Here is a 63,436-nt window from a genome sequence, read left to right on the forward strand (position 1 = left end):
AAATATAAAGTATTACATTATATCCAAAATGTTCTAAAAGTAACAATGCAGAAAAGTTTTAGAAGACTTTTCACATAATATTCATGTATTTTATTTCAGTTGACAGATTTAAAATCAATATAGAATTAGTCGCATTTCATCTTGAATTGTTTAATGTTCGTCAGCTTCATGTAAGTGGCAAATCACTTGTATAATTAACATTACTTGAAAAAATAATAATACCTGCAGCATTCTGAAAAAACTGCATGTCTTGTGCAAAAAATAACAATAAGTGTATTTTTTGTAATATTTTTATAATCCATTTTGTAATATTATCATGTATTTTTTTAAATATTTTTATCATCTATTTTTTTATTTTCTGACTCTGTATGCATTTTTCGTTATGTTTGACATTCCATTTTCCAGTGTAAACTAAATATTAAAAAATGTGTCTTAGTCAATGAGCACAATATAAATTTCCATGGCTTTGAATTCTTTTCGATTCTATAATACGAAATAAAATAATTTTTATATTTTAGATACTTTATAAACTATTCAAATCTTTATCCGAACCTTTTCTCTTATTTCGTGATCCTATGAATAGTTCAAATATCAACATAAATTTTCGAAAAATATCTGTAACCGTAGTTTAGGTTCAGAAATCTTCAAAAAGGAAATGTAATATATTTGTACAAAGAGTAAAAGAAAAAAATGTTTCTCCACTTGGTGATCTGGAACTGAAAATCTTCAAGTTTTAAACTGTTGAAAATAATATCACGCATCTAAAATAATTTTTAACAAGATTTTTGTTTCTTTTACATTCTTAATAAAGAGACAACTATTCATACTAACTGGAAGCACGGTGGATAATGATGTTTTGTTTTTCTGGGTTAAAAACTGAGAATGAATAGTTCTTCAACTTTTATTTCTTTGAAAAAAAGAAAAGAGGAATCGGGCTATAAAACGGGCCAAAACGAGGAATCGGGCTCTAAAGTATGAAGATAAAAAAAATTAAATAAATAAATGAGTATTTATATTCAGCTTGTTACACTTTATGCAGCTTTTGTTTATTAAATAAAATTTTTGTTTATTAAAAATAAATATTGGTTTACATAATTATATAGTTGTTACTATCTTGCTATTTGCTAGCCACCTGGCTCTTAGGGCATTTTAATATCATAAGCTTCTTTTTTTGAGTTTTAGTTGCATTAAATATTTTTTCTTTAGATTTTCTTAAATAGAAACAGATAATACATCTCCCTTTGAATTTAATTATAAATATTCAATGTTTTTGAGAATTTCATAAATTTTTAAATCCATAACTTACTCTTTTTTTTAAGAAAAAAAGAAATTTAATCAAATAATAAATTTTTGAATAAAAAGAGCCTTTGCTGATTAATGAAGCTTTGTTGTTTCATTAGAGTTGATAGCAGGAATCGATTTGTATTTTTATGTGTATATATGGAGTTATTTTTGCCTGTAGTTGATTGATTAATCGAAAGAATGATTTCGCTAAGGGAAATGATGTTGGAATCTTTCGTTTTCTGCTGCAAACATCCCCCTATTAGAAGGGTTTCTTAATAATTGAAGTGGTTTCATGTATCTAGGAAATCAGTACATTGTTGGAAATTTTTTTTTTAAATATGAATGTTTTTGCTTTAAAAGTTAATTAAGTATTAAAGACCTTTCTTTTTGTTCATGAGGGACAATTTTCTTGATGAGATATTAGTTTAATTAGGTGTATTCAAGGCTTCACTATGCTTAGATTGAATTTATATTACAATGTTAGATTTTCCACTGTTTTTTTTAATTAAAATATTTTCTAATACGTTTATAAAAAATTAGGAGCGTAATGAATAGTAATATCGTTTAAAGTTGCTGTGACCTTGCGTAATGTTGTAAGTGGAACATTATTATTATAATTCTTAAGCTTAATTACACAATACTATAGCTCAATTTAAAACAAAACCTTATCAAATTTATCACTTTATTTAAATTTCCGAAATTCTGCATAATATTATGGTTTCAAACGATCATTATGGTTCATTTTTGAACTTATTATGCTGAGATTGAATGTTTGACTTAAGATAATACTTTTCACTAAGTTTTTCATTACTTTATTTGTAACTAATGATTAATTTTTACAAGTAATTAAAAGCTTAACTGAAAAAATAATTATCTTAAGTAAACACTGAGTGAGTGCTTCGTGAATTAACATTATTATCAAATTATTTGCTTTCATCATTATACACGGTTTGCAATGGATTTGTGAAAATTCAATATTTGTAATGTCAATAAAAGTGATAAAACTTTAATACGGTCCCAATTTTGATCATATTTTCATTCAAGTTAAATCATAACACCGTATAATTAAATTCAAGTAGGGTGATTTTTTTCACGAAAACATGGTTCATCGTGTAACGGTTGCAGCTAATTTTATTGATATCTGATTTTTGCACACTTGCAGGAACAAATTTGAGTGCAGAAAGTAAAANATTCAAATTTGAAGCAATAAAATAATAATCTTTGCAAGTATACATTTATCGACGAAATAAAATTATGCAGTGATACCCGATATTCATGTGAGCGGGGCTACCCGAAATCCAATTTTTTTGTAAATTTGCAATTACTCGAACAATTTTTCACATATAAACTTTTTTCTTTGTGCAAATTAAACTTAAGGCTGCATACTTTAATGCTGTTTGTATAGAAAAAATTATTTAGTATTAAAATGAAGTTTAATCGAAACATTCAGCCAATTTTTCTTAATTTCATGACTACTGTATTCAACATATTTTCAAAACTATTACTTACTATATTAACAGCTGCATAAATACTTGAAACTTTGAAAATAATCTTTTTTTAATATAACAATTAATGTCCGATGGTCCATTGACTTGAAAAAATATTCTATACGTATGAAATTGACAGTGGGCGGGGGTACCCGCTGGGCGGGGCTACCCGACTCTCCCCTAACTAAAAAGATATTTATTTTAAGTCAACACTGAGTGAGTGCTTCGTGAATTAACATTATTATCAAATTATTTGCTTTCATCTTTATACACGATTTGCAATGGATTTGTGACAAGTTGAAGTGTCACTAATTCGGTGCAATATTTTTAATGTTCTTATTACGATTCTTTGCATTTTAACTGCTTTCCTATTTTTTAAAAACAAAGATAATTTTTCTTTCCTTTGAAGTTGTGTTCTGCTGTTAGAGAGTATGTTTTCTCTTCCATTGTTTGAGTAAAATTACAGCCCGTGTTTCAATATTTTCCCGCTTTTAGTAGTTTCTCGTATCAAAGTTTTGTTGTATTTCAACTTTTTCTTTGATTGCATTCATTTTCTTATTTCATTTAACTACCATCGTTGAACAGCCGACCCAATTTTGAACCCAATCTCGAAGACAAGGCAACTTCTGGATCAAGTATTTTTAAGAAATCTGACTTTACGGGGACATTTTTATGGAACTAACTTGCATTTGCATTACGAAAACCACGAAAATCTCTCACGGATCTGACGGCAAGGGAAATCCAACCTATGATCCGTCTATCACTGAGAATATTTCCGTCAGCATCAGAATCCGTATCGACCAATCATCGCTTGTATTCGAACCCGGCTCACATCATTCAGAGGCGAACGCTCAATCCCCTGAGCCACAGCGGCTCGCATTCGCAGATATTTTGTAAAATTGGCTGTAACCGTCGGCCACAAGACCACTAAGCATAACAAATAACGATTAAATTTTTTTTTCCGCAGTCGCTGACCAATTGTTACAATTTGATCTCATACTAAATTTATTATTATTTTTAATAAAATATACTTAAGAATTCATTATGAATGTTATATAATAATCTAAAAATTACTTTATTTATTTTCTAAAAGCTATTCTTAATGTTTTTAAAGTTTACCTTTAGTGTTTCCCTGTTTTGAGAAACAATTCAAGAGAACTGTTCCACTTTAGAAATATCAACAGTTCTTTCAATCGTTAAAAACTTTCAATTGGGTAAAAGAAATTGCCTCATATTTTAAAAAAAGTGGACACTGTTAAAACTAGTCACGAGTTAGTAGTGAAATTTCCAAATTTAGATGTAATTTAAATTATTAGATATCGTTGGTGGATTTTATCATTTTAGGAACTATCTTAACTCCTGGTCAATAGAGTTTTTCGTAATCATTAGCTTTTGTTTATTTTTAGAATCATTATCAAAGTAAAAATAAAAAACTATTAAAATATTTAAGGGTGCAAAAATTAATACTGAAACAAAAAAGAAGCAACAAAAACGAGAAATCTGCTGTTTTAAAGTGAAAAAAACTAAGTGTAATAAAAAAACGAAGTATCGAAACCAGTTTCTATATCTGTAATTGGTAACTCAATTGTAACTAGCTTGTTGTTAAACTTTCTAATAATATCTTCTAAACTTATCATAGATCCATTAGACAAATAAACAAGTTTTGATGTTCTCAAACCTACCATCCTCAATAGTGATTCGTTAGATTTCTATAGCATTTAGACTATAATTTATGACTTCTAATGTGCATACCTTTTGAATTCAGTTCTGTGCAAGCACAGAGTTACGTGAATTAGAGAAAAGGTCATCAGGTCATTTTATGAATCATTTGTTTAAAATACACTCAAGTTTCTTTTGGCAATCAAACTGGTTTTCATGTTTTCTATGCCATCTTCCTCAATAGTGATTTGTCGAATTTTGGCTGTATGCTTTTATTTCCTCACTTAATTTACGTTAATATATGTTTAATATTTTAAACATTGTAAAAATGTTTATTAAATTATGGTACCACCAGTAATCATGGCAGAGATTATGGTACCACCTGCACTGACTGTATGGATTGGCGCGACATGTCCTGTTTAAAACTTGTGCCATTAAACATCATGTTTAATTTAATTCAATATTTATAATGCCAATAAAAAAAATTTAATACGGTCTCAATTTGGATCATATTTTCATTCAAGTTAAATCATAACACCGTATAATTAAATTCAAGTAGGGTGATTTTTTTCACGAAAACATGGCTCATCGTGTAACGGTTGCAGCTAATTTTATTGATATCTGATTTTTGCACACTTGCAGGAACAAATTTGAGTGCAGAAAGTAAAAAGATTAGACTCGGTCCAACATTTTTAACATCGTTTAGGACAAAATAAATTTTCTTCATCTGTTTTTATTCACACACATTCGATATTTATCACCATTCTTATAAAAAAAATTTCTTCCTAATTTTCTTATTTACCATAAAAACATTCAAAAAACTACATTGAAAGTTAAAACAATTTTTACGATTACAATAAACACAATCGAATATATGCAGACATTCCAACTTTTTCTGAGCTTCTTTTGAATTTTTCAACATATATCGAAGCATTATTCTGCCTTTTATTTTTATTCTATGAATAGAAATAACATATTCATTAGATTGATGTGATGATTAAAATACATATAAATCATTGAAAGTACGAACGTAGGCATGCAGACAAAGTAATTTACATTTTATTCTATTACATACTTTCAAAGCAAAATGCAAAATAGGCCATAAAAGATGCCCTATTTTCACATAAAAGTTGAATCTTTCTCGTTAAAACTTGGTAACTGAATAAAAGAAAAATTGGGTGGTTTTATTACTCAAAACTCGAAACCATATGTTTAAAACAACCTTGATGTATGAAATAGCTTGGGTGAACAAGATAAGGTAAGAGTTTCTGAATATAAACCAACCAAACATTCACTACCTACTAGAAACGAAAAAATTCGATGCTTATTTGCATTTAAGAGTAAGGCGAAGCAACTGGGAACTGGATATAAAGTTACATAATATTGCAAGTAAGCATATTTATTTTTAAAATTTAGCTTAAATGTTCTAAACATTTATTAAGAGAGAAATAGGATAAGGAGACAATTATTTCGTTATTTTTAATATTTCCTAGGCTGCCACGAACTACGAAGTACAGTGATAAGAATTTAAAAATATTTGTGTTTAATTGCAATCGTTATCAAAGTTCCCATTTTTCAAGCCAAATACAGTTTTCGTACATTTAATTTTCTTTATTACCTGTATAAATAAATGAATATTTAAATTCACTAGAAAACTTCAAACACTAATTGCTGTGCCACGATGGCTTAGTGGATAGAGAGTTCCCTTCCAATGAGGTGAACCAGGTTCGAAACCCAGCGATAGCTGGTCGATACGAATTCCGCATCCGGCTTGCACCGATCACAGTGCTGACGTGAAAATTTCCTTGACGTCAGGCTAATCGTAGGTAGTTTTCGTGGTTTTCTTCTCCATGTAACGCAAATGCTGGTTAGCTCCATCAAAAAATCCTCCACGAAAGCAAATTTCTCCCAATACTTTATACATGAGCTCCCTTGTCTTCTGGGTTATGTTTAACATTACAACGCTATGGAGTTGAATATTAGTAATCGTAAACCCAAAATTGGGTCGGCTGTTAAACGACGGTTATGCAAAAAAATAGAATAAAACTCTACTTGCTAACCCTCGCCGACTCCCAAAATAGTTTCGTAACAAAAAAAAAAAGTTCCTCCCCGTGTTTATAAAAATGAGAGCATTGCTTTCTACACTGTTATATTTGACAAACTAAAGCACAAAATTCCTTTATTGTGTTGCTTTAACGATTAAAAATGTTTATTTGTTCAAAATGTTTCATTTTTCAACGAGTGCAAATCAACTTTTTGTAAAGATTTCAAGTATTCGGATCACAGCTTGAAAGTGTTCCCCACCTCGTTTCCGGATTATAATTTTTTTTCCGTTTTAAAATAAAGAAAATTTAACAGCCTGGAAAATTTTTAATTGTTGAAGCTTGGACATCTGTTTGAAAGTCTTTTTCCTCATAAGCTGAATTTTTGTAGCTTTTGCAAGAATTATTATGTTTAGAGTTAAAAAAATGTCTAAAGATAGAATACTCATATTTTAGGCATTTATTCTCATTTTGTTTATATCCTTTTGTGACTATATATTCTTTATTTGATATAACTGATAAAAATTCTGTTATGTACCCTTCATTTTTACTTAAATATATTTCACTCTTTGGGCAGCTGTAAAGAATAAGAAAAAAACAAAATTAAGCATTTATTTTAAGATTTTTTAAGGTTTGTTTTACGTAAGAGAAATTACATCCAAATCGGTTTAATTTAGAAATATTTGTCCTAGAAATTAATTTGCGTTTGCAATGTTGAAAAACCAATCATGTAGCATGCATTCCTTTTAATTAAAATATTTATTAAGGTACTAAATGAAATTCAACAAGCATCAATATTAAGTGAGAACAATCAAAGCAATGAAAATATTTAAAACACGAGAAAAATATTTAAATTTCAGATCTTTCAAGCGTAAGTTTCGTTACAACATAACAAGAAGCTAATTCTTGTAAGATGGTTCTTAAATTCCTTGGTGCTTGTAAGCAATTAGCGAGATTTCGTTGAAGATTAACTGATCAATAAAAAGTTTCCGAATTTCATGCTCGAGGGGAGTTTTAGTAATCTAAAATCCTTATTCAAATATGTATGAGGTAAATAATAAATTAAATGCATTGCATTATTATAAAAATATACGACTTTTAATTAATAATCTTATGATCGATTTACTAACTGTTATTTTCTGAAGTTTCATGATTGTTATAACTTACTTAGAATTGAACACTATTCCATAGAAGCAATTGTAACCCTATGACGCAGATGAGACACCAGTTGCCCTATAATAACTTTTTTCTGTCGCTCTAATTACGAGCAAAAATATCTTTTCATATTTTTTTTAAATAATAAATTGGTGTGAAAAATCTGTCAGATTATTGGAATTACATTTGTCCTAAAATATAAAATCCAAAAGAAAAAACGAAAAAAAAAGTTCAAGAGCATTTGTTTAGTTTATATTCAAAAGTTTATCAATAATTGATCTTCCAAAGTAAAGAAATTTCAGTGTTGAATAACTGTTTCTCTTAGATCTAAACAACAGTAAATGAGTGCAAATTTAAAAAAGATTTTACTTTTAACGTAAAAAACAACAATATTTCAAGCTGTGTTTCTTAACCATAAATTATAAAAACTCTAAATATAATATTTTTCCATTATTTTAGAAAAATTAATACAAAATAATGAAAAGTGTATAAAAAATATAGTTAATAAAATTATGCGTCAAAGGGTTAAATAGTGTTTTTTAATGAATATTTAACTGAGTGTAAACAACAATAAGAATAATATCAAGACAATAAAACAATAACAAGATTTTAATACAGGGTCGGAATCTTGAAAATTTTCGGTGCATCTCTTCACTTAAGTTATGTTTACAGGATGATATGTGAACAAGCTTGATATTCTAAGGAATTTTTATTATTGTGACAAGTAACTTTACCATTCATGCAATTATTTTGTATTTTTTGAAAAAATTAAAAAGTCATGAGCCATAAATTGATTTAAAACACATCGATTAATGACATAAGTAAAGCACAAAGGTTGCAATGTCTTGAATCTTGTTTCCAGGTGTTATATTTATAGTTAAAGTTGAAGGGTTTTATAATTTATTAAAATGAATTGCAAATACGCACTGTAAAAAATTTCTGATCAAATTACGGTAAAAAATGCCGACATTCAGAATGCTTGTACTTTTTTCGGTAAAGTTTATTTTTACTGTAAAATTTTAATGAACAAAAAAATCTTAGATACCGTAATTGTTATAGTAATAGTTACTGCAAAATCTCTAAATCACTGTAATTAAATTACTGTAATATTAATGCAAAATTTGCAGTTTAAAATTATATGGTAAGAATGGATTATACGGTGAAACGAATTTTAAGAATGTTGCATGATACTCAGGTTGCCAGTACTTTTCAACCGGCAACCTGGTAGGGAATTTTCGGGATTTGGTAGGAATTTTTTAACGTTCAAGTCATATTGTAAACAGTGAAAGTACAATGACAATATAGGATGACGTGTGTTTTAAGTGCAGACGTAAAAATAAATATTAATTACTAAACCAGAAGTCATATTACGAACTTTAACCTTTATTGCCACGTGTGATTAGCTTTATACAGTTAACCATGCAAACCTTTTCCTTATGAATTAAAAATCGCATAGCCACCCATTACTTGAAACGTCAAAGGACGATACGTAACTGAAGTTTTTGAGATAACACAAAATTATTACTAGTATACATTTAGTACAAATAGTGTACTAGAAAAATAAAGATTATAATGTTATATATGATCGAAGTTAGACATTAGACATGCTGGACATGGACACTGACGGTGCATTGATTGTCGGAACAGATTAAACACTCGAAGAGTTTCTAAAATTGTAGCAACGATGTGAACGATTCTTGTCACATGATCGCTTGCGGACACGTGATAGAGGTTACCTTAGTGGGATTCCAGAAGAAAAGAAATGCTTATGTATTTTAAAAAGTTTATAAGCGCATGTAGAGCGTAGAACACCATCTAGTTGAGTGCTATTATATTATTTTCGCTCATGGGTTGCTATGCAGTTCTTAATCCTTATGATGCGCCCTACCTCTGCCTAGAAGTTGTTCAATATATTTTTTTTTTAAAAGCATACTGCAAGCATGTTAACAACATGTTTCGTAATGATTGAGACTTCAAGTCGTAAAAACATGTTTATTAATGTTTTTGGAGAAATAGACAAGAGTATTATCACGCGGTTTTAAGCTTTAATATGAACATACTCGTGTTTCAGTTCTCCTTAGCTTAATACACGGAAAAAGAAATCCTATTGAATAAAAGGAAATCCTATTTCTAATAACTTTTTTTTTATTTGACATATTTCGTCTTAACATTAGGAACTCTTTGAAACATCTGCAATTATTTGAACTTCATTAGCGATTAGCGTCTTTTTAAAGGAATACTTATCTATATATTTTTAAAGAAATGGTAGCATATGTGTTTAATAATTAAGATTTATTTAGCTGAAATAAGTTAATTATGTCTACCATAATATGTTAAAAGTACATAAATGTAAAAATAAATTTTTTTATTTTAAATTCAAGGCACATATATTTTTTAAAAAAACTTAACGTTGCAAATGACAGAAAGAAATATTCAATTGCAATAAACTCTTCGTGTAGGTGTTCTTTATAATATAGACCCTTTTTCGTGGCCCGGAATTAATGCGTCAAAATCAATTTTACGAAAATATTCTTCAAGAAGAATGACCAAAAAAAATATTAAAACTATTAGTTTAAATACAACTTACGTTTTCCTTTCCATTAGAATCTTTAATTGAATGCAATAGTTAACTGTAAAGATAGGATTTTTTTAATAATGTGCAGCTCTTATTGTTGTCTTATTAGTTTATTGTTATTGCAGTATTTGATCGACGCAAATCAATCTAAATGAAAAATTTTAATCGATTACTATCCGATTTTCATAGTTACCCTAGTTAAATACAACTTATATTTTCCTTCCCATTAGAATCTTTAACTAAATGTAATAATTAACTAAACAGAGAGAAATTATTTCTTAATGAATACGTAGCCCCTATTGTTTTTATTGATCTATAGTTATTGCAGTATTTGATAAACACAAATCCGTCTAAACAAACAATTCGAATTGATTACTACCCGATTTTCCTAGTTACGTTTGCAGTTTCTCTATTTTAAAGAATGTGTCTCAAGGGTTTAACTTATATTGTCGTTTTACGCTTAATAGATCTGCAGAAAGACATCAGCCTAGATAGAATGTCCCAGAAAGAGGGTTACATTTTACCCTAGAGAGCTTCCCTATAATTGCTTTACCGATGAATGCGTTAAGACAGGGTCTTAGAATTTAATCAACCCTATACAGATACGACGATATTGAATTCTTAGTGACCTTTTAGAACAGATATGTCCCGATCCCCTTGAATTTTAATGAGATATATGAAGGCAAGATTCTATTTCTATTCTACTGAGATATGTCATTATCTATGAAACGGATAATTCGTTCTCGAATAGACATGGTTTCTTGATTACATTACCATGGAAATAAATGGCGAAATGTTTCTTATTGAGTAATCCGTGTTTCGTGAATGTTTATCTGCTCATTTATCATGTTTTGAATTTTTTTTTTAACTTTGTAAAATTTCTGCGTAGTTTTGTGATTAATGAACAATTTGAAGATTGCTTTAGTGATATTTTGAAGCTTCTTCTCTATTGTTAAAATATCTAAAATAAATCTTAAATAATGTCAATCTTATATGATGTCAAAGTACAGTAAAATTCTGCCCTTTGCGATTGAACAGCTTAGGGGAAGATTTTGCAGGTTACAATTCATCGATATTTAATAAAGATTTTTTAACGTCATTAACTTCAGAAAACATACATATCCACAGCACGAACCTGTTTTAAAAAAGGTGCTTCAATTACAAATTATCTTATGCATTGACTTGTTATAAAATTATTTACCTACCATTAATTATGCTGTGATATTTTTTAAATTGTATTAATCAAGTCAGTTTTGACTTATGCTTCAGAGGCATGAACTTTAACAAAGAGTGAAGAGAAGTTATTAGCAACCTTCGAAAGGAAGGTCCCACGAACCATCTTTGGCGCTATCCTCGATAACAACAACTGGAGAAAAAGATATAATTTTGAAATATATAATGATATAAGATCTTTAATGGTGATGATATCATTAAATCTATTAAACTAAGTAGAATGAGATGGGGATATGTAGTGAGAATGAGCCCGGAACGAACAGCAATAAGAGTCCTTAATGCAACCCCGTCTCTAATAAAAGGCCAAGAGGAAGGCCCTAAAAGAGATGGAAAGATAGCGTGGATGAAGATTTTGTCATCCTAACAGTAAAGAACTGGAAAACAATTGCTGGGAGAAGAGCAGAATGGGAAAAACTTCTGAGGAAGGCCCAGGCTCACAAAGGGCTGTCGTGCCAATGCTGCTGATGATTTTTTGAATTGTAAAAGCTTTGAGCAGTTTTGTGATCATTAAATTTAAGGATTGTCTAATAAAAAATATTCTTGATAAAAGCTATGGATAGTAGAGTTTTTTCGACAAATTTATAAAAATTGTCCACAGTTAGCCCCCTCTCGCTTATATAGTTATATCATTGGGGAGGGGGGCAGGATACCAAAATTAGCAAAAGTTGCAACGTCTGTATTCTTGCATGATTTGGATGAAGGTCGGATGACCGTTTAAATAATGATTTGGTCTTTCAGATTGTCTGTAGCTTTCTAATCTGTCTTTAAGTCAAAGGTATTCATTTCCTTTTCCACAGATTGTATTGTTCGTGAGCCAAACGCTCTAAAGTTCTTTCACAAATAGTCTATGAAACCATTATCTTATTTTTGTTTGAGAAATAGGGTGAAAGTTCTGTAATCAAAGCATTTTCTAAGGAAAATAATTTATTTTTAATTTATGAAATGTAAGCTGGTTTGCTTTAGCAACTCCCGCTAGAAAAAGGTGGTGTGGACCACCATAGTCTAGTTGGTAGGGCGTTTAACTCGTGTTAGTGAGAATGGGAGTTCGAATCCAGCCAGCCAAAAAATCCTCGTGTATTAAATGGTGACTGGGACACATTAAATCTGTCGGAATCACAAAGTCCTCCAAGTTCCCATAACAACCTCTGGGGGGGACTGAATTGGAGATTGATCGTTCTCTGATTCAGGTCAGAATTACGATGCGTGAATGAATGAATAGGTCCGTCTTGCAAAACGGACTGTGACATGTGTGCGTGTGTGTGTCACACACACATGTGTGAGCAGTCGTATTCCTGTTCATAGATGGCGCCACTCAAAAAACGCATCCTCTGCCTTAAATTCGCCTAATTTCTTAAGCAGGCCTTCTGGCACGGCAAGTAGGCAATAGAAACAATTACAAGGGTTCTGAACTCTCTCATGACAACCGATGACGTCCATTGCTCTTGGTGTACGCCTAATATTGTGCAGTATTCAAACTGTTAAAGTAACTGTTTTAAAAAGATGGCGGATTTTAATTTTTTACGAGGTAGTACCTTTCTTAAAATTAAAGGTGAAAGGAAATTTTTGAAATCTCTACTTTTGTTACTTCAGGCATAACGTCATTTACATTTTTTGTTAAAGTATCAAAAAATTCTGAAATTATATAGTTTTTAAGCAAGCATATTAAAACTTGAAGAATGTTTATAATTTTTTCTTCTTCTCATTTTTACAGTTGAGTTTTGTGGGCAGGTATCATTTTTGCTTAGTTATGGAGAAAAAAAATTAAGAATCCCAATATAAAATTAAATATATTTTTTTAGTGAAAATATGCAATGAATATTAAAATAACGAAATAAAATTAAGAAGAAAAAACACATTTTGGTTGAAAGAATACAGATAAGGCATTTTTGTTTTAAAATGGTATTACGATGTTTGGATTAAGATGAATATTTTTCTTTATGAATCTCTTGTGATAATACAACAAGGCAACATACAAATTATGATTTCTTTTATGAGTACATACAAATTATGAGTACATACAAATTATGATTTCTATTTCTCACATTTGATTTCATACGTGTTTTGATTTCTACTGAGTTTTCGTTTGTTATTTATGTAATTAATCAACAATGAAACAAAAAAAGGACTGAATGGGAATTGATGAGATATTCCAAGGAAATATCTGATACCCATATAACGTACGTTAAAGCCAATTTGAATAAATATGTATGCTAATTAAGTTTCAACTTTGTTTTAACGTTTGAGTTATCAAGAATAAATAATTGGCATAAACAACGAAGATTAATGTTTGTCACGTCAAATTAGTTACAAACTTTACTACAGTTTTATTTGATAGGACTCGTCAAAATGCAATATTTATCACCTCCAAACTGTCTGAAAAGTGATCTTCTTAATCATTTAAGTTAATTTATGAAAAGCCTAAACAAATGATGTGTTTTGAAAGTCTGAAATATAATGAGAGAACATCCTGAATTGTTTATAAATGTAACTAGATGGAAATTCGTTGTCAATCATTTAAATCAAGGAATTCTGAGATATTATGAGAAAAATTACGTAAAGACAGAATTCAAAGATTAATTTATGAGAAGGTTCCTTATACAGGGTGTCCCAAAACGACCGCATAAACTCTGCACAGCTGGATTCCTCGTTGGGAGTACATAAAAACTGTCCAAAGAAGCGTTCCTGCACGATACATAGTTTACGAGAAAAATACGAAAAACAAAGAATGACGTCACTGCCGGAGCAAAAAAACACTTTATTGAACATATAAACAGCAGTATACTATGCGCAATTTAAAGTAGATGTTCAAAGTGTCCGTCATGCATGTCGAGACAGGCTTGAGCACGCCGTGGAATGTCCAATAAAATCTTTTTTTCTACCACCGGCAGTGACGCCATACTTTGTTTTTCGTATTTTTGTGCATAAAACGTAATGGAGCTTTTAAAAATACAAGGTATATCATTTTTAAAAGAAAATAAATAAGTGCTTTTTAACTATTCCGCTTCTTTTCAAATGCCATAAATACCAAAAGTGTTGTTGAACAGTTGAAAAGTTCGCTTTTCGTGCTTAAATTATGCAGGCAAAAATGAATTTTACAGAGATTTTGTGATGTAAATATTAAATTTTAGAAGAAAAAAATCATCCCAATGTAGTTTTTACAGAATTCCGGCAAATATGCGAAAACTTCGGAAACAAAAAAATTTCAACTCGCATTTCTTCGTGTTCCAACTGAACATATTTTACTTAATATTTCCTATCAAAATTATTGTTTTATTGTTATGCATTTCAGAGTGAATAATTTTAATTTGTGATTTGATTCAAATTATTGTTTTATTGTTATGCATTTCAGAGTGAGTAATTTTAATTTGTGATTTGATGTCTACATCATACACTGTTAAATTTTCACGGGAAAAGGGATTAAATAACAGTTTATTTACTTGTTATTTTACCAGATTAAACAAAACTTTCAAATAACTATAATAAAGATGGTATTCGAACTGTTAATTGTGAGAATTTTTTTTTATTTACTGTTCTTAACTGATGCGTTTAAACAACAAGAGTTTTACCTTCGCTGGCAAGACACACCTTATGGAGTTACTTAATTTCTTGCAGCTAGGTGTACGCTATAGCCAGAAGGACTAATCTGTCAATCTCATGACTGTCTGAACGAAGGCTCGAATCTCATAGTTGACATCCTAATATTTCGTCATTTCCACGACCCATGAAAAGCTTCCAAGCATTTCACATTTGGTGACCCTGGACTACTGAAACATGAAATTCTCATTGACGTATAGATGGTAACATCAGAGAGCTGCTTAACTCATAAAAGTCTAGTATTTTCCAACTCTTACAACAATTACAATCTCCACCCTATAAACTAATCAAGCTGCTTTTCACAATTCATTTGATAAAACACAATTCAACTAAAACCTAACTCCAGTTAATTTTTTATTTTTACTGTTTTGAAACTATGCTAATTGCAAAAGGTTACAAAATTGCATAATTTTGTATTCGCAGCTTCTTAAGCAATGACCCTGGTAACAGAAATTGCCTAATGAATCTGCAGTATTATTTTCATAAAAAACTGTCTGCGACTAATTCAGCCTAATCTTAATGTATCCAAATTTACAAATTCAAGGTCCTTTGGCATAAAAACGTTATGTTGTTTTAATTTAAGTTGATTTTATGCCCACACAATGCCGGCAATTGAAATTGGAATAAATCCTATACAGTTAAACGTGTAACTGTAAGAAAAATAACAGAAAAAATTCTTTACTTTTTGTTCTTGGTACCCAATACAACTTTCTAAATTTCATTAAAAGCAAATGTACAGATATTAAAAAAAGGGAGAGCAGTAATTTTATCCGATTTGTTTGTTTTCTTTTAAAAAATAAAAAAAAGAAAGCTTAATTGAAATGTAATCTTCTATAATAATCTGAAGCTCCCATTCACGTGCAGCAGGTTTTCTGTTACCGGGTCAATAACCATATCAGTTGTAAATAGTTTCAAAACCGTAAAAGGAAAGAAAAGTTTGTAACCGTAAACTAACGGTTATTTTACCGTAATTTTAGAATAAAAATGTTGACAATGTGTATTTGATGCGCCATAATAAACATCTTCATTATGAAATTTTGAATACTTGTCACAAATTCTAGCCTTGCTATTTAGAAAAATTCTTCTCAAAAACAAATCTATTAAAATAATTTTAAAACATTTGTTCTTCAACCTTCAATTCATTACAGTTGGTCGATAAGAAACGACAATTTTTATTCAGCATGTAAAACTATAAAAATCGCTGATATTTTCTGACGTGACCTTTCAGACTATTAAAATGAACTTATTGTGATAAAATGTTATTGTTTTTTTTAAATGCATCTTTTCTTTTTTGTTTTACTTTTAAAAATGGTATTAATATTTAACGGTTTCAAAGTTTAACAAATGATATGAAAATAAAAATGCAAAATACAGTATTAACATTTTTATTAGGAAATTTATACCATAAAGAAAGAGAATTCAATTTCAATAAAAAAAAGTTTGTATTTCGAAATGAATAGTCTTTATGTCACATTATATACAAAACCAAAAATTTGCAAACAAACATGATTTACATTAAATGTCATACAAAGTAAGCCTTGAAGGGTATTAGAATAAATGGTATTAGCACAAGGTGAGAAATAATCAGTTGAATTCTTACTCCACTTGATACAGTATCATCATCTAAAAAATAAAAATTCAAATTAAAGCAAAAAAGTCATTTAGTAAAAGTAAAGGAGAACAACATAGCAAGACGTTTTAAACAAAGAACAAAAAATAATAATAAAAAAAGATGACAAAAATATTACATTTTTCAATAGTTTATACTTTTAAGATTATTGTTTTAAAATATTGTATCGATTTTCTTAAAATTGTAAAAGTAACAACTTGTGTTGGGGGCGCAGGAGGCACTCTTTATGTATGAATAAATAAACTTGAGAGCTCATTAGTGGATTTTCTCACTCCCATTTTTATTTTTTAACCATCGTTGAACAACCGACCCAATTTTGGGTTTATGACTACTAATGTTCAACTCCATAGCCTTGTAATTTTGAATCCAATGCAGAAGACAAGGGAACTCCTGGATCAAGTATTGGGAGAAATTTGCCCTCGTGGAGGACTTTTTGATGAAGCTAACCTGCATTTGCGTTTCATGGAGAGGAAGACCACGAGAACCTCCCACGGTAAGCCTGACGGCAAGGGGACTCTAACCCATGATCCGTCTACTACTGAGGATATTTCACCTCAGCACTGTGGTCGGTGCAAGCGCCGGATGTGGAATTCGTCTCGAACAGCCATGGCTGGGGTTCGATCCTGGTTGACCTCATTGGAAGGCAAACTCTTAATCCCCTGAGCCATCGCGGCTCGCGAATGAATTTTATTCCTTAATTCTTAGGGTTCCGCCAGGTGAGATTTGAGCATTTAGGGTTTCATGGTCCAAAAAATTTGGGAACATCTGAGCTAAATGACCATTTATTATGCATTTTCTAAAAGTCCTTAACCCGTTATCGGCTGATTTATAGGAAAATTTCTTTTTTCAAAAGCACGTATCGTGGTAGGACAATTATTTCAGTTGTTTTGTTATTTGTCCCGGTTTATTAAAGGAATCTCTTCCACCATAATTTAATAATAATTTAGATTTCTGCGACTGGATCTAGAACTATGAGGAGATGGGACTTTTCGAAATGAAATTGTAGCTCACTGTAGAAAGTAGACACGTAGCTTCACATCATAAATTATACCACTTTTTTTTATAAAGCCACTATTTGTATCCCTTCAATCTAAAAAGGAGGGGCAAAATTTTTATAAAGGGTTATTGCAAGATAAAAAGCAAACTTAACTATAAAAGTAAAATTAATATATTCTTTGTTTTAATCTAAATTTGATGCAAAAATAATTAATAAGCAGTTAAATATATAATTCACATCCATTCGATTCAATATGGGGCGCATTTGTAAACAAATCAATTATATTTATAGTAAGTGACAGTAGGAGATGAAAACTGAGGAACTGAGTTTTTTCTGTTGAATTGTGAAAATATAAATTGGCTAGTAGAAAAGATGATATACATTATTAATTAACATTATTTAACATTTATCAAAATGAATATGCTTAATATATATATATTTACTAAACATTTTACTTATATTTAAGTTTTGTTTTAAGTATCGGACTATATATCTTGGAACAAGAAACAGAAGTGACATTTTACATGTTTGAATAAAGATGCTAGCAACAATATTTAGGACGAAAAAATTAAAATATAAAAAAAATGAATTGAATATTAGCAAGGGATATAAGTTTGATATTTCCTATGGAACTGTCACTTTACTAACTTAAGATTACTGGAGGAAGAAACAAAATCCTAACTAATATTTAATTTTTAGTACTAATAGTTACAAATTCTTTAAAATATTACTATTTTTACTATACGAAATTCAGCTACCAGATTTTTGTTTGTTTAGTAAATTGTTTTCCAGTTTTAAAAGCCAGTCTTCAAAGTCTATAGAGTTTAACATTGGAATCTGTCAAGCTGTATCTTTGGAAATTTCTTTAATCCCTTATGGACATAATTCTTTATCTTTAATTAATTTTCATTGATATCAAATAAACTATTAATGAAATATCCTAACTAAACGAAGATGCATTTTAATAAAAGGATCACGTAGGATTCGTATAAAATAAATCAGAATTTATTTAAAACAATAAAATTTACCATTTTCTTTTCGATCTTTGAGCAAATTCTTTTCGTTACCATTTTGTAACTTCTCCGATTTTGAGAGTAAAATATCTTTCTCCGCTTTATCATCAATTAGAACAGGAGGAGGAACTTCTAAAAATAAATTATTGCAAAAGCAATTTAATATTGTATAAATAAGATTACATATAGGATAAAACTTCTGTGTTATCTTAAAATGATTGCCATTTTGAGAAATCAATTAGAAAAATTAAAGGAGGTTGAAATGTGTAATTAGCTACGTTTTGCTTACATAATTTGCTTTTTATTTTCATTCAGTCAGCTTTATAATCAGCTTCAGAAATCAATTAAAAAAATTAAAGGAGGTTGAAATGTGCAATTAGCTACGTTCTGCTTACATAATTCGCTTTTTATTTTCACTCAGTCAGCTTCATAATTAGCTTCAGAAATCAATTAAAAAAATTAAAGGAGGTTGAAATGTGTAATTAGCTACTTTCTGCTTACATAATTTGCTTTAATTTCACTCAGTCAGCTTCATAACCAGCTTCAGAAATCAATTAAAAAAAATTAAAGGAGGTTTAAATGTGTAATTAGCTACTTTCTGCTTACATAATTTGCTTTTTATTTTCACTCAGTCAGCTTCATAATCAGCTTTTTATTTTCACTTTCAATTTCTACCACCAATTAAACCTGTTTTGATGCTTATCTCATAAGCTCTCCTCTACTGCAATTTGTAAGATTACAAAAGATCGTTCATTTTTCCTAGCTTAGATATCAATTTGGGAACCTCAATGTACAGTGCACAAAAAAAAAAAAAAGAAAAAGGAACACCCAGACTAACTTTTGATATAATGTTTGGATCTTCGCGTTCTTTCTGTCACTCTTCCTTAATGGCTCGAAGAAGTGACCTCAAATATACTAATTAGTAAGTACAGACGATATTTAAAGTTACGAAATCAACAGTAAAAACGCACTTCCTCTGAATAAACATGCCTTTTTATCGACGGATTCAGATTTTTGACCCCCCAAAGTACAGAGGGTAGCCGCAATATAGGGAATAAGGTCCCAATAGTTTGGTCAGGAGACCACGCCAAAGTTTGGACTCCTAAATGTTAGCTTTATTTTTTTCGTATTTTCTTATATCTCTGGAACTTTTTAAGTGAAATGAAAAATTTTTGCACACATTTATGAAATGCGTTTTTCCAAATATTATTCCATGCAAAAAATAACTTTCAGTAAATATTTATTATTTTTTATTATTTTGCTTAATAATGGTCGAAACATTTTGAATTGTGCGGTATAGATATTCTAGCATCATTTGAAGGAAAATTATTTTACATCACAAAGTACAAATTTTGGACAAAATCGGTTGAATAGTTCCTGAGAAATTGAATTTTAAATAATGGTTTTTTTGAATTGCAATTTTCCAGGAACTATTTAACTGATTTTGCTCAAATTTTGTATTTTATCATGTACAACTATTTATTTTAAAATGATGCAAAAAATTGTATACCGTACAATTCAAAATTTTTTCGACCTTTATTAAATGAAATAATAAATATTAACTAAAATTGTATTATCTTTGGATAAAAAATTTCTATAATTGTGGGTAAATTTGCTTAAAATGTTCACCAAAAAGTAAAATTTAGATTATGAGGTCCAAATTTTGGATCGTTCCCCTGACCAAACTACGGGGACCATATTTCTCAGATTGCAGCTACCTCTTAGATTCTAGGGGTCTGAAATCCGAATCTATTAAAAAAAAAGCATGTTTATTCAGAGAAAGTGCGCTTTTGTGTCTGACTTCGTAACTTAAAATATCATCTTATTAATTAGCATATTTGAGGTAATCCCTTCGAACCATTAAGAAAGAGTCCTAAAACGTGAAGATCTAACCATTAGATTAAAAGTTATTTAAGGTGGTCGGTCTTTTCTTTGGCACACATTGCGTACATTTTTGTTTGATAAGTATTCTAAAAATAAGTATTAAAGGCGGTCTTTACTGCACACCCTGTTTAATGTGGAGTGTGACGCCAAATTATTCATTCATTTTTAATATATTTAGGACAGCTGAGAAAAAATTTTTCATTGTGATTTTCTAACTTAAGTTTAATGAGTTTCTGGTTGAATATATCACATCGATCTGTTATGAAAAGAGAAGATCGCTTGACATTTTATGCAATAAAATTAGAAATGCTCTTGATGATAGAAGCATTTGCTTAGAAAAATAAGAAAATGATTTTAGAAGCAAATGAAATTTATGCAATCAAGTATATTTTTCAGTTCAGTTTCTCGTGTTTATTAATTTAAAATTGAAAATAATTTGTGTCATGTTTACACTTTTTCTTAAATACTTCTATTTTATATGAAATGATTTATTTAATATATTACTATTTAATATAAAATATTACTAATATATATTAAATTAATTATATAGTACATTAAATTTTATATTTAATTTAGTAAAGCAGAATATAATTACTTCTTATACGTTAACCTTTTTGAGTTATTAAAATTTCATTTCAGTTTTTTATTCAGTGATGGAAATTTATGTAAAATATCGCATCGAATTTATATTTATTATTACTATATATTTTATTATGTATATTTTATGTATTACATTCAGTTACATTGTCATAAAAATTTGGCTCATTCTTTATTTAATGAGTAACATTTATTTATATATTCATGTTTTTATACATTGCACTTAATTTGCAAAGTGCATTTTGAAAAAGTTTTAAACCTTTATAAAATAATTCTGAAAATATACTTACCATATAATCTTATGGTTCCTTCGGTCTCCCCAAGTGAGTTTTTAGCAACGCATGTGTATGATCCATAGTCTTCAGGTTCTAAGCTGCTGATGTATAAATTCAGATGTACTTTATATAATACAATAGGTTGAACCTCTGTCCTGTATTTGTTGTTTGACAAAACCATCATGCCATCTCCTTTTATCCAATATGTCACTGATTTAGGATGAGATTCGAGGTTGCATTGCAGTAAAATGTTTGAAGAAAGTGGAGCTCCAACAAGCTGATTAGGAATCCAAATCATTGGTGTAACTATAATTGAAAAATGTGTATTATTTAGTTTTTATGCTGATTATGTTTTTAACACCAAGATCGAATATAACATAATAGCTAATGATAATTGAACAGCTTAGTGAAACAATATGCTATGTGTTAGCGAAACTGATAAAATTTAAGTTCGATTGTATAGAATTACCAAGAAACTGTTTGCACAACACTGTTCAAAGTGATGCCCTTCATATAAGAGTAGAGATTACAAAGATTCCGTTGCTTGGAAGTGACTTATATTATTAATCAAATTAAAGAAAATATTAAAATTTACCACAGATTTTCCTTAAATTAAAAATTTTGAAATAATTATTTTAATCTAAATTGGAAAAAGATTGCTCTGAATTATTTAAATCAGGCAGCAATTTTTAAGAAATGCGTTAACATTTCTCCCATTATTATGATATTACGTTGATACATAAACTCTTCTTATAATTAAATATTTGAACTCTGACTTATGCGAAAATAAGCAAACTAAATTGTTGAGTTTCCTTAAAAGAGAATTATGTCAGGAATTATTTTTGACAAGCGCAAGTAATTTCATAAATATATCAATTGTAAGTGGCGAAATGTTTCAAGGGCGAGCATAAGTATGACTTGTTGCAACGTGCGTAAATATTGTTTTTGGAATTATTATGTTTCTATGTCTAGTTTGGATTCGAATACGATTAAATAAAGATATATTTAAAATATACGTTAAATATCTCTTACAATTCAGAAGTGGATGCTCCAGACTCAAATATTTTTTTCAACATTAGGGTAAGCTTTATAGAGATCATTAAGATGCTTATAATGAAATATTATTGAAGATCTATATTTATTGTCACCTTAATTATCGTGTTATTTAAATTTTTTTACCGAAATTATAGTACGTGGGCATTAAGAGCATACATTGTGTCCCCAAAATGACCGACGATTTGAAAAAATAATGAAAGAAAATAGAAATGTACAGTATACAGCTTTCTGCTTATGTTACCATAATTCCAATATTAGTTATAAAGTTCGTTAATATAATGTGGGAAAACAATGAAACAATATTTTTCAACGTAGTTGTCAGTTAGTTTCGTTTTCAAACTGTACCACTTAGTTGCTGCAAATGGTCATCACTTTTTTTTGTCAGCATAGCCATCTGCAAATGAATTTAATAATTAATAATGAAATTTAAAGAAAAGTAATTAACTGGTTACCTAAGCAGAAACCAACAAACCTTAAAAATTTCTAACTTATCAAGATTCCCCATAACCGATTTCACAAATTGTTAGTCATTTTAGTTCGTACACGGTTAAAAATTCCGGATTAAATTACATTGTAATATGACGATACTTCCGTATATTCCATTTTACCGCAAAATTCATATTTACCGTAAAATGTTATACCGTAATTTTTACACAAATATTTATCTTATTAGAGCGATTAAGTGGTTTTACGGTAATTATTACTGTAAAAATTATGGTATATCGGATTTTTTTTTTCGTAACATGTTCTGGCAAAAATGGATTCTATGATAAAAAGTACCGGCACCCTGAGTGCCGGTACTTTTTACCGTAATTTGTTCTGGATTTTCTTACACAGCAGAAGGATGAATTAAATTCCCTTTGTTTACCCTACTAAATATTGAAGACTGTGTTCTTCAAAAATTATACGGGACATGCTCTTTGACTAAGCCCATAAATTATTTTAAACATTCAACGCAGTATAGTAAATTAAAATAAATTGCTTACAGCTCACTCCTAGCATAATTCGTTTACTCAGTGAAGGTGGTACACCATTGGAGAAGATGCAAAGGTAAGCTCCCATATGAAGACGGCTCACTTTACTGATGTTTAAGTAATTTCCTTTGACTGAACTAACTGAAATTTAAAAAAAAAAAAAAAAAACACAAAAATACATAAACTGCACTGAAAAAAATGCACTGTCAAATTTCACGAATCTTCCTTCGTTTTCAACGAAGCTGCTTTCTGATATAGACTCCGAACAAACATGCAAGGAAATAGCTATCGTCATTCCTTGGAAGAAAAAAATTTCTTCCAGATTAAAAAAGTATTTCGACATTCTATTTTTAAAAAAAATCTCATATGACCTAGTGTATATAAAATTTTGAATAATCACTTTAACGTGGGTTACAAAGGTGGATCAATGTCGTCCAAACAACACTAGTACAAGCACACATGCCCGTAGCAGGATTCGAACCCCGGATCTACAAGGCCATTTCTTTGATCACCATTCAGATCAATCGACTTGTCTCGTAACATTATTTTCGATCGTTTAGTCATCATACTAGTTTCATTATTCTAGTAAATCATCTCCCACAATCCACTGCAATGAGTTTCGAGTTGAGGAAACATTTTCGTCACCTATTTGAGAGTTCACGTTTTGTTCCGAATAACGTGATTTCATGACGAAATTATTTGCAAAATTATTTAAATTTTTTTCTCCTATGAGTGTAAAAAAAAAAAAAAAAAAAAAAAAAAAAAAAAAAAAACATGTATATTATTATTTTCTAAGCTATAGCCGAAAAAAATATGAAAATAATTTTGAATATCCTATGGGTATTAGTTTCAGATTTTTTCCAAATTTTTAGAAGCCAACTTTTCATCAGAAAAAAAATCCGGATTTCCATACGTTTTCAATGGGGTAGTGTGTAGTTGAAAACTTATGCATAATTTTGTATAGGCACTCTAGATTTAGATAGAATTTGCTTTAGCTGAATGAACATTCTTAAAAAAATTGGTTAAAATTTAAACCATAACATTGTTATCTTGAATCTTAATAAGATTTAAATTTGCTGCGTGCTGAATAAGGTGTTAAGTAGAACCATATTTTCTTCAAGATGAGCCATAGTAACTTTTCCTGTTAATGTTGTAGCAGATTTGAACGACATTGGTTTAATATGCTTCAAAATAGTACTCTTATTTATATAGTAGCATTCCTTGTGTCCTTGTATTTTTATAGTAAATATGAACTCAACAAATTAATTCATTACAATTTTTATTTACTAATATTTTTTTTTAAATACGAAAATTAGGAAAAAGAATACATTAACTAAGCCTGACGATGTCAAGGGATCGAGTTTTTGTCAATGAAATAGCCTCAATAAGTTTGACTCATGATGATAGATTCGTTTTCTTTTTCAGTTTCATAAAATTTTGGACAACTCAACTTATTTCTCAACTTACAAGATCTATATTCAACCGATTTTGAATGATTGCAATGAAGTGTTGATCTCAGCTTCGGATGGAGTCTTAAAACTCCTTGATACCTTCCAAAACCAGATATTGCGCATGATTACAGGAGGTACCTCCGCACTTGTTATGCAATTACATACTTTGTAATCAACAACCGTTGACTAATTTAATTAAAAGGAATGCAGCTATCCTGCATAATAGACTAATTAGACTTCCTTATAATTCATTTTGGCGAGAATACGACTGTGGCAAGACTCGTAAATTGAAGACTCAAAAAGGCTTCATCCAGTGTGTTCACGAGAATACCCAAAATAATGTAGTCAACAATGCGCCATACGAACTGCTGCTTTTAGCAAGTTCATTAGAATATATGATTCTCGATGTCAGATTGGACGTAGCTTTGAATGTACGGAAACGTGACACAAGTCCCAATGCACTCCGTGCTGTTGCCTTGGAAACCATCAATATCCGTTTTCCCCCTTATGAATGGCTTCACATCTGCACTGACAGATCACTCTTAGATTTCTCACAGGGTGCTGGCACTGGTATTTTTAGTGAAACCTTTTCTTTTTATCTACATGCTGCGCCATTTTCAACTCTCTTTCATGGAGAGCTCAAAGCCATCCATGTTGTTCTCCAACAACTTACCGATCCTGAGAAAACTGCGATTTCTTCAGATTCAACCTCTGTTCTCCAGGCCTTGTCAGGCAACGCAGAAAATAGTTGTTCCCTTGTTTTGAGCTGCAGAGAACTCCTGAAGAGGATTGAGGGAAGTGTTGCATTTCAATGGGCCCCATCCCATTGTGGTCTTCGAGGAAATGAAATGGCGGACTTTTTAGCTAAAAAAGGAACGTATATTCTTCAGAGATCCTGTAGAGACCAGTCCTTCCATTCCGCTAAACTTGAAATAAACAGAATCTTCAAACAATCGTTCCATTGTTCGGCCTCTCACGCTGCCAGAGATAAGTCCTGGAATGTGCTCTGTGGAACTCACAGTGTTCCGGATTCACCCCGTGCTACTGTGGTAGCCTTGTTTAGACTTTTGACTGGACGTGGTTGGACACGTTCTCATGTATTTCGCCTCAAGCTGACTACTTAATCAGATTGTCTTTTATTTAACTCCTGACAAGCCATGACTGCTGCGCATTTGGACATGTGCTCTGCATTAAAAGACTTTGACTGTATCAATAAGAAGTACTGGAGACCTGGAGTCTAATGACCTAATAGTCAATGGCTGGCATTTGTTTAATAATAATAAAATTTCGGATCAAATTACAGTATAAAATATCGGCACTCATTTTGGGTGCATCATCTATGAAATCAATTTTTAACATAAAATATATTATACAGTACGTTTTACAGCAATATTTTTTTTAATTAGAGGAATTCAATAATCTTGCCGTAATTATTATTGTAAAAATTAAGGCATATCAGATTTTTTGTTCTGTCACATGCTCAGGGTAAAATGGGTTTTACGTTAAAAAGTAGCAACACCCTGAGAGCAGGTGATTTTTCTGTAATTTGATTTGGAATTTTTTACGGTGTAGACAGTTGTCAGCATTGTGGACAATTGTTAAAATTAAACCTCAGAGTGTTAATGTTCTGTTATATCTGCCGTATTCCATGAGAATGCTATAAAGAATTTTCAATAACCTGCTTTTAAAACAGACAAACAACATTCCTACAACATTGTTATAATTTCTACAGAATTCTAAATGACTATTATATAGCCACCGCATCAAACAATGGAATATTTCCACGATTATTCTTAACAGTTACACTAATCGCAATTAGTTTCATTGAAAAAAAATTCTTATCCAGTGATATTTTTATTTTGGCATCTTACATAGAAATAGACTCAAAATTAAAATAAGCAAGATACAAAAGTTAATGATGGAATAATAAATTAGCAAAATATATTCTCCACATGAATTGATTGTATATAAGATATAAAAAATTAATTAATGGTGATGTTGTAAACTTCTAAGACCAATGGTAGCGTAGAAGACTGATAAAATGTAATACACATGATAATTATATATTACATAAATTTTCATTCCCCAATTTTTCCACCATTTTATTAAGCACATTCATTACAAAAAGAGTTGAAAATCGCTAATTTTTTTATAGCTATTACAGCTTGCGTTACATTTTTTACCCATTCTACACTGTCCCATTCATGCGAACAACTGATTATTTTTAATATAACAATTAATTCAAATCTACTAATGTACTTCATTTAAAAGATTCAGACTATTAATGGTCTACCTTTGCTTTTTCCGAGATTTATTTCTTGGCCATCCTCTCGTCTCCAAGTATTTTCTGGTTCTGGTGATCCCTTGGCAACGCATCGCAAGCTGACGTCATTTCCTTCTTTTACTTCGATGTCTGTACTTGTAAGCATCTCATCAAGGTAAGGAGGAACTACAAACAAGAATCTGAAATTAAAATTTCTTTGAACAAATAAATTAAATATATCAATGTATTTAAATTAAATATATCAACGCATTTAAATGATTTGTTTAAAATAAAATTAGCATTTTTGGTATTTGAAGCAGTTACTAAAAGTCTCATAAGCTTCCTAAATTAAGTACATCTGGTTTCGAACGTTCAAAACTAAAGCGTCTATTGTCTAGACCCTCTAGACGTGAACGAGAAAAAATAAAAGGGATTTTAAACAAACTTTCACTTCAACTTTTTTTTATTTTGAAGTATATTCTGTAGGAAAAATCTAAGTCAAACATTATAATGCGATTAATATTCTGTATTTCTTTGAATTTGAACAAAGAAATCACATGGGCAAAGTTTAAACACTGATAATAGTGAAAACATTAAATTATGGTATGCTTTTCATACAACTGCAATTTTAAATTTTCTGAATTAGGTTTTAAAAAGTATTTTTCTTGAAATGTTTGGATTTAATTTCTGAAAAATATGGTTATTTAAAATGAAAAAAATGCCTATAGTATTTCAATCTTTGAAAACACATTGCTAATATTGTTGTTTTTCTAGACAAAAAATCAATTTAGTTTTAATCATAAAAATAAAATATTTTATAGTTTTCTAAACTACGCTTTAAATTTTTTTTTGAAATGTATGACTTTATTTCCGTAATACTAAGTGATTTGAAATGAAAAAAATGCCTATAGCCTCGACATATTTGTAACTATATATTATCTTTGAAATGTTTAATAAAATTGAACTAAGTAATTTGTCTATGAGTTCTAAATAGGATATAAAGTGTTACTCTTGTAATATAATATTCATAAAATATACATTACATATAATATACATTGCATATATTTTACATATACATGAAAATGTATGAATCAGAGTTTCGAAATTAATATTGAGATTAGAAATCAATACCAAAATATTATTCAAGTGCTTAAAAATTAAATTGATTGTAATTAATTTTATTCCTTTTTGACTATAGTTAACTAATTGTTATAAATAAAAATTGTCAGATTTTGCTAGAGTTATGTTTTTTTTTCTTAAATATCAAGTTATGAGCACCTTCCATTGCTTATGGACTTCACTTATTTATTTAGTTTATTTGAAATGGTATTTCAGAACTCAATGTAAATATATTATGCAGAGAAGACAGATTCCGAATAAACATCTGAGCGAAAAAGTTAAGATCAGAAAAGTTTGAAACAAAATAAGCAAAGTCGAAGAAAAGGAAATAGGAATTAACGTTCAACATTGTTAACCTTTTTAGAATTATTACTGTAAATAGTTTTTTTTAGCTATGTTTGAGCAAAAACTTTTATCTGCTCTCAGCTCTTAGTAACTTTTGTTGGCTAACCACATATCATATTAGTTTGTGGTGTTCTTGCTGAATGTTTGGATAATAAAATTCATAGAAAAATGCGTAGTAAAAATGGTAATTCACGTACAAAACAGATTGATTTACTAGCTTTGTTGCTCAATGCTAACTTAAACGTTGGCTAATATATTGTAATTAGACTTTACAGTGAGAAAAAAAGAATGGTCAAAACTTGTCGTGTTCAGTTGTAATGTTCCAACTGTGAATGATATTATGTTACTTTGTGAAACTGACAAGAAGTGTCATAAACACAATACGGAACAAGAGAAAAGGAGATCATATATTAAGATTAAAGAACAAAATTTCGACTGATTTTTCAAATTGTTTTGCCTTACTTTACTTTTAATACTTCAACTCTTTATCAGCCACTTGATTTGGGAACATGCATTATGAAAAAAAATCAATGAACACAGATTATTAGAATTTTGAAAATAAAAACAATAAAAACTTACCAACTACTTCTAAGTATCCAACTTGAGTCATCATGGGAACAGTGTTGATTTGGCACATATATTCACCCCTGTCTCTCTCTTGCACATTGTATATGTGCAGAAACCATGTTCTTTGGCTGTTGTTGCTTACTTTAAACCGAGAGCTTCTTGTTATCACACGATTTTGCAGTGTTAAGAGTGTGTATTTGTTAGTATGAATCCAAGCAACCTGCCAAATTAATAAGTATTAACAAATATTTCCTTCCAGTACTTAAAGTCAATATTTTAATGAAGTACTTTAAAAAAATATGAAAGTTCATTTCCATGTTCTTTTTTTCTGATATTTTAGTTTTATTGCAATTAAAGAGCCTACTGAGAGAAAAAGTAGAAGTATCCAGAGAATAAATATCATTATTTTTTCTTGCGAAGTAATGGGAAAAAAACAAGTACAATTTGCTTATTTCTCCCATTTATATTTTTAAAAAATTAGAACGTTTCCTTATACTTTGTTAAAAATTACTTACTTTTCTTTTAATTTAATTTTTTGTTGAATTTCGTGCATTTTGCATAGTACTACTTCCTTTTACTTGAGCAGTGTACAAAAAAAATAAAAATAAATAACGAGAACACCTTTATAACTTTTGATAGAAAGATCGGATTTTCATGCACTAGAACTCAATCCAGATGGTTCAAGGATTTAACTTTAAATGGGTTAATTAATTAGTACAGATAATATTTTAAAATACAAAATCAGATAAGATACGGAATCAGATCTTCAAATCTTATATTTTTTTATCTTATTATTTTTTTGTTGTTGTCAGATTTGGATTTTGACCTTCAATATTAGGGGGGGGGGGGGTAACCGCATCCTGTAAAAAATGGTTTCAATAGTTCAATTCTTTCAGAAGAGATGTAATAAAAATCGTTTTGCTTGTTTTTGACAATAATATAAACCACCCAAATTTCAAAAATTTTTTTTTCTCTTAAACAACGAGGTTTTAAACTAACCCGTTTTATTTTGAGAAATATAAAGGTATAGCACGAATCGCTTCATTGTGAATATGCTTGCGATGACCCCAATTATCTTAATTAAATGTTTTGAATAAAATTGTTTGTCTCGTAAAAGCGAAAAAAAAGTGAGCCAAAAATTAGGCTCCTTGTATAAAAAAAATGTTTTTTTTAAATTTTAAGTTAGTCAAGAGATTTTATTTTTTAATTGCATTCCATTTTGTATTGTTGCTCCATGTAAAAGGTTGATAAAAATGCTTTCGACATTTTACTATTCTTTTTGTTGCATGGTTTACTGTTTCCTCTAACTTGTTTAAATGTCGACTAGTAAAAAATGTCTGGTAGACATGAACAAATTATGGAAATAGTTTTCAACTTTAACTGGAGACATATTCAATTCTCTACCAATGTAAACGGAGAGTCCAATTTGTGTTCAGTGTAATACAATTAATTATAAAATAACCACATATATTTGATGTACTTTTTACTTAACGCGTTGGGCTCGGCGTGGTATCAATGAATGCCCCGCAGACTGTCCTGCATCAGCTCATAAATTCAGTAAGACGGAGTGACTCTATTATGCACCACATTATAATGTTTAGCACATAGACGACATTCGAACTGTTTATATTCTACCCCTGTTCCGAACGTGTAATAATATTTCTGTAATTTTAGACTTAATTTTGTAATAAATAGGAATTTATTGGAGTTTTTTCTATCAATACTTTTTAAAGAAGGGTTATTTTTCAATAGATGGCACCACTATGATAAAATTTAAATGCAATCAAAATTATGATATTTCATGAGAAATTTTTATTTATCCTTTTAAAATGGGATTTTTGGGGTAGATTGTGGATAGTTAATTGCATAAACATTTGAGGAGGATTGTATAATCACTTTTATAGCGGATTAGTGGGTGTGTGACTGTTTTTCCTCATGGATCTTTTTTTTTTGTTCTGACGTCCACGGGATGCGGGATGACTTTTGAGTGAGTAAACAGGTCAGTATGGATTATTTCGCCTTGCTGAAAAGAGTATAAGAGGCGTGAAGAGTGGTTGAAAAGGCAGTACGACGGGAGTGCGGATCGCGCCCGATGGGATGTTGGGTTGAGACATTACCGCTGACGGAATCTATCATGGTTGTTAGAAGTGTGTTATGAGCCGGTATCATCGAGAAAGAGTTTAGATATGGCTGGAGTCTCGGAGTGAGTTGATCTAGGCCAGGGAAGGCGAACTAACGGCACGCGTGCGATTTATGGCACCTGACGCAATATTTTGGGCACGCCACCGATCACATTTGTTATTACACTATGAATTCTTATTACACTATGAAGCACATGTAACAATAAAATTGAAATTCACAAAATAATAAACAATTATTAATAAAAAAATTAACAATTAATGCTAAAAATTAATTAATAACCATAAAAAGCAAGCTAACAATAAATAACTAGTAAAAAAATTAACAGCCCTGCTTAAACTAACATCTTGCAACCTAATCTAAGTTATTTGTCATCTAATCTGCAACAACAGAAGTCACACTGATGTTACTTTAAGTTGAATAACGCGTATAACTGAGACATTGCAAAATGTTCTTTTTTTTCATTGTAAATAAAGAGTTTTGAGTTGATAGTATTATTATTTTCCCAATAATCACGAAGTCAAAATCATTTGACGGCACGTGTATGACATCATTAAACAATTTTTTAGAAAAAAATGGCACGTTGGTGTATAAAGGTTCGCCACCCCTGATCTAGGCTGAAATGCTGGAAAGTTGATGTTTGGAAAGAGTTTCTGGATGCAGCGACTAGGTACGCAACATTGATCGGGTGAGCTGTTGTCTGGAATAAAGTTGATCTGAAGCCTCAGAGTAGTTGACGGGAAGTGATAGACTGAATGTCGCTAAATTCAAGACGGTTGGCAAGAATTGAGCGTTCCTCGGCTGAAAATCAAATGTTTCCCTGGTGCACTCTGTCTTACTAACGGAGAGCCTAAAGAATTGAATGGCGGTCGGAAACTCGAAGTTCTCCAAGTTCACAAGTCTAGCTGCAAACCCGGTGGGCGTTCCAGAAGGTGATCTGTAAGTTCCTTTTGTACTTATAAACTCTAATTTCTTACCTTTTTAGTAACTTTTTAGAAGAGCATTTTATTCCGTATTTTAAATTATTTCTATCCGGTGTTAAGATACCTATTTTAAGATGAGCCTTGGATATTTAATTTTAATTATCTGCTGTAGGAATACAAGGACTTAAAGTTTAAATGTTTTTGTAAATTTAGAATGAGCTAGTATTTTTATTTCGTAAATGTCTCTTTTAGTGTGAATTAATTTAATGTTATGCATATGAAATTTAAAGGTGCTTTTTATCGAAAAGTTTTATCTTGAGAATAACCATTTGGAAATTTAAAAGTGTATAAATTGAAATTTTGAGTGCACATGAAGGCATCTGGAAATGATCGGGATTGTGTTTGTTGATAATTTATAGTTATAATAAAATTTACTTTTTATTGTTAAAAGTTTCATGTACTTCATTAGTCAAGTGTCTATTTTTGAACCTGGGTAACCGTTACCAAAATTCAATTAATAAATCACAGCCTTGCCAAAGTTTGAAGGGTAACGGTACAATTTACATTTTAACAGATGCATCCACATTTTGAAAAACATATTACTTATTTTAAACGATATATTTCAGATTCTCTATGAGGCTGCTAAAATTATTTTCTTTTTAAAAAAAAAAATCAGCATGAATGAAAGACTATTAAACTGATGCTTTATATATACCATATTGCGTTTTTAAGTGTGAAAATCAATTCACGAGAGTCAATTAACACATTTTTCCACTAAGTTATTCAAGTATTAAAGAAAATAATCTTATTTCTCACCCTATAATACTGAAGATTGTCAACGACACATGATAAGCTCACATTTCTCCCTGCTGTAACAGTGATGTTTTGAATTGGCTCGGTAAAAACTGGACTGCTCTCTAGAAGGTCTTGATTGGAGAAAACTGAAAAAAAAAATTAGCAAATGGAAAGTTTCACAAAATATTTTTTCCTTTTTTTATTCACAATAAAATCAAATCCAAAACACTAATATGGTTTAAAAAACATAAAAAGAGCTTACTGTGGGGACACATCGAACTACTTTTTCGAATTTAATCTTTTTATTTTAAAACCACTTATCAAATTTTGACATTTTGAAAACGAAATGGTGGGTAAAAAAAAGGAAATAGAGTAGATTCAGAATTAATACTTGACTAGTTAATTTTTTAGTCTCATTTGCAAAACTGAAAACATTTAAAAGTGAACTACCAGTACTCTCGACTCAGCCGTAATCTAATTCTACTGAGAAGAACATATTTTTTTCTGTCTTCAGTTTATTATTTTAAAGTGGAGTGTCCCACCTCTTTTCGCTGCACTGTCCGACCCCCAGATCTGCACTTGGAGTTCGTTTCGGATCACCCCTCAATCTGAGTTCTTTTGCTCGTTCTTTGGAATTAATATATAACATTCCAACTTTGTTTCAATAATGATACGCTTTTTTTCAATGTTCTAAAAGCACACAACATATTCTTCTTATAAAACCTTTACTTTACGTACTTTTCATTAAAATTACGTACATTTCATTGAATTTATATACATTTAATTTAATTTTTGTTATGTTTCACTCAATTTATTTACATTGTTGAGATTTGATTAAAACATATTTCAGTACTACTTGAAAATTGCACTTGCGACAAATATTTATGGAACTTTCCGAAATATACAATTATAAGTTTCAGTGTCCAGGGCTCAAACAGCTTTAAGTCTTTTATACTATCGTGGATTCAAAAAAAGTATAAAAATAGTGCAGAATTAAATTTTGACTAAGTCTATTATAAAGATTTGACTAATTTTTATCTAAAATTCACTTCAAAATATACAAAAATCATGCATTTTATAAATTTTAAAAAACCAAAAGAGGTAAATGGTGAAGAAACCCTTAGATTTAACTCAAGTAGAATCAAGTTAACTTGAACAGTAAAGTATATAGCAATATGACCATAATCTAATTTCAAAGGACATTTATTAGATGGGCCATGACAGATGCTTTCCTGTTCCCGAAAAGTCATTGATTTTCCCGCTCAGGAATTACATTTTAGGGCTGTTTTTCCCATCTCCACACCCCCTTTTCACGCTTAATGACTTATCGGAAAACTAAGTTACCCCATTACGTTCACTAGAGTTATCCTTAATGGAGCAACAGCAGGCTACGGTGTTAAATTGATAACGATGCGATTAAGTAAAGAGTTGAGCCAAGAGTTGCTCGAAGTTTTGTTTTAAGAAGTGGGAAAGTTGAAAAGTTTTGAGAAGAAAGAGTTTTGGATTAGCTGAATTGTTTAACTAATGATTTAAAGAGACCCTATTTCGTTTTGCGCACTGAAATGATACTGCACACCAAAGCATATTTAAGTGAATGGCGCTTTTACATAAATGATATTCCAAAGAACAAAATTGTTGTCTATAATTTTCGTTTAAAAATAACAATAATTAAAAGGTATTTATCCTTTATGATATTTCTAAGCATTATGGAACAAAAACATTAATATAATAATGGAAAAGGAACTTTTTGTTACCTCGCCAACTTATTATATATATATATATATATATATATCCCGTTCATGTAAGTACATTTGAATTCGCTACTCGCTTTATAGATTTTGTTTTATTTTTTTTTCTGTTTTTCATTTTATTTTCTGATTTTGCGTGATATTTTTACTTAATGTGTTCTATTTTATTTGTTGTAATTTTTTGTAAATTTTTCTTTTAATTGCTCCTCACACTATTGTATTGATATATTTTGCTTTGGCTATATTGATACAATATTAGAAAGCACTCCTTTCTGTCGAGATNAGATTTGAAGTAAAAAGGCACATTCGTACATTCCTTGTATCCTTACGCATTAAGGAAAATCATTTCTGCTTCCTTATATGGAATTGAAAAAGGGCACGATTCTATAAATAACTCTTCCCTTGAAATATAAATCTATTTATATTTCAATGGTATGTTTTCAGCCTTGAATTCCTAAAATAGAATCTCTCTACGCTTATTCTTTAACAAAGACATTTTATGAAAACGAAAGAGATTTAATTCTTTTATTAATACAAAAGTACTTACTTTTTGTATTACATATATATATATATATATATATATATTCAATTTTCTCTTCTCTAAAATGCTGATACGTATTGTGTTGACGTTAAGAAATAAAATTTATAAACAGTCAGTAAAAGTACGGTTTAAACATTATAGCGACTTATTATTACATTATTTGTAACTGAATATTTAAAAAGGAAATAAAAATGGTTTTTATAATGAATTAGTAATACAGCACAATAAAAATAAAGAACAAGCTATCTATTTCTTAGCTATTTATTTTCTCTATTACATCATACAGAATTACATTTATAAATTTTATCTTTAAATCCAAGATTCTATTCTATGAAAAGCATAATAAATTTAAACTATCAGAGGAAAGCCCTATCTACATTTAACATATTACTTATAATGGAGTTAAGTTTAAATGTGTTTATGTTTATACATAAATGCTTCCAAACAGAAGTTCTTTATGATACATTAAAAGAAAATTATGCATTTTTACTTTGTGAAATTCAGGTAAAGGTTTAAATGAAAAACAAAACTAAGCTTTGTAAGTATATAAAATAAAAAATTCTGTTTGCAATCAATATTGAAATTGACAATATTTTTTTGTATAAAATATAGCCAGAAACCGGTTTATGAAATATTTAAAAGTAAAATAATGCAAAAGTTTGTAATCTCTTTACCTTTTTCTTTTACAGATTTTTCCGACAAAATGTCATTTTCAATCGTTTTATGTGTGTTTTGAAATGTAAATAAAACTTAAAACTGAAAGATGAATTTTCAAGAAAAGAATGAGAAAACGAGAATATTTGCTTGTTGAATAAAAAAAATCTATAGCCTATTGAAAAGGAGTGTTCAAAACATTTTGTCTAAAATATAAAATTGCTCGCTTTCAACTTAGCCCGAAGCAACGAAAAAACATTGCTAAGCGTCTTAAAATGTAGAAGCTCTCTCAAAATCAGCCAGTATAGCTGATAGCATTAGAAAAAGATTTTCAAAAATAAAACTTTTGGAGCACAAAACATTATTTTATGTTTAGTTTTCATCTTATTCACTGAGATTTATTTTGGTTTGTTCTTTTTCAATTCTTTTTTTTAATCCACTTCAGGGAATTGGGAATGATGTTTTTTTGAATATTGCTTGAAAAGTAAGACTGTATGGTTGTACAGGAAAGTTCTAGTAATAATAGTTTAAAAGATTCAAATGTGCCCGAAAATATGATTTATATCATAGCCATATTAAGGAAGAAATAAACTGAAAAAGTGTTAGTTTTCTAACTTCACCTTAAATTAAAGTTACTGGCAACATGCATCTTTCTCAGTCGTCGCCAAAAAGGGCAATAAGTGGTCTTAGGCCAGCCACACACTGAGGAAGTAAGCGGTAAGATCCCAAACTGAACCGAATACGCAGATGAGAATACGCTGAGGTGATGCGCGCTTCAGCATGCTCACATCACCTTTCCGCTTCCTAATGCAAAAGTATAGAAATTCGCCAAATTTATATCTCTTTCATACCGCTTGCTTCCTCAGTGCGTGGCGTGAGATAAATTTTCGAATGACGTTAATTTTTTTATGCAAAGTGCAATAAAAGTTTGTAAAATATTATTTGTATTTAACTCAAAATGTCTGTTTGAGCCGTGATGGCCCAGGGGATAGAGCGTTCGCCTTCCAATGAGGTGAACCGGAATCGAATCCCAACAATGGCTGGTCGATATGAATTCCGCATCCATTTGCACCGACCACTGTGCTGATGTAAAATATCCTCTGTGGTAGACGGATCATGGGTTACAGTCCTCTTGCTGTTAGGGCTAACCGTGGTCGGTTTTCATGGATTTCCTCTCCATGCGGATAATGTGACGTAATACATATGACGCAATACGTTTCCTACATAAATGCGGGTTAGTTCCATCAAAAAGTCCACCCCGAAGGCACATTTCTCCCATTACTTGGTCCAGTAGTTCCTTTGCCTGCTGGATTGGGTTCAAAATTACAAGGCTACGGAGTTGAACATTAGTAGTCGTGAACTCAAAAATTGGTCCAGCTGTTCCACGAAGGATATTAAAAAAAAATTCGGTTTTATTTCGAAATGTCGATTTCTTTCAAAAAATTGTCGGTATAAAATAACTTTCAATTCAAATCACAATTAAGATATTTCAAACTACAAAGCAAAAAAAAAAAAAATTATTAAATCTACGGAAAAAAACTGCCAGCTGCTGTGCCAGTATAAAAGCTTTTATTTCACAGAAAAATAATGTAATTTATCTATTTAACTGTTTTTAAGCAGATAAGTATTGTTATTTTAAAAGACAAACTGTTATTTTAATTAAAAATTCCATAAAATAACGATGCCAGCATTCTGGTTAGAGCGAGCCGAGAGCAACATTCACACGACCGGTCAGGGCTGTAATTTGAAATTAGATCACCTCATTTTGAGACAATGCCATGTTCTCTGAGCTCACACTAAGAAAAAAAGTATGGTCAAAACTACCAGCATATGGTTGAATTTACCTTGTGTCTGACTCTATGGCAACACTAAAAAGCTCAGTTTTACTTTTTATCGAAAAGCTTACGTATCGATTTTGGTTAAATTAACCATAAAATACAATGTTGTAATATGTGATAAAATTTAGTAAATGTGGTAAAATTTGATAATTTACCTTGGAGCAGGACACAAAAACTATTTAGTTTATTACATTTAAATGAAAATATTGCCAAATAAATAGTTTATAAATGCCATATATTGTGGTTTTATTACAAGAATTATTTGTTTATGTACCAGAAATGTCATTTTTATACTGTATGGTAATTTTACAAAAATGTTGTTCGCCGTGCAGTATGAAGAAAAATCATTTACTGTTTTTATTTTAAAAGTCTTACTTATAGAAATATTTTTAAGTGTAAAAACATTTAAAACTATTGTGGCCTATCTGTATAAAAGTGTCTGGTTACTCAACTTACCTAAACATTTTATCTAAAGAAGTATATAATAATCGGTTTGAGTATCAATTTGACAATAAAATAGAATTGCATTTTTATTTATACGATGTTCGAAACTATTAAATAATTACTGAAAAATAAGAGCAGATATAGAAAATAATCATAAAAAGACAGAACTATCCAATAGTAAGCTAAACTGCATGGTAAAAACTACAATATGAACTGACAGTTTAAAACCGTTTATGATTAGGATAAAAAACAGAGAAAAACCATTTTGCCAACAAAATGGCCTTAAATCGTCAAACATACAGTCAGTAAGAAGAACAAGAATTTTTTAGAGTTTTAAAATTAAATAAAAATTATCATAGATATCCTTTTTTCTCAAAATCGCTCAAAATATCTACCCAAATTTACGAACCATAATAAGTCATGAATTTGTTTTCGGTAAAATTTTTGAAGACATAACTATATTTATTTTTCAATGAAGTTCTCGTATAAAAAACTTACTTTTAAACTTTCTTTGGAGATTTTTTGACAACTAATTCGCTTATTAGTTTATTCCTTGAAGAGCAAAAATAACAAGAGTTTGATCTTGTTAGGAATAGTTAATACAGTGAAGGAGAAATAGGAATAAAAAGGATGAAGAGTCAGCAATATGTTTCGAAAACTCGTGAAAACTTCTACTTGTTAATTAGTTGACATATGGTAGACATCTCAAGCATTTTAAGATGAGAAGAACTGTCATTTTTGTCTCAATATTTCGGAAGAAAATTATCGCCAAAAATTTTAAAAGTAATCAGGAAAAAAACTGCTGTTTCATTTTTTCGAAGAAAATATTATTTTCTATTTTTACCTATTTCAGTTCTGTCCCAATAAAGAGACGCGTGTAGAGGCAGCATTCTTAACTTTTACATGTAATTAAGTTGCAAATTGTAGAATCCTTGCAACCAATTTACATCTGAAGCTTAAAAATATTTTATCTCTTTCTTATTGGTAACATATCATGAGTAATCTTTCAGATGAATGTTGGGAATATGAGGTCTATTCTTCTAAGTTTGCCGAAAATACCCACTATTTATTATTTTAGTCATTTTTTGAGTTTTTTTAAAAAAAATTTAACTTTTGAGCGTTTGTTTTCATTTTGAATGCTAATACAGCTCTGTTTTTAACAGTAATTTTTTAAAGCCACAATTTAACATCCACACTAGTTCCATAACAAAGCGTTAGTGTAAACGAGATATAATTTTAATAATTTAAACTATTGTTATTATTAAAAATCAAACGAATTCAAACTTGAAGCAACTATTATTGCATATTTAGCTTGGTTTCGTGTTTGTGATGATAAAATCTTGCAACTAACTACAGAACTTAATTATCTACTAGAGGTCCATTCCCGATGAAACCGTCAGCTTTAATCTTCTCCCCTACGCTTTAAGCAGAACTTGTTGCGATATTATCAGAAACATAAATCTCTTGATTTATTGCAAATCAAAATTACGACTACTTTTGGACTAACTAAAGGGCTGGAATTTTAATTTCACTTTTGTCATTGACTACGATGCAAGCTTTAACTGTATCCTGACCTCTACAAGCAGAACTCAACATCTTATTATTTACCAAACAAGAAATTACTTTCAAGGGAAATGTCGACCATATTTCGAGCATGGAGAAAAATAACTTTTGATAAAAATACCGCTCTGCATGGTAATGACATTTCTGATTTAAAAAAATCCTGTTCTAGTTAATAAAACCAAAATATACAGTACTCGATAATTTTTCCATACGTAGGGTAACGGTTTACCGGAAATTCTAATTTTCAAAATTATAGGTCACGTCATCACACAGCTGATGTACTACATTACAAAACTCAAAAGCAAATTTAATCAAGTAAGTGGGTTTTATACCATGCTCTAAGGTATCATGTCAAGATTACCAGATTTTATCACATATTATTAAACTATATTCTATTAATTTCCCCAAAATCATTACAAAAGCGCGTTGGTATTCCCATGGAGTCAGAAACAATGTAAATCTTACAATATTCGCAGTGCAAATATCAATAGTAAAGAAGAGAGGATAAAAGTTCTAATTTATGTTTGTTACCCGTTCTAGGAGCCGTAAAACAGTCTATTGCCACATTATCTAAATCAAGTACAGTGCGTCAAATAAATAAGTAAATAAATAAAATAAAAAACAGATAACCTCGAATTACTTTTGAGCTAATGTTCAAATCTTTACGTTCTATGACTCAATCGTAATCGAAGGGGTAACCTTAAATATGCTAATTAATTAGTGCAGACGATATTTTAAGTTGCGAATAAGTAGTTAATAATCGAATAATAGTAGTTAATAGTTAGTTAATAGTCGAAAAGATTTTGAATTGAGAGGTATAAAAGTTTTTACATCATTTTAAATTAGCTAATTTTGTATGGCAAAATGCAAAATTTGGGCGAAATTGGCAGAATAGCTCCTGAGTAATTTTAAAAAAGTCGCATTTATTTGATTTTTCCGGAAAAAGAAGTAATGATTCAATTTCTCAGGCAACTGTTAGGCCTGCTGATTTTGCTCAAATTTTGAATTCTGCCATGTGAAATTGCATACCTTAAAAGGATGCAAAAAATGTATACCTTACACTTAAAAACGTTTCTGACTATTATTAAATAAAATAATAAATATTTACTAAATGGTTTTTTCAGTGAATTATCTTTGAATAAATGAATTTAATGATTGTAAGCAAAACTATTTCGATTCGCTTAAAAAGTTCTTGTGATACTGTGAAATACACAAAAAGTAAATTTAACTTTAAGGGGTCCAAACTTTGTATCGCTCTCCTGATCAAACTATGGGAACCATATTTCCCAGGTTGCTGCAACCCCCTATATTTTGGTAGCTGTAAATCTGAATCCGTTTAAAAAGGGTATGTTTATTCATAGAAAGTACGTTTTTGCGTCTGATTTCGTAACTTAAAATATCGTCTGCATTAATTAGTTAGCATATTTCAGGTTGCACCCTTGAACCATCAACTGAGTACTACAGCGTAAAGAACCAAACATTAGATCAATTAAAGTTATTCTGGGAGCTCCGATTTTTTTGTTGTACCGTACATATATTAGTATATTAGGTACCTATTACTTAAGCATCTATTACATCGACAACTGTAGTAACTATTACCACAACTAATTAGGCATCATTGTCTTTCTCTTTTTTTTAATTCACTTGAAAAATTAGTTTTTAAAATTATATCTAATTTTATTGCACCATGGCATTTTTAAGCAAATTAAAGTACATAAGTTAGCCTTCTTATGTATAAAATAAGCTACCTAAACTAGCACATGTAATTTAAATTCAGTGATAACTGTAAAATAAGCCTCAAAGCCATTATTATACGTTCATTTGAATTGAGCTTACTACAAATGAGGAATGTTTAGAATTTTTTTTGCTAGGAAACCTTTCTGCTTAACTTTTTACAGTTGCAAGCAATTGAGTCTATTATTTAATGGTTATCAGACGGGCAGACTCTTCTTCTTAAAAACACTGCTACCTAGAATAAAATCTGTAATAAATTTTAATTAAATTCTATTTAAAAAAAGGGTTTAAAATATCATTCTTGAATATCGGACCGTATTCTTCAGAGAAAATAATAATTTATTTTTCTTAACTACTTTTTTTTATTAAGGAATGTATTATAGAAACCAATGTAAACATTATTTATGCGAATTTAAGAACATAAGAACGTCTTTTTCAGTTTTTAAGACAAAATTCAGAGAAAACGTTGGAAGTACAGACTTGTAGAATTCTTTCAACTGTGGAAAAAGTTGTTTTGTAAATAACTAGTTTGAAATCTTAAATTTCAACATAAAAGTCAATAAAACTATTTATGAAAACTTTCTTCAAAGGTTTTTTAAAATATCTTAGCTATTGTGAAACGGAAAGTTTACTCATGAAATGTAGAAAGTGAAAATAAAGTTCATGTAAGAGTACAATGTATTTAAAAAGTATAGCTTTCCTAGAAAATGACTGCTCAAGCTATGTAAGAAATAAAATAAATATCTTCAGTTTATCATAAATATCTAAGGAACAAATGAAGGTTTTTCTTACCTACTTTTCACATTAATTCTTTAGTGTTTTGTAATTTTGGAATATGAAGCTAGAATTTTCTTTAGCACAGTTTTTACAGACAAAATCGATGTTGAAATTTCAAACATTTTCTCAGACATTTTGAAGCTTCTTTGGAAAAGTTGGCTTATTGCTTGTTATCTTCAGATCCAGCATATATTTTATAACGTTGTAATCTATGTACATAAACTTCAGTTCGAACTAAGGCATGTTTTTCATGTTTCATGAAAATATGAGCATTTTTTTTATGAAATAACCCGGTTTTTTTAATTTTTTCCAATGCAGTGAAAATCTCTCAGATATTTCTTCGCAAGTAATATTTTGAGAAACTTCACTTTCAAAAGACAAAACCACCATTCAGAAAGAACAATTACTTGAAGCATCATAAATTATTTTTCAAGAAAAAAAAGATTATCTGATTCACCAATTTATCTCACCCATGAAAAATTAAAAACTCTTATTTTTGAAGTTTTGTTTGCGTGTTGAAGTTTGAAAATTATCAGTGGATATCTGGTTTAAAAGAGAATAGACTAAATATTACCTATGATAAACGCCACCAGATAATATTTTACAATAATCCAATATGGATTAGTATAAAATTATTTAAAAAATAAAATAGAAAAGTAATGGAATGTTGATATTCATTCAGCTCAGAATTTATAAAGGTAGTGCTTTGCAAGTTTTCTTTAATTAAAAAATTATCTCATCGCAACTATAAATGGACCTATTTCGAATATCCTATATTAAACATCATTATTGCACGTTAATTTATTTTATGATTTTATTGATTCAACATTAATTTTTTTTTAATTTCAAAACCTAATCCCAATAGCTGTTTAAAAAAAGCAGCATAAAGTGCCAGAATAGGATGCTCTTTTAATATTAAGGAAAGGAAATTTAAAGCGATTTAAATTAAGTAAATATTATATAAACACAAATGAATTTGCTATTATTTTTCAGGCATATTATTGTACGTATTTTATTACGTTACGCTTGATATTCATTTATTCTGTACACTTTGGACTAACCATAACATAATGTGCATCAGTAGCGTAGAAGTTTTTAAAGCCCATATGATTAAATATATTCATTATTTTGAGAAGTTCAACTCAACTGCTCAAACGATTTAATAATTTTTAGTAAAACAATAAAAATAAAATAAAATAAAATAAGCAACTTAAAACAAAAATTGAATGCCTTCATAATAATTATAAAATTATTTTTAAATACATTTCATTTTAAGGCTAAAACGAATAAAATTTCAATTAAAGAAAAAAAAATTGATTTAATTTTATTAGCTGTGATAAAAAACAGTTGTTATAAAGTAATTTAATAACTTTCTAAACTAACAATCAATTTAAACTAATTTTTTTTCTCATGCAAATTTTTATCTTAATTGATATTATTGAAATATGTCATAAATATAATCGATATCACTGATATATAAATATAATACGTTGTAGTAGATATCACTAAAATATATAATGCTTTAGCTTTAATTTTAAAGAGTAAGAATATGCAAAAAATTTAGCTCTTGTTTGAGTTATAACTATTCAAGAAATAAAACCCATTGATTTTCCATAATATTAGGTTTCATTAATCATAATATCAATTTATTGCCTTATTTCTTTAAGCCATATGTAATATATAATAATAAGCAATATATAATAATAAGCAATAAGTAATAATAAGCAATACATAACAATAAGCAATACATAATAATGAAGAGTGTTATATCTTTTTATTTAATATTATTAATAACATATTTTATTTTTACGGATCAAATTTTTGACTTTTTAAGTACATTTCACTGTGCTTAGCACTATAGTTTAATTGTTAATTGCTTAAGATTAACTAGAGGATTTTTAACTAGTAAAATATTTACTAATTATTAAATTGCCTAATTAGTTTAAAAAGTTGAATAATTATGTTAATTTCTATTGGATGTTAAGTACATGTCTAAAAAATACTTATATGTAATGATAAAAGTATTGTGTAAATAGTTTCTTAAAAACAGTTTTTTAATTATTATTAATTATTAATTATAACAAATTTTAANGTAAATTTGTCAAAAAAGACATTTTGATAAAAATGACATTTACTACTTTTTCATTGCAAATTTTACTTCTGAACAAATATTTCTTGTTTTTAATATAAATACCTATAAATATTGTCTAATGAAATAGTTTAATAATTATATACTTCAAATTTCTTTAAAGAAATTAACAAAATATTTAACTAATTTAAAATTAATTTTAAACTAAACTAATTTTAACAGTTACCTACATTCAAAAAAAGGTAAACAAAGGGGTGTGGTCAAAACTGAAATGGTCATAACTTCATCAGTTTTGCTCTTATTCCAGAATTTTTTTTTTTAAATGTTCAGTTAAATGCCAAGATTTCAGAAATATAAAATGTAAAATATCGATTTTTTGACAAATTTTTGCTTCTTTGAAAGTCCCTTGTCACCTTGTAAATATTATATAAACACAAATGAATTTGCTTATTATTTTTTGGGCATATTATTGTATGTATTTTATTACGTTGCGTTTGTTATTTATCTATTCTGTGCACTTTGGACTAACCATAATATAATCGTGCATCAGTAGAGTAGAAGTTTTTAAGCCTATATGATTAAATATATTAATTATTTTGAGAAGTTTAACTCAACTGGTCAAACAATTTAATAATTTTTAGTAAAACAATAAAAAATAAATAAAATAAAATGAGCAAATTAAAACAAAATTTGAATGTTTCATAATAATTATAAAATTATTTTTAAATGCATTTCATTTTAAGGATAAAACGGATAAAATTTCAATCAAAGAAAAAAATTGTGATTTGTTTTTATTAGTTGTGATAAAATACAGTTGTTAAAAATTAATTTAATAAGATTATGCAAAGCAGAACTTTAAAACTAACAAACAATTCAAACTAATTTTTTTTCGCAAACAAGTTTTTATCTTAATTGATATTATTGAAATATGTCATATATATAATCGATATCACTGATATATAAATATAATATGTTGTGGTAGATATCACTAAAATATATAATGCTTTAGCTTTAATTTTAAAGAGCAAGAATACGCAAAAAATTTAGCTCTTGTTTGAGTAATGACTAATCCAAGAAATAAAACCCATTAATTTCTCGTAATATTTGGTTTTATTGATCATAATATCAATTTATAGCCTAATTTCTTTAAGCCATATGTAATATATAATAATAAGCAATATATAATAATAAGCAATACATAATAATAAAGAGTGTTCTATCGTTTTTTAATATTATTAATAACATATTTTATTTTTACAGATCAAATTTTTGACTTTTTAAGTATATTTCACTGTGCTTAGCTCTATAGTTTAATTGTTAATTGTTTAAGATTAACTAGAAGATTTTTAATTAGTAAAATATTTACTAATTATTAAATTGCCTAATTAGTATAAAAAGTTTAATAATTGTGTTAATTTCTATTGGATGTTAAGTCTAAACAATACTTATATGTAAAGATAAAAGCATTGTGTAAATGGTTTCTTAAAAGTAATATTTTTTATTATATATTTTTTTTCAATTTAAAAATTAAATATGTTTACAAATTTTATTAAAAGATAAAGATATTTTTAAAAAAGATAAAAATTGATAATTGCTATAACTGGTTGATTATTGTTTACAGGTAAAACAATCCCTGCGGTAAAATTATGAATTTAATAAAAACAAGTTAAGTAACGCATATTAAAAATAAATTTAGTGTCAAAAGATTAGAATAAAATAGTGCCTTTAAAATATTAGTGATGCGATAAAACAAATCACAATAAAGCAGAACTTTTTTCAAACAAAAATCATATAACAATACCAAATTTCTAAAATTTCTCTTAATACTGTTTTGTTTTTTATGATTTAATTTCTTGGAGTACAATACTTGAAGTTTTATTTTTTTTAATACACAGTCTTTAAACTTATTAAAATTAATTGTTGATTACTTAAATGCACTAACATTAATTTATGATTAAAATCAGATAAGAAAATATATGATTTTAATATTAATGACATATAGTATCAGATAAGAATATATCAAGATTGACTTACCGCTGCTTATAATACCAAAAAGTATTGTAACATAAAAATTATGAAGTCCATAATATTGACAGAAGGATTCAAGGATCATATTGGAGGAGGATTCTTGTTGATTTTCAAAATCCAATTTAATGTCTTTGTGTCATAATTGTATCCAAACAAAAGTACACTCTTAGTTATTATCATGAATAATCATATGTTGATCGTAAAACTGAACTTGCAAGTTTATCATTCTTTATTACGTTTTACAGAAATTTTTTTTTACAAGTTCACAATTTTGATGTTATGAATATTATAATAATTAAAAACAGCTATTTTTAACAATTTCAATTTTGATAGTTCATTTTTTATTATGGGATAATTTAATTTTGAATTTTTGTTTTTAAGTTTGTAACTGTCATCAAAATGCTTACAAATATTCAAATTTCATAAAAAAATTATTTAATAAATCTTCATATTAGTTAAAAAACTAAGTAGCTAACCATGAGATTTATTATTTAGAATCATTTAAAACTTTTTCAAACTTGCGCATGTAAAACTGGGAAAATTCTGGAAGAAATTGCGGCTTTCTTTATTCTTTTCTTACGTTACGGAGTGCGAAAACAAATGCTGAAGAATTTATCCGAGTGGTTCGATAGCGCAGGATAAGTGGTGAATTCGGAAGATGCACGTGCTTATATGTTCATCGTCTGAAAGATGGCGTCTGCGCAATGGAATTCCAAAACGATATTTTACTTTGATCAATGTTTTCACTGTGGTTTCAATTGTTTCATGCAGATTGCTTAATTTAAGTCCTTTATATTTATAGTATTTTAATATGAGTTCACTGTGTGTTTCTGATTTAACCCATATTTTTAAACTAAAAAAGTTAGAAGTAGAATATGTACTATGAATCAGTAAATCATGAATGAGTATTGGTTTCAGCAAATTTAACTAAACTTAACTTGCTATTTTAACTGTTGATTTTTACTCATAATTTTAAACTATCTGGTACAAATGCAAAAGCTTAAATAATTATTCTAACTTCAGTAAATATTTTAACTAATATATATTACTTCTCATTTCACAAATTTATGAAAGAATTATTTTTTTTAGATATTAATTAATCAATTCGTTTTTTTGTTACATTCATTTCTTTTATTCAAAATTTTTAAATTTGTTTTATTTTTAGAATTAACTTAATATTAATTAATTAGAATTAATATATTAATAGATAGAATAATAGATAGAATAATAGATTAATATATTGAATNTATATATATATATATTATTTTACTTTTTTCGTTAAATTGCAAGCATAAACTCTTTACTGCATAGATAAAAAAAATGTATGCCATAAGTGGTCATAATTATTAATATATTCGAAATTAAATTACGTAAGGTACAAATAATTTATCTTTAAACTAATTGCATAATAACAATCAATCTAGGGTAGAGAGGGGTTAGCGTGAAAAAAATGAAATATTACTGTTATTTATCACTCAAAAAATCATCTCAAAAAATTATGGCAGACTGGTGAAACTGCAATACTCCTTCATATGTAGTTTCAATACGTAACTCCAAATGGCTATGTAGTAAATAAGCAAATAAGATTTTATAAGGTGGAAGAGTAATTTCTAAATTTTGTTTCAATTGCAACTCTAGATTTTTTATTCTTTGCTTTTATAAATATGAGTTATTATGCTATAGATGACTATACTAATTACAAATTTTAAAAGTGATTATTGAAATGCCTTTCTTTAAATAACAGATTAACATTATAGAATAATTAATATTTATAGAACTAGTGATTACACGACGCTTGTATGGACACACAATTGTGAGGTTAGTATGGAGTTTTAGAGGTAGTGAAATTACCATAATTTTATCAGTAATTTCTTTAATGTCATCAGGATTTAAAAATACCACTTTATTGTTAAGAGATCCAGCAGCACGCATGTCATTACAAATAAGATTTCGTTGCTTGTAACGAAAGTAAAAGTAAAAAGTGCGTACATTTACTTGTACTTCATTACTTTTTAAATTTAGTACTTTAAATAATCTTTTGTAGCTTTATTTTTGAAAAAGTACAAGTACTTACAAGGAAAATGTCGGAAGAAATCGTTACTTGTTTCTGAAATTTTTTAAAAATATTCCTAAAAAAACTCTTTTTTTTTAAATCAATTATTTTTTTAATGCACAAATTTATTGTATTATATATTCTTCAACACATAATTTATTCTTCCAAACACCTTTAATAATTGCATTTTCCTGAAAGAGAGAGGACGGCCCCTTTAAACACTCAATGATGCTTTTGAGAAAGTTATAAATAAATTATCGAAATAAACAATGATGAAATATTCCAATAGTATCGAAACAAGCATTTTCTATTTTCGGTGCTGTAATGGAATTATTCAACTCTAAAGGTTCCAAAGAAACAGTTTGAGAATGAAAAAATGTGCATTTAAACATGGTAAATTAATAATTCATGTCTAATATTTTCAGAAAGTTTGTGTATCCAAACTTTAAGTATTTGGAGACAATAATTATTCTGACAACGGTGCACCATCTACTTTGACGCCATGTCCTGAATGAATTATCTCTGTGTGTATGTGAATTTTGGTAGCTTAAATCCATAAATGATGTTTTCTTTCTGGAAATATTTCTTAGTAGGGATAAGAAATACAAGGTTTGGAAAAGCAAACTATTGATGGTCTTATGAATTCGAATTGGTGGTGGTATCATTTTTCTTTCACCAATTCAAGGTATCTTTGTCTTATTGAAGTATTTGGACCTTTTATTACGCACGAAGCTCTTAACTGATTAGTATAGGTTGAGGTTCCGTGTTCATGTCGTGTAGTTTAGTTTGATTTGAGACAAAGAACGGGAGAAGAGTACCTTGCAAAAAGAAGGTAATATTAAAAAATTTAAATGTTTTCCATTTAAAAAAGACCTTAATTCATTTATTAATTTTGGCAGGCAATATTTTTGTCAACCACAGGTGTGTTTTGTTTTAAATAATTTCAGTGTATTATTTGATGTTACTGAACAAAACAATTTTCGCATAAAATTTAAACTTTTTTAGCATTTAAGTTTCAAGTTATAAAAATTGTGACTCGTTTAATTACAATGCAGTATGTATAAAAAGTAAGCTTTAGAGTAAGCTATTTCATTGATTTTGAATGAAATATTTTCTTTCTGAGCTAAATGTTTATTTGTGAGGGGATTTAATACAAAATATCTATGACAAAAATTTAAAAAAAAGCAATTTTTAAAATTCAAGAATTATTTTTTTTTTAATTTTATAAAAACGAACTTTAAGTTTCGATATCACGGGTTTCAAGGCATTACCTGGATAGAAATACAAATTTCTGATTTTTTTTACTTATTTTTTTAAGCAAAAATTATAATGCTTATCAAATTTGATCAGCAAATTAATGCAAATTCCGATAGTAAAACAAAATTTCTAACGATTTTGCAGTTCTAAAATGAACATTAATTAAATCTCTTCTTTATATACACACATTACATTTTGAATTCTGGTTTGGTTTTTGGATATTTTTAACGTTCTCTATTTTATTGAATTTTGTAGCATTTTTATGTATTTTAAAGTTTATACATTTAAATTTAATGTATTTCAAATTTAAAAAGTATTTTTCTTGTATTTTTTTAATGAAATTTAAGGTTACTTTTGATTTCCTCGATATGTACTTAAGCGTTTCTCTTTTTTTCGTTTTTGACTCCTACTTTTACTTGTATCGTTACTTCTTAAAACCAATTTTTTTTACTCATTACTTTTGCTTAAAGTATTTGTACTTTTAATCGCTACTTTTTAAATGTAACATTCCTATGTATGTCTAGTAGTCCCCAGTTGACACCCAGGCATATTTTGTAAAATATATAATGTAACGAATAACGAAACAAAATTATGATCAGTGGTGATCATAAAATTATTCAATAATCGAATTTTATGTTATTTTCGTTATCAATATTAAAAGATTTCTAAGAACTTTAGGGAACTTTGATAAAATGTTTACATTTGATGAATTTTGGAATCCTACAATTTTACATTAGAATCCTCGAATGTAAAATTGTATATTTCTACAGCTTGGAATTGTAGATTCCTATTGTATTTGTAGCGTCAGTGTAATAAAAATTATACTAAAAAAGTATGGTTGGAACTACCAGAATATTGTAAAATTTACTATGCTTCTAGCTCTATGGTTACACCAAAAAGCTCGGTAATTTTTACCAAAGATTTTTGGTAATGATTTCGGAAAAATTGAGAATAAAATATGATTTTATAATATGTGATAAAATTCAGCGCATTTGGTAAAATTTGGAATATTTATCGTGATGCTAAAGAGCATAGTATATAAATCACTTATTCTCTTAAAATTACTTTTGACTTCGAATTTTTTACTAAATGTGAGATAATAAGACTATATTTTTAAAAAGTGGAATTTCTGGCAAATCATTTCCATGTGAATGAAAAAATTACCAAAGGAGCGGTATAAATAGCTTAAATTTTGTTTTTATTAACCAGAATTATGAAACACAAATATCATTACTATAGGTACAGTAATTTTACCACAATTTTTTTTCTCTCCGTGTCAGAAATTTTGCTTGATTTGGCTATTGCTTAAAAACTTCCTCGTACCATTATTATATTTGTTTTCATTGTTTAAATATCGTAGTGCCAAATCATTGGAAATAAATTTTATTATACCAAAAAGGAAGTATTAAGGAATAAAATTTGTTATCATCTTGAGTGGTCAAAGAAATAATCCATCGCTTCAATTCGAAAAGTTGGAATGTAAGTTTTATTAAACATTACATTACACTAACATTAATTACTATTAAAACTTTTAAGATTACTTAATCGATATTATATTTGTTGAACAAAATTAGTTCCATTTTGATTTTACTTGTTCTTTTTTTTGTAATTAACAATAGTTTAAACAGTAAGTTTTAAAACATGTCCACTCTTGTCCCATGACATGTGTACGCTAGCTTCCCGTCATGGGCTAGTGTAGACTTGTCAACAACATTTTTTTGGAAAAAGGATTATTAAAAAACTATGTTTCCAAATTAGTTTATATATCATTCAAAATTAATATAATTGAAGACTACGGGGAATGGTTTATATTCATTAAAGCTGGTTCGGAAAAAAAAATTTGCCTGCGAAAAAGGATAGATTTTTTAGGGAACGGTCTATCTTTACTGGGTAATAACTCTAGGGGAGAATGATTATTGAATTGTCAAAACTCAGCAATTCTCAATGCACAGAGAGCGATCATATCATCATATTTGGGGAAAATGTGTATAAACAGCTCTACCCCCTTCATGTTCAATTGCTTAATTTTCAGTGATTTTTAAGATTTGTTTAAAAAAATGATTAATATGCTTTTTCGGAGTTTTGTACAAACTGTCCCCATTAGTTTACTCTCCCCTGTACATATATATTCTTATATTTTGATTATTGGTTTTTTTGTTTCTTAATTTGCATGAAGCTAAATAATGAATGAAAGAAAAATGCTTCGTTTATTTGCTAAAATTTCAGCATACTTTAGAGTTTTTTTGAAAATTTCCCAGCAATTTTAATATTATTATTATTTGAAATCGAATCGAATACGTCACAATGACGACAGGTAATTGAAAATTCTTTATCAATAAGAATACTGTCTGTCTGTAAGGTTATATAAATAAAAGCTTAAGAATGACAAAATGACGACTTATCGCATCAACTTGTGTTGACAAATTAGCTTAGTTTCTTTTTTTGGCAAAATTATTGTTTGCCTGAATTAAATAAACGGCATTATGATTCGATGTTGGTTTTTTTATTCTCGCTTTCATATTTCTGGAGAAAAACTTTAAAACATTTAGCTCTAAATTTGAACTTAAATTTGGCTAAGGTTCATAAGTAAGGTGTAAAAATTCTATTCTACTACTAAAGTCTTTGAACCTTTTTTGCTTTTTTAAGCCTTTTATGCAGATAAATTGTGATTTTAGTAGCCTTTGTTAAATTTTTCAGCAATATATACTTTTTTTATAAATAAATACTGTTTTGGCTTATAAGCAACCAAACTATAATATGAATGGTTTTTAATTTTTTTAGATAAGTTTTTTTCAAATATAAAGGAGAGAGTCTTTAATTTTTTCATTCAGAGTCTTTATTTATTTTATTAAATTATAAATTTAAATAACGTTTTCTAAAATATTTGTTTTGGCTTCACACATAATTTGCAAGTTTACGTTTATGTATGTAATTTTTTCTTCTTATTTTAAAATGGTGTAAAAGAACATACATGTTCTTAAATGTTAATTATATCTTCAAGATATGGACAATTAAGCCTAAAATTAATTTCTAACAATCGGAGTTCTTTTGGTTTATTTATTTTTGTTTTCGTATTTCTTAAACCAAATTTTATTTAAATTTTTTTTTACAATTACCAAAAAAAGTGGATTTGACAGCTAAGAAATTGAAAACTTTTACGTTTCATTATGTAACTTTTCAAATCCTTTAAAATTTTACAAAAAATAATAATCAATTCATCCTCTTTCATTTTTCAAGTTTAATGTCGACGTAATCTACAGGATGTATAACAGGATTTCTTAACTTATGGTTCTGTCTCAAATTTTTAAGAAGGCAGTTTCTATTATTGCTTATGACAGTAGTTTAATTTCATTTCAAATATCAGAAATTATTTATTTTGAATTTAAGTATAAAGTAAATGTTAAAATAATCTAACATTGTGACGAAACTTTCAAACCAAATTGAGTACAACTCCGAAGAAATTCAGGTTGTGAAAAAAAAAAGAAAACGCTTTTCGAAGAAAGAATCAAGATTCAATTACTTTTTCTCTGAAACATTGAGCAAATGAAGACTTTCTTCGAAAGTTCAAAAGTTCTATTTTAGTATTTTTTTAAGAGCACAATACAACGAAATTAAGTTTCAAAAAGAAGTTCTCGTGAAGACATAAAATAAAAGCCGGCAATAAGACGTTCTATTCTGAGTTATTAAGAATTTAGTTAAATATTAGTTAAGAATTTAGTTAGTGATAATATTAGACACAATAAAAAAAAATTCTCTCACTACAGTGTTAAAAGTTTTATTAAAAAATCACGGTAAAATGACCGTCTGTCTATCCAATTAACCGTAAAGTCTATGGTTAAGAACATTTGCTTACTTTTACGGTTTTGAAACCATTTATGACTGGTATGGTTAAAAAACAGCGATTACACAACTATAGTGTTCTGTAACCATTTACACCTGGCATGTCTTCAAAACTGAAAAACGAAATCTAACTTGACATTAGAGTTTGGTTATGTTAGGCTTTTTGTGTTAGATAATGGATATTGGAGTTAGTTTGTGGTCGAGTTCTGTCTTTTTAAATGAACCTTGGTATTTGGGTCAATTAGTTATTTAGTGGTTGCATCTATTGTGAGATATGAGAAATTCTAAACCCCATTCCGATATGAGAAATACTAAACCCCATTCCGATAAGAGAAATACAAAAAAACCCCGTTCCGATATGAGAAATACTAAACCCCGGATTTGAACCCCCGTTTAGCCGGTCATGATTTTGACAGTTTGTGGTCGAGTTATGGTTCTTTAAATGAACCTTGGTATTTGGTTTAATTAGTTATCTAGTGGTTTCATCTATTGTAAGATATGAGAAATACTAAACCCCTTTCCGATATGAGAAATACTAAACCCCCATTCCGATATGAGAAATATTAAAAACCCCCGTTCCAATATGAGAAATACTAAATCCCGGATTTGAACCCCCGTTTAGCTGGTCATGAGTTTGACAGTTTCTTGTCGAGTTTTGTTTTTTTAAATGAACCTTGGTATTTGGTTTAATTAGTTATCTAGTGGTTTCATCTATTGTGAGATATGAGAAATACTAAACCCCGTTCCGATATGAGAAATACTAAACCCCCATTCCGATATGAGAAATACTAAAAAAACCCGTTCCGATATGAGAAATACTAAACCTCGGATTTGAATCTCCGTTTAGCCGGTCATGAGTTTGACAGATTGACCCTCTCGGCTAAAGTATGTACTCTGTTGTTAGAAACTAAGTGGCTTTACATGGTTGGCTTTGTTGAGACGGCAAAATTCTGGTTGTTTAACCATATTTAAGTGAAAAGTGTCAATAAAAGATTTTTTTCGCAGTTTGCTGTTTGAATACCTTTTTCTTTATGGTTATTTTACTGGTTTGATTGAATATAGGAAAATTATAATCAAATTAACTGTTATTCAACCAATTTTTCCTAAAATTTTCTAACAGTGTAGCATTGCGTTAAAATCTTCTTAGAGGTTAGAATAAATTCTTGATTCTAGTTTTGATAGTTTAGTTGTTTTTATTACCGATATTTTGATGATATATATCACTCTAATTAATTAAGTCGGAAAAAAAAATAAATGTCGCAATTGATTAGATAAAATGAGAAATCTTGAGATATTTTAAACTTCTTAAAAAAGGTTCTAAAAATAATTTAACTTTCAAAAATATGAAATGATAGTTTTTAATAATTAATTAAATATTGTATTTAATTTTTTTTTTTTAAATATTCTTTTATAACCGTTTTAATAAAAAAAAAGGATTTTTCCTATGTTTAATCTTTCTTTAATTCCTTTTAGTTTTCAAAATTCAAGAAAACTGACCGATTTCTATTATGAATTTAACTAAATGAAAATGCTTGATGTGTAGTTACATAAATATGATTTTTTGAAAGATCTCAGAAAACTTCAAAGTACTAGGAATCCATAATATAACTTTCTAAGGATATACTATTGTATGCATTTCAAAATCTTAACAGGAATCAGACGGAAATTTTTTAGAATAATAAGTTTTATGATATTTGATTCTCATATAGAAGGTATCTGATTTAAAAGTTTAAATTGAAGGAAAATAAAATTGCGTTTTTTAGCATCAAATTTGGCTAAAAATTTGATTGAAGTCAGAATTAAAAGAATTCTAAAAACCAAAAACCAGTCTTTAAAAATCCGCGTTTTCTTGCACGAGTATTTTATCTGATTGCACATAATCAATTTGATTTAAATTGAATCAAAAACTGTTATAGAACTAATGCTTTTAATAATTGTAGAATAATAAATAATATTCAAAGTAAGTATAAATCATAGAATATGTTTAATATGTCTTATTATTTTGTGAGCAAAATGATTATATGATTATTATATTAAATAATTGAAAGTGCGAATTATGCTTGTACAAATGCATTATATGAAAAATATTCAATACATCAATTAAGGAAACATAAAGATTCAAGCATTCAACACAAACGTTGTGCATAAATTTAATATTTATAAACTATTTGTAATTTCCTAAAAATGGGATATTGACGATGCATACTAATTTCTTAAAATCGATTATCGTAAATTCCAAATTTAATAGGAGTACCATTGTTTGGATAGCCCTGTTGGTAGGTAGTTGGGTTCATCTTCAACAGGCCAAGAGTTGGGTTCATCTTCAACAGGCCAAGATCCCTACCGAAACGGAAAAAGTGTAGTGGCTGGTGCATGCTAAATCTGTCGGGGTCACAAAGTTCTCCAAGTTCTCATAACAAATCAATGCCTCTGACGTACTGGATCGGAGATTGATTGTGCTCTTGCTCAGGTCAAAATAACGATCTGTGGATGGACAGTGTGTGAATGTGTCCTCCCTGTAAAAAACTGGTTGTGACATATGCGTGTGGCAGAAGTCAAATTCTTGGCCATAGATGGCTCCACTGGAAAAAAAGAAGAAGTGCAACCCTCTGCCTTAAAAGTGGAGTGTTATTACTGACATCAGGCATACGATAACAACAGCACTAGGAGTATCAAGAGAGCTCAATAAAGATCTGCTTAATTGTGCTCATTTCCAATTAAAAATAATTTAAATCAGCTTTAGTAAAACATGTTGCACTTTATATTTAAAATATAGTTTGCTGTTTCTAAAAAAAATGAAGTGCATTCAGCTGGCGTCAACTTTTAATTTATAAATTTAAAGGTTAAAGAAAAAAAAAACATTTTATTTATTTTTATCTGATCATTCAAGCATTCAAGCGCTTCATTCAATCAGCGTTACTTTAACTTTTTTTAAGTAATTAAGGAAGCTAAGTATTATTTAAAAGCCAAATTAATATACAGTTCCCTCGTTACGATAATATGAGCTTCATTCAAGTAAGAGTCAACTTTGTAGAGCATGCAGTATATTTGAAATTTAAGTTAAAGTATAATTTACTCGATACGAAAATTTGAATTTCGTTCAACTAGAATTTCTTAGATTCAGTAAGTGTTAACATTATTACTGATCCTGTAATAAGTGTTTATATTAGAAATAATTTATCTATTATTCCCTCTCATTATTACATTATTCCCTCTCGATATTGACTCGAGTTGCATTTACTTTTCAGTTCTTTATGTAATTAATGTCTCTAAATATATATTGGAGCAATTCCTTAATTAACACTTTATACTTACTCGAATTTAATACACTTTATTTAATTATGTATTTATTTTTTATGAAAGAAATATTTTATCCATTACATGGATGATATTTTTTGACTTGAATTTTTTTTATTTCATTACGTAATTAAATTTCATAAAACAAACGCTTGATCCATTACACAGTTAAAATTTTTTATTTACCCGCATTGAATTCATTTTTTATTCTATTATGTAATTGAATTTTTATAAAGAAATATTTTATCGGTTATCATAATCATACACTGTCAAAAATCCCGAATCAAATTACTGTAAAAAGTACCGTAAAATCAATCCATTTTTAACGAAGCATGGTACGGAACAAAAAATCTGATATACCAGAATTTTTGCGATAATTATTACAATAATTATTACCGTGAAATCACTGTATCACTCTCATAAAATAAACATTACTGTAATAGATTTTACAGTCAATGTAATAGATTTTATTTGGGTTAGTTCTAATGGATGTTACAGTAAAATGGATTTTTATAGATGATATATCTGTAAAATGCTCTGGTACTTGTAATTTGACACGGAATTTTTTACAGCGTATTTTATATTTACTCGAATTTAATTTAATTTCTTATTTTATTAATCAATTAATTGTTCTAAAGGAAATATTTGACATATATTATTATTAAGCCATTACATCGATTCGAATTAAATTGACTTTTTTTTTATTCTGCTATTAATTTCTCTAAAAGAACTATTTGCCGTAATTCTTCCAAAGTAGTTCTCGAAATATCGTTATTTCTACTTTTTCCAATAAAAATATTTCTCCATCAAAAATCCTTCCAGCAACAATCATTGCCTTTCTTTCGAAAACAACAGTGATTTTTCCGAAATAAAGTTCTCTTCTATCCTTTCAAAGATCGTATCTGGATCGAGAAAATGGCCACTCCAAATATCCAGCTCCGTAAATTCTAAAAGTGTTATTGCAGTCGTATAACACTTTTCTGGGGCCACTCTAGCTTATTGAATGTTTTACAACCCTTATTTTGGGTCTGAAATGCGAAAAGAGAAAACTACTCTATTTTAAGTATTGTTTTAATTTTTCTCTCTTCGGCTTAGTTTTCTTAGCCTCTAGCAGTAATCAATAGTCTCCTAATACAATAGCCAGAAATTATTTTACATGCCTTAGATTTAGTCGATACCTTGCTCTGTTAGGTTGGAATTTCTCAGTTATTAGGAGTGATTAGAAATTTTAAGGATTTTTCCACGTCCTTAAGCAAAATTGTATTGAAAAAGCTACTGCAGTTAATTCCTGAACAAATTAAGTTTTAGCACTCAGGTAGCCGGAACTTTTTACCATATAATCCATTTTTATCGAAACGTCTTATGGAACAAAAAATCTGATATGCCTTAATTTTAACAATAATAATTACCGTAAAATCACTGAATAAATCCCAATAAATAAATATTACTGTAAAAATTACGATATAACATTTTATGGTAAAATGGATTTTACGGATGATGCATCCAAAATGACGGTATTTTATACTGCAATTTGAATTTTTTACAGCTAAACCTACTGATGATAAACCAACCATTAATAAACCAACCATTAATAAGAATAACTTCGCCTTCCACTTAGTAGGTGCCATGATTTGTAATATGAGCAAATGTTAGAACGTTTTAATGCGTAGAGTGTAAAGAAATTTTACTCATTTATTATTAACTCACACATTACTCATAATTAACTCGAAGTTAACTCATAAGCTCACACAAATTTTTATATCTCATTGCGATATCAATCTGGAGAAAAGCCATTGCAATTTCTTAATCCCAATTCATTGATGAAAAACAAACCTTAAACAAGTCTTATTGATTTCACTCATCATTCATTATCTTAAGAGTAGAAAACAAGTCTTCTCACTACATTTTAAAATATGCATTACTTCTAAAATTTAGAGGTTAAAATGCAAGGGCAAATCATGCAGCAAAAATGAATAAAAATATAAGTATTAATAATCTTGAACCACTGTCAGTGATTAAATCTTTTGCCTTTGAACATCTTCTGTTTCAAAATTGGTCCTGAATGTGTAGCTTGTGTGAAAATACAGTAAAAATAAAATGATGTAGAGTAATATTTGTTTGTTGTCTTTGTATATTTACCTATACTACGCAACTCTCTCTAGGGGTTTGGGATGGTGAATTTGAGTCCATGTTCCTGTGTGTATTTTTTCTTTTTTACTTGCATACAGGTTTTGCTCTATCCTTTCGAACAAGATTTTTTGAAGCAACTTGTATATGCACACAAAAATTTGTCTTATAGTGGGACCAATTTTGTACTTACGTCTCCATCTACATTGTCAAAATGTGAGTCATACACCGATTAAAAAAGTATGATCAAAACTACCAGAATATGGTAAAATTTACATGATTTCTGACTCTATGGGGCGCTGAAAAGCTACAAAAAATTATTCGAAGCACTTTGGTAATGAATAAAATTAATTCTTATTAATTAATTAATTAATTCTTTTGTAAAATTAAGAATGAAATATGGTTTTTTAATTTATGCAACTTGGTTATTTTGTCATGATACCTTAGAGGAAGAAATTTATTCAGTTAAATTTAGTTTTCAGTTTTGCATTTTTTACTAAATGTCTAGTAATAAGAACTATAATTTTGAAAACCACAATTTCCGGTAAACCGCTACCATTTGAGCGGTAAAACTACCAAATGAATGGCTTAAATACGGAATATTTTGATTTTATTAACTAGATTTATGGTTATTTTTACCAGAATTGTTATTACCTTGCATTACGCTAATTTCACCAGAATTTTTTCCGCCGTGTTTCCTACATGAATAAGTAGGATTTGTTTTTGGCCCTTTAAAAATGCGTAATTGTTCACAAAATCAAATGTTTACCAAACAAAAAGGTAAAAAATTAAGAAAAAAAATTAGCATATGTTGCTGATCTTCGTTAACAAACCCATATCTCTCAATTAATTATGAAGTTTAGTTAAATCTGTTAGTTTACATGAACTCGTATAAAGACTCCGTCTTCTGGTTTATATGAATTGTTCGCTTTGAACCTTTAGTTTCTGCTCAATTTAAAGCTAAGTTTATTTCAGATTTCGTTGTCCACACGAGAAAAAAATCGTTTTAAAATTTTTACACATGCTCTTTAATCGTTCATGCTTATGAGAGCTAACCTGCTTGATATTTTAGTTTTCAGTTCTTTATAGCTAACGTAAAAAAATAAAAACAAATCATAACTATCTACAGACATATGCATTAGGGTTTTAGATAAGATAGATATTTTCCATTTAATTATGTTTCTTGTGCGAACTAAAGATAATTAAAACAAAATTATTAAATTGTTTGTTAATAAGAACGATTTGCTTTTAACCTTTAAATGCTCAGCTTGTTTTATATTTTGATTCTTAACAAGAGCAAAGAAATTTCATCAGTTTTGTGATAATGCATGCATTAATGCTTTACATAACACGACCGATACGTTAACAATAAAAGATTTCTAACAATTTCTGTTTTTCGATTCTAAAAGGAATCTTTTTTCATACACTGTAAAGAAATAGATACTTATAAATAACACGAAACCTTCTTTTTTGACGAAACCGTTTCATGTTATATGCTCTTAGTAAAAATTTTGCCAAAGTGACGAAATAACTACCGTCACTTCTTGAAGGAAACGAATTTAGTCAAAATTGATGAAATATTTCGTAATTCTTTTTTTTCTTTCCAAAAAAGAAGGAAGAAACTCATAGTGCATGATGTACTGAACTTTTCTGATAACCACTTTAGCATAGGCACCATATAAGTATGATAATAATACAATGACAGATAGAAGAGGGAGATAAGCGTTGGCACGAAGCCAACTCCTTGAACATAGTATAACTGGGCAATCCTTTTCGATTGTCTAGTCTTTATTTTAGTTTCGTATTTCATGTTAACTTCTCACAATACTATCTAGCTAATACCCACAATGCATTACGATGAGGTTACCTGTTGAAGAAACATTTTCGTCATGCATTGGAGGATTCACGTTTCGTCACAAATCATTTGATTTTGTGACGCAATGATTTTCAAAATTAACGAAATATAAAATTTTTTGAACCGCCAAAAGTGAGAGTTTTTTTTTCTGGGAGTGTACTTTCCCAAACAATACGTTTGATATTGATATAGTTTTGTCATTGATCATAAACTGTCTCAAATAATGATCAATATAAAATACAATCAATTATATAAATGAAATATATGCTTTCAATGATATAGTTCGCTGAGTATTTCGATTTCAAATTTTTTCATAAAATTAGATTAATAGAAGATAGAATATCAATATTTCTTGATAGTTTCTTTGATTTTGTAATAATGAAATTCTTCAAACTGAATAAACAAAAAATTTGAATGTGACTATATTTTGAATTCAGAAAAATATGGATTTTATTTTATATTCACGATACGTAAATGTTGCGTGATTAATCTAATTTGATTACTATAATAATGGCAAAGTACATTTATTACTTTCCTAATATTGATTTATTTTTAATCTTACTGCTATATTTCATGTGATTGATCTTTATTTTTTTTTAATAACTACCTATTTTTCAATTCATTTGGTAGATATAGAAAAGATTTCCAAAAATCAAATATCCAGTTTCCGAAGTTTTAGTACGCAAAGTAATTATTGAAATTAGATTCTTAAACTATTTAAATTGCTTTTATAGATCATACAACCTTTCAAAGCTTGCAAGTCTCTCAATGAATAAATAACTTATGTTAACTGGTTGTTTTATTCCATGTATGCAGTTCTTCTAACGAATTAGTTTTATTAATTTAGTGCACAGAACTTTAAACTACTTTCCACTCTGAGAAAAAAAAAGTGTGATCGAAAGTATCAGAATATGGTAAAATTTTACGTTTTCTTGGTCTCTATGGGAACACCAAAAAAACTCTGTAATTTTTACGAAAGTGCTTTGGTAATAATTTTGGTAACATAAACAATAAAATATAGTTTTGTAATATGTGATAAAATACGGCAATTTTATCAATTTACTTTTCAGTTTCGTTTTTCTACTAAATGTTTGATAAGGAGAACTATAATTTAGAAAACCGGAATTTCCAGTATCCCGTAAATTTTAGTTTCATTAACCAGAATTATTTATTTAACAAAAAATATCACTACGATAAAGTAATTCAATTTTACAAGAGTTTTTTTTCTCTGTTTAATGATTTATCCAATAGTATATAAAAAAATTACAATCTGCTGAACGAAATCAACAAGCAAATTCAATGATATCTCGCACAAAAAGTATAACAGATCTTTCAGTTTAATTACAAATAATAATAAATGAAGATGCGACTGTTTTATACTGACGACTGTACTTTAAATCGTAACTAATTGTGGTGTATTTAAATAAAAATTTATTCTAGTTAAAGGAACATTAACTGCTATCTCATTTAATGACACACGCCTGTATAGATTTTATTACTTTATGAAAAAGAAGACATTTAAATATGCATAAAAATACTATTACAGCAATGAACTAACTACTTTACTTGAAGTCGCAGATTGTTGTGGTATATACTTAATTTAAATCTATTGAAGAAATTGGAACAATAGCTGCTATCTCATTTGGTGACACCTGTATAGATTTTATTACTTAATGAAAAAGAAGTCATTTTAATATGTATGAAAAAACTATTGCTGCAATGAACTGACCACTTTACTTGAAGTTGCAGCTTGCTGTGGTATATTAACGGGTCAATTTAAAGCTGTTGAAGTAATTGGGACAACAGCTCCTATCTCATTTAATGACACCTGTATAGATTTTATTAACTAATGAAAAAGAAGACATTTAAATATGTGTAAAAAAACTATTACTGCAATGAACTAACTACTTTACGTGAAGTTGTAGCTTGCTGTGGTATATTTAAGGCTTAATTTAAATCTGTTGAAGTAATTGGAACAATAGCTACTATCTCATTTAATCATGCCTGTATAGATTTTATTACTTATGAAAAAGAAGACATTTAAATATGTGTAAAAAAAATATTACTGCAATGAACTAACTACTTTACGTGAAGTTGTAGCTTGCTGTGGTATATTTAAGGCTTAATTTAAATCTGTTGAAGTAATTGGAACAATAGCTACTATCTCATTTAATCATGCCTGTATAGATTTTATTACTTATGAAAAAGAAGACATTTAAATATGTGTAAAAAAAAGCATTACTGCAATGAACTAACTACTTTACGTGAAGTTGTAGCTTGCTGTGGTATATTTAAGGCTTAATTTAAATCTGTTGAAGTAACTGGAACAATAGCTACTATCTCATTTAATCATGCCTGTATAGATTTTATTACTTAATGAAAAAGAAGACATTTAAATATGTGTAAAAAAAGTATTACTGCAATGAACTAACTACTTTACGTGAAGTTGTAGCTTGCTGTGGTATATTTAAGGCTTAATTTAAATCTGTTGAAGTAACTGGAACAATAGCTACTATCTCATTTAATGACGCCTG

The 63,436-nt window shown here is 28.7% G+C and overlaps 1 protein-coding gene across 1 annotated transcript; it reads right to left on the reverse strand.

The window, feature by feature from the left end:
* Nucleotides 1–16,398: 16,398 nt before the first annotated feature.
* On the reverse strand, nt 16,399–47,117 carry LOC107436155 (neurotrimin-like). The gene is made up of 8 exons (XM_043040310.2): nt 46,480–47,117; nt 33,079–33,203; nt 29,213–29,420; nt 27,200–27,355; nt 23,468–23,596; nt 21,441–21,731; nt 18,685–18,801; nt 16,399–16,652 (listed from the first exon to the last, which is right to left on the reverse strand). The coding sequence occupies exons 1-8, from the start codon at nt 46,556–46,558 to the stop codon at nt 16,552–16,554; spliced, it is 1,206 nt and encodes a 401-aa protein (XP_042896244.1). The 5' UTR covers nt 46,559–47,117; the 3' UTR covers nt 16,399–16,551.
* Nucleotides 47,118–63,436: the final 16,319 nt, after the last annotated feature.

This window comes from Parasteatoda tepidariorum, chromosome 5 (assembly GCF_043381705.1).
Source record: "Parasteatoda tepidariorum isolate YZ-2023 chromosome 5, CAS_Ptep_4.0, whole genome shotgun sequence".
In the NCBI taxonomy this organism is placed as follows: Eukaryota; Metazoa; Arthropoda; class Arachnida; order Araneae; family Theridiidae; genus Parasteatoda; species Parasteatoda tepidariorum.

Excerpts from the sequence above, each read along its gene's own strand:
- LOC107436155 (XM_043040310.2), bottom strand. The coding sequence starts at position 46,558 with ATGATCCTTGAATCCTTCTGTCAATATTATGGACTTCATAATTTTTAT. Across the intron at positions 29,421-33,078 it reads ACAATCTTCAGTATTATAGG|GTTGCTTGGATTCATACTAA; the intron begins GTGAGAAATAAG and ends TTAATTTGGCAG. Across the intron at positions 27,356-29,212 it reads TGGATACTTAGAAGTAGTTG|TTCCTCCTTACCTTGATGAG; the intron begins GTAAGTTTTTAT and ends TCTTGTTTGTAG.